The 72,089-nt window shown below is 37.8% G+C and overlaps 2 protein-coding genes and 2 non-coding genes across 4 annotated transcripts; 1 reads left to right on the top strand and 3 right to left on the bottom strand.

Annotated features, from left to right (window-relative positions):
* Positions 1 to 43,115: 43,115 nt before the first annotated feature.
* On the bottom strand, positions 43,116 to 43,970 carry LOC141719098 (uncharacterized). The gene is made up of 2 exons (XM_074521480.1): positions 43,854 to 43,970; positions 43,116 to 43,742 (listed from the first exon to the last, which is right to left on the bottom strand). Exons 1-2 carry the CDS (start codon positions 43,968 to 43,970, stop codon positions 43,116 to 43,118), a joined length of 744 nt encoding a protein of 247 aa, XP_074377581.1.
* Positions 43,971 to 48,444: 4,474 nt separating this feature from the next.
* Positions 48,445 to 48,549, bottom strand: LOC141721947 (small nucleolar RNA R71). The gene has a single exon (XR_012574987.1). It is a non-coding gene; the product is annotated as a small nucleolar RNA R71 (small nucleolar RNA).
* A 5,486-nt stretch (positions 48,550 to 54,035) lies between these two features.
* Positions 54,036 to 54,542, top strand: LOC141719097 (uncharacterized). The gene is made up of 2 exons (XM_074521479.1): positions 54,036 to 54,392; positions 54,504 to 54,542. The coding sequence occupies exons 1-2, from the start codon at positions 54,036 to 54,038 to the stop codon at positions 54,540 to 54,542; spliced, it is 396 nt and encodes a 131-aa protein (XP_074377580.1).
* A 15,486-nt stretch (positions 54,543 to 70,028) lies between these two features.
* LOC141723210 (small nucleolar RNA R71) lies at positions 70,029 to 70,135 on the bottom strand. Its single transcript, XR_012576197.1, has one exon. It is a non-coding gene; the product is annotated as a small nucleolar RNA R71 (small nucleolar RNA).
* Between the last annotated feature and the right edge of the window lie 1,954 nt (positions 70,136 to 72,089).

The following is a 72,089-nucleotide window of genomic DNA, read 5'->3' as shown; positions in this document are numbered from 1 at the left end:
GTAGGGACACTTAGAGTCAAGAACTTAAAAGTCTGTGGAGACTCGAAGTTGGTCATATCCCAGGTGAAGGGAGAGTTTGAGGCAATGGATGATACGATGTCTAAGTATGTCCACCTAGTAAGGGCCGTGATGACCCAATTCGATGAATGCCATGTTGAGCACATTCCAAGGGAGGAAAATGCTAAGGCAGATGCATTGTCAAAGTTTGCTTCATCTGAGATGGAAGAAAGTTCTGGAAGTGTATACTATCACGTTTTGAAAACACGGAGCATTGATGTTAAGCTTGTGGCTCCTATAGGCCTGGGGACATCATGGATTGATCCCATTAAGGCTCACATTCAAACCGGTTGGTTACCAAACGATGCCAATGATGCACAAAAATTGGCTGTTCGAGCACTAAGATACTCTTTGATAGATGGAATTCTGTATAAAAGATCTTTCGTGGTTCCCTTCTTAAGGTATCTCAGGCCCGATGAGGCTCGCTTGGCTCTTGAAGAAGTACATGAAGGCATATGTGGGCAACACTTGGGGGGCAGGGCCTTGGCTCATAAGATAACCCGTTTAGGCTTCTATTGGCCAGAAATGATGGTTGATGCCAAAGAATATGTGAAAAAATGTGACCGCTGTCAGAAGCACACACCGGTTGTTAGACAACCCCCCGAGATGCTGACCTCTATTAACTCGCCCATCCCCTTTGCTATGTGGGGAATGGATATACTAGGGCCTTTCCCCATGGCCATGACGCAAAGGAAGTATCTGATTGTAGCCATTGATTATTTCATCAAGTGGATTGAAGCCAAACCCTTGGCCAAGATCACAACTAAGCAGGTTGCACAATTCCTGTGGGAAAGTATTATGTGCCGGTATGGAATTCCCCGCATCCTAGTCACTGACAATGGAACACAGTTCAACAACGAGGAATTCAAAAAGTATTGTGAGGAAAATGAAATTGAGTTGCGATTCACCTCTGTGGCTCACCCGCAAGCCAATGGGCAAGCGGAAGTGGCAAATCGAATAATCCTGGATGGACTAAAGAAGAGGATCGAGAAGTCAAGGAATAGCTGGGTGGATGAAATACTCCCCATACTATGGGCCTATAGGACTACATGTAGAGTCACGACTGGAGCAACTCCCTTCATGTTAGCATATGGTGCAGAAGCAGTTCTTTCTGTAGAGATATCACATTCCTCCCCCATGATTCAAGCTTTCAATGCTGAGGAAAATGAAGAAGGGCAAAGGTTAGCCCTGGATCTAATTGATGAAGTACGAGATGAGGCACATGCGAAGATAGTGGAATATCAGAAAAAAGCTTCGTTCTACTACAACCTAAGGGTTAAAGAAAGGTTCTTCAAACAAGTTGACTTAGTCTTGAGGAAAGTGGAAGCTTCTGGCATAGGGCAAAAAGGTAAACTTGCCCCAAATTGGGAAGGGCCGTACAAAGTCAAGAGCGTTCAGGGTAGAGGAACCTACAAGCTGGAGACTATGGATGGTTTTGAAGTCCTGAGAACTTGGCATGCCCAAAACCTGAAGGTTTACTATGTGTAGAATAGTTAAAGTACGATTCTCACTTGTCAGTGTGATAAGTAGGTTTAAAAGCACCTTGAAGCTTTGCTTAGGATTTTTCTATATAGAAGATATGTTTAGATTTTATCAGGGTTGAACCCATTTCATGTGAGGTATCTAGAATATCAAGTTATAATATAAAGCCTTCGACTTAATCTTAGCTTATTAGATTGATGCATTGTGAAGGATAAAACAAAGTTATAAACTTGAGTTTGAAAAATCGAAAGAAAAAATACGACGATACTCGGGCAAAATATGACAGAAAATAATAAAAGTCAATTACAAAGTTCAATATTGTCTAAGAAAGAAGAAATACATAAAAACTTAGGCCTTGGAAGGCTGGGATTCTTCGGAACCACTATCCGAAGTCTCCTCGGATGTCTCTTCAGTCGGTCCCTCAGAAGTCCCCTCGGAAGTCTCCGCAGAGTTTCCCTCGGAACTATCTTCGGGCTCTTTAGACGCTGGTTTAGGAGACGCTGGCTTTGGAGGCTCTTCTACCCTGGCCTTCTTTATAACGGGCTCAGGCTCCTCCTCAGAAGAAGATTCCCCCTCTTCAGAGCTGGATTCGAGCTCCTTCCTCTTTTGGCCTTGGCCTTGACTCCCCGATGGGCCGTCCTTGATCAAATCGGCGAGCTTATCTGCAACGCCCCCAAGTGCTGGAACTCGCATAGGATAAGGGAAGGAAGACTGTTCAAGGACTTCTGGAAACTCATCCTGAATAGCCTCCACAGCGGCGTCCCAGCCTTCCTTGTAGCTGACTGGATGAAGGAGGGCATCATGCTCCACCATTAAATCCTTGAATTCCTGAGTATCCATCCAGCCATCAAAGGCTTTGTCCTTTTGAGCCTTGAGGATAACATTCTCAGCCCCGGCCATTTCCAAGTCAGAAGTTGATGAGGCGAGTTGGGCTTCAAGGGCCTCTATTCTTTGCTTGGCCTCCTCCAGCTTCTTGTTCGCATCCTCAAGGCCAACTTTCCAAGCCTTGGCTTGGTGAATTGCCCCTTGAAAATGGGCGTTCGCCTACAAGATACACAGCAAAAGTAAGAAATGGGAAAAATCAAAAAGGCAAAAAACTATGAATAATAATGGAAAAAGATGTACCGTCGCCAAAGCCTGAGCTCCGAAAAGCTCGTTAGCCTCCAAGTCCTATTGAAGGACAAAGTCTTGATAGTCAATCGGGGAAATGGAATGCATAGACCATTCCTTGGCAAGCGCTGTGTTACCAACAATCGAATCCTTGCCCCGGATTCCCCAAGCAGGTTGGAAGAAAGACCCTAGTTTTTGTTTGATACGTAAAACTTGGCTGGGGCCTTCCTCACCTGATTCATTTTCCTGGAGTAGGAACTCGGGGAAACGATCCCCAAGGCACGGGTCTTTGAAGACCTTTCCAGCACGCTTCATCCTGGTCATTTCCAGGTCTTTAGGCTTTGTAGCCTCCTCAATCTTCTCAGCCACTACAATGAATAAGATAAGTGAGTTGAGAAATTAGCAAAGTAAAGAATGGAAGAAATGAAGACAACTAGAGAATGAAGGAAACATACTCTTTTTAGGAACGGGAGAAAAGCCGCGTTCTACAAGAACGGTCTCCCTGATAAGATCCCAAGAATGGGAAGTCCCATTATCTTGAGTAAGGAGGTTGAAAGCTCTGGTCTCCTCCTCAGACAAAACTATATCATTAGGGCTCCCATCTACGGCTAGCCCAAAAGATGAGCGAAATAGGGTGCCCCAATCGCCACCCTCCCAAACGACGTACATAAAATCTTTCTTCCACCCTAAATTGTTGTCAGGGATGGACTTCCCGTTCACTATATGGGGGAACGGTTGGGCACTGGTTTAAAGAAACCCACCCCGGATTCTTGTCAGGACTGTTCTTGAACTGGAAAATCTTTCTTAAAACAGTAACAGAGGTAGGGACATTGTGCTTGGCGCATTGCGACAGATAGCACAGGATCAACCTCCAAGAGTTAGGAGGGAGTTGGCAAGGGCTGATGCCCACATCAGCTAGCAAAACAGGGATAAATGGGTGAAAGGGGAGTCTGATACCTGCCCTTAGAGTATCCCTGTAGACACATAGTGCATCCTTCCTCCACTGACAGGCCTTGTCAGCCGGACCTGCAAGAACTAGCTTGAAAGGATCCTTGATTTTGAAACAACCACTCAACTTGTCCAGCTCCTTTGGATCCCGCAAGGCATTGATATGGTCATGCGCGTCTAGATGCGTATCAGACGGGTACTCGTCCCTCGAGTGTTGATCATATCGATTAAGGAAGTGTACCTTGATCGAATGGGGAATTCATTGGACTTTCTGGCCACATTCATCTTGGCCAAACGAGTCATTTTCTTATCATCCATCTGAAAAAAAGGGCACATAAGGAGACAATTTTAAAACGCAAACTATGCAAAAATAAGCACAAGAAGAAAAAGGGAGAAGTGTTACCTGAAGTAATGCTTCTAAAAAAGGCTTTGGGGCTCAAGATACTCCGACCTGCCGTTATTGCTCTGAGATTCTTAACAGAAGAAAAAAGAAGGAGAATTCAGAAATGAGAAAGTGAGGAGCAATAGACTCTACTCACTCCTTTATATAGGAGAAAAAGTGAAGTTGAAGGGACAAAAAGTCCAGTAAAGATAAAGGCCCAAAGAAGAAAGCCCAGAAATGGAACGTTCCAGAATACTCCAAGGAATTCCAAAGAAAATAAATAAAAATTCCCGAGAATTCTAGAGAATTCTAAAGAAGGAGTTTTAATATATTAAAGCCCAGATTAATATGGAAGAGGCCCAATGGGAGGCCCAAATCCAATTAGGATTTGGAAAAATAGAAGGCCCAAATCCAATTAAGATTTGGAAAAATAGAAGGCCCAAATCCAATTAGGATTTGGAAAAATAAAAGGCCCAAATCCAATTAGGTTTTGGAAAAATACAGGCCCAAATCAAAGCCCTAAAAAAGATAAGGCCCAAACAAGGCCCAATCCAAATTGGATGAGAAGGAGGCCCAATAAGACCATGATTGAGGTTGAATTCCAGGTGGTGAATTCTGCTCGAATTCTTTCAAACAGACACCCAAAAATTACGGGTATAATAGACCAGGATTGAGGTCGAATTCTAGGTCATGACTTCTGCTCGAATTCTTTCGAACAGACACCCGAAAATTACGGGTATAATAGACCAGGATTGAGGTCGAATTTCAGGTCGTGAATTCTGTTCGAATTCTTTCGAACAGACACCCGAAAATTATGGGTATAATAGAACAGGATTGAGGTCGAAAGCCAGACCAGGATTGAGGTCGAATTCCTGAATCAAGCACAATATTTTTCAAGAATGGGTACAGAAACCTAGACTAAAATCCAGGTCGAAGAATCGACTAGGATCCTGGTCGAAACCCAGGTCGTGAATCCTAGTCGAAATCTAATGACCAGAAAGCAAATAAGCACAGAAGTCTCGACTAAGATCTAGGTCGAAGGTTCGACTAGGATCCAGGTCGAAATCCAGGTCATGAATCCTAGTCGAAACTTGACGACCAGGAAGCAAAGAAAGACACAAGTTTTCGACCAAAATCCAGGTCGAAATCCGGGTCGTGGATCCTAGTCGAAATCTTTCGACCAGGATTGGAAAGCTGGCCCAAAATTCGACTAGGATCCAGGTCGAAATTTCGACTAGGATCCTGGTCGAAAAAGGGCTGAAAATTTGAGAATATTTGTGAAAAATTACAGAAAATTTTGAAAAATCTCGAAAAAAAGGGAAAATTCCTGAAAAATATCAGAAAATTCCTAAAAATAGGGAGAAGGTAAGAAAATAGAAAGGGAGGTTTTTAAACCACCTTGAAGCCGCGTACAAGGCAAATCGTTGTAAACGTGTAGGTCGCTCCACACTTTACGCAAAACAATACCCTGAAAGGGAATGAACGAACTTAACTTTTGTGAAATCTTATACGGTTTCCCAAAAGTTGGGGGGAAAATGATAGGGATAAATAAATCCTGATTGTGTAATTAAATATTACAGTAATTATACATGATTTGGGCTGCTAGACCCAATAAGAAGATGTATGACATTCATACCAAATGTTAACACATTGATCAGGCCTGATGGACCAGATCAGGCCTGATGGAACAAAGAAGGCCCAAAAACCCTGAATATTAATTAATTTCGTAATTAATTAATAAGGGAAAAATCAGCTACTGAGAAGAGTCCCAATAAGGACATAAATCCTTGCAGATTAGCCTCTAAGGGACCTAGAAGGATAAGGAATCAGTTTCCTACTATTTAGGACTCCAAAGTCCATTATAATTCGGAGACTTGATCACCAAGTCTCCTATACCAAGTCCAATTCAAGGACCACCAACATCTATATAAGAGGTCTCACCCCACAAATCAGAACTACGTTTTGGCTTAATCCTCGATTAAGGACATACATGCCACTACGTCCTTGGTGTGCCCTCGCCGCCATAGCCCCGAGGGCATCATCAAGAACTATGTTTTTTGGCTTGATTCTCTAATTCACAGAGATACGTAGGCATCTCGTAAAGGCAGAGTTAAGCTACGAAATACGAGAGCAGCCATTAAAGGCCTTGAGCTCCCGAACCTTAGCAATAAATACAACAAATAATAACCTTAGTTTTTTATCCATAACAATGGATAAAGATCATCCGTCGAGATGTAAATTTTGACTTAGCCAAACTTTCATTCAAGACCGTAAAATCAATTAAATTTCTGGCTGCATTACAACTTGAAAATTATCTCATAAAGATTTAAGAATAATTAAGCATACCTAACTCACTTACCAACCTTGAAAATGTGGATTCATCCAGTGTCTTGGTGAAAATATCTGCAAGCTGCTTGTCACTTGGAACAAAATGTAGTTCCACAGTACCATTCATTACATGTTCCCTTATGAAGTGGTACTTGATATCTATGTGCTTTGTCCTTGAATGTTGTACTGGATTTTCAGTGATGGCAATTGCACTTGTGTTGTCACAGAAAATAGGAATCCTTTCAACTTGCAAACCATAGTCTAGCAATTGATTTTTCATCCATAAAACTGTGCACAACAACTGCCAGCAACAATATATTCAGCTTCAGCTGTAGAAGTAGAAACTGAATTTTGCTTTTTACAGAACCAGGACACAAGCTTGTTTCCTAGAAATTGACAGGTTCCTGTTGTACTTTTTCTATCAATTCTACAACCTGCATAATCTACATCTGAATAACCAGTTAGATTAAAACCAGAATCTCTAAGGTACCAAATGCCAAGTTTTGGTGTTCCCTTGAGATATCTGAAAATTCTCTTAATAGCTATTAAGTGAGATTCTCTAGGATCAGTCTGAAATCTAGCACATAAACATGTAACAAACATTATATCTGGCCTACTAGCTGTTGAGTACAGAAGTGAGCCAACCATGCACCTATAACTTGAAATATCCACAAACTTTTCAGTAGTGTTTAATTCAAGCTTAGTTGCAGTAGCCATGTGAGTTTTTGCAGATGTGCAATCCATTAGATCAAACTTCTTTAAAAGATCAAAAATATATTTAGTTTGACTAATGAATATTCCATCACTAACTTGCTTAACTTGCAAACCAAGAAAGTAAGTTAGTTCTCCCGTCATACTCATTTCATACTTACTTTGCATCAATTTGGCAAACTTTTTGCAAAGTTTCTCATCTGTAGAGCCAAAAATAATGTCATCTACATAGATTTGAACAAGTATACTAGAGCCATTTACATTTCTAAAGAATAAAGTTTTATCTACAGTACCTCTTGTGAAGTGATTTTCCAAAAGGAACTTTGATAAAGTGTCATACCAGGCTCTAGGTGCTTGCTTCAATCCATAAAGTGCTTTCAAAAGATAATAGACATGTTCTGGAAAATTTGGATCTTCAAAACCAGGAGGTTGACTGACATAGACTTCCTTCTCCAAATCTCCATTCAGAAAGGCACTTTTGACATCCATTTGATAGACCTTGAAATTGGCATGGGCTGCATAGGCTAAAAAAAATCTGATGGCTTCAAGTCTTGCAACAGGAGCAAATGTTTCATCAAAATCTATTCCTTCTTGTTGACAATAGCCCTTTGCAACCAATCTAGCTTTTTCCTGACTATTATGCCATTTTCGTCCATCTTGTTTCTGAATACCCATTTGGTGTCTATTGGATTCTTTCCTTTAGGTTTGGGCACCAGCTTCCATACATTATTCCTTTCAAATTGGTTTAGCTCCTACTGCATAGCTAAAATCCAATCAGGATCCAACAAAACTTTTTCTACCTTCTTTGGTTCTTCTTTGGTTCTTCTTTGGAAAGAAAGATGCTATATAGACATTCTTCTTGAGTTGCTCTCCTGGTTTGAACTCTAGAAGAAACATCACCAATTATTAGTTCAAAGGGGTGATCTTTTGTCCATTTCCTTTGTTGAGGTAGATTAGCTCTAGATGAAGAGGCCTCATTGTTGTCTTGATGAGAGATTGAGTTTTGATTGTTAGAAACTCCCCCTGAGTTTTTGGATCTTTGATTTGAAGAAGAGGAACTTTCTATAGGTGATCTATCCTGACTTCCTGATAACCCGACGGATGGTGAATTTTGAGTACCGACAGATGAAGCAGGTTGCCTTCCGACGGATAAGGCAGATTGTCTTCCGACGGATGAAGCACTTTGAAATTTGACAGATGTTGAATTTTGTGCTTCATTGGTAGTAGATTTTTCTGCGTTATCCTTTGATATTGTTTCTTGATCACTTTCATCATCACTGTCATCACTAACCATCTCCACATTGTCGAATTTGAGGCTCTCATGGTAATCTCCATCTTGAAGTCCTTCAATCTTTTTATCATCAAACACAACATGTATTGATTCCACAACAATGTTGGTTCTTAGATTGTAGACTCTATATGTTTACCAACAGCATATCCAACAAAAATTCCTTCATCTGCTTTAGCATCAAACTTCACATTTTGATCAGTTTGATTTCTCAGAATATAGCATTTGCAGCCAAAGACATGAAGAAAATTTAGAGTTGGCTTCTTGTTCTTGAATAATTGATAGGGAATCATGCATCTTGCTTGATTAACCAGGGAAATATTCTGAGTGTAGCATGCAGTATTTACAGCTTCAGCCCAGAAATATGTTGGCAGTTTAGATTTTTCAAGCATTGTCCTAGCAGCTTCAATAAGTGATATGTTCTTCCTTTCCACTACTCCATTCTGTTGTGGAGTTCTTGCTGTTGAAAACTCATGCAGAATCCTATTTTCCTCATAAAATGCTCTCATGACAGAATTCTTGAACTCAGTTCCATTGTCACTCCTGATTCTTCTAACTTTGAAATCAGGATGATTAATGACTTGCCTTATGTGATTGATGATGATTTCACTAGCCTCATCTTTAGACTTTAGGAAATATGTCCAAGAGAACTTTGAGAAATCATCTACAATTACTAGGAAAAATCTTTTCCTTGAGATGGACAACACATTGACTGGTCCAAACAAATCCATGTGTAGCAGTTGCAAAGGTTCTTCAATTGTTGAATCAAGTTTCTTCCTGAATCATGCTTTAATCTGCTTCCCTTTTTGGCAGGCATCACACAGTCCATCTTTAGAAAACTCCACTAGAGGAATGCCTCTAACCAGTTCTTTCTTTACTAGCTCATTCATGGTCTTGAAGTTTAAATGGGATAGCTTTTTGTGCCATAGCCAACTTTCATCCTAACTTGCTTTACTGAGAAGACAAGTAACAGATTCTGCATTAGATGAGTTGAAATCAACTAGGTACACATTTCCTTTTCTCACACCAGTGAGAACCACTTTGTTGCTTCTTTTGTTAGTTACAACACAGGCTTCTGGGTTGAAAGTTACCGAGTTGCCTTTATCACAAAGCTAGCTGATACTTAACAAATTGTGTTTGAGACCATCCACTAAGGCAACCTCCTCAATGATGACATTGTCCTTTGAAATCAAGCCATATCCCACAGTATAACCCTTGCTGTCATCTCCAAAAGTAATACTTGGGCCAGCTCTCTCCTTGAACTCTGTGAGCAGGGTAGAATCACCAGTCATGTGTCTTGAACAACCACTATCCAAGTACCAAAGATTCTTTCTGTTTCCCTGCACATATCAAAATTAAATCAAGTTGATTTTGGTACCCAAGTTTCCTTGGGTCCTGCCTTGTTAGCTTCCTTTTTCTGTTTCTTAGGCTTTATCTCAATTGACTTGGGGATATCAGATTCATCCTTAGTCATTTGAGTTGGGCCTTTGAAACCATTCATTGCAACAGAATTATCATGCATATTATAATCAACAGGGAATGGCATGTTATTAGTGAACATGATATTCCAGTAAGGCATGCTAAATGGCATTTGTGGCATACTAAATGCAGCATAATAAGGATTAGGTGCAAATGGCATATTAGCAAACTGTGCATTCATATTTTATGTAGACATAGCATTCATAGGCATGGTAGGCATGACATTCATGTTTGGAAAGTGAGGTGGCACAGACATGGAAGTAGGCATGGCAGATTTGTAATTAACAGACAAATGATTTACACTACCACACCTGACACAGATTTTTCTAGGAGCATATTTATCAGGCGTGTAGTTATTGTGTTTGTGTTAGTCCCTTAACAATATGACAAGAATTACAGAAGGGGGGTTGAATGGAATTCTTGAAACTTTTTCTTGAAATAAAAATGTTCTAACTCAAATATATATATATATATATATATGAGTGTGAATTGATTAGCATAATGTGGAATAGTTACTTAAATGAATCAAACCACAAGTAATTAAAAAATAGAGTCTTTAAAAACTTTCTGGTGGATTTGAATGATTCCACCAGAGATATATATTATATATCGAGAGAACCCTGTGTGCAAAATGCTCACAGCTGCTTACAAATATTGAACAACTAAGGATACAGAGAAATGCTAAGAATGCAGCTTACAAATGTTTCTCTGTGTAAAAATATTTAGTCTTAGTTAGTTGTTCTATTTGCTACTTTGTGGTTTATATAACACCAAGATTACACTGTAATAAGACAAGACGAAGTAAGACAAAACTCATCGAGTCTAATACAATGCTGCTTCATTGCTCTATTCCAGTATATGTCAACATCTTCATATTAGCATAAAAATGGCAATGTTTTTTTATCCTCAAAACCCTGTCAAATGGGCTCCCACATCTCTGTTGCATACATTTGGCGCATATGATTGTGTTGTCACTATCAACTGATATTTGAATTCTTTATCCGTTGAGTACATGATCATCCGTCAACAACTTTGTTGAACATCCGTCGACAACTATGTAGATCATCCGTCGACAGCTATATTGAACATCCGTTGATAGCTGTTTGATTATCCGTCGAAGCTCTGTTAATCATCCATTGATAGCTATTTGGAACTTGACTTCATTTCATTTATGCAGAATTACAAGACACAATCTATGTACAATTAATCAACCTATTTTGCATATCTAGTTAAAGTCAACATGACTTATATCTACTATAGAATCAATACAAAGGTGTATGCAGAAATGTGCTACAGGACTTATTATTACATAAGCTACTCACTCGATGGATAAGTAAAGCATCATCCGTCGGGACTATATTGAGTCATCCGTCGGGACTATAATCCTTATCCGTCGAGTGGTATATTTTCACTAACTAAAATCTACCAAGATGTTTTGTTAATGAAATCATCAAGTTCACAACATGTACACAACAATCTCCCCCAATTTATGTCTACTGGAATTGTAGCCATAAAATAAGAGAAACTTGATGATAACAAAACACCCTAAAAATACAATTTAAAAAGAAAGTAGATATTACGGAAAAGTGCTTCAAATAACAAAATATACAAATTTTTGTTCACAGTCATTTTCAAGATGCTCCTCTAGCCTGAGCAGATTTATCTAGTTCCTTGAAGGTCTGGATCTCTTTGCAAGCTTTCTGTTGTTTTCTTCAATCTGATTTTGGAGCTTCCTGTAGAATTCCAGTTCATCAGATTCTGAGAGATTTAGCTTTCCTTGCATTTCCAAAAGAGTCTCATAGCTAGAGATGCGCAATTGGTCTTCTAATCTGAAAAATCTTCTCACACCTTTGTCATCCATGAACTCCATCATCCAGTAGGGCCTTTGATGCACTCTTTTCCCTGTGTAAGGGATAATTAGAGTCTTTGGAAGTGCATCTTTAGCTCTAACACTCCTTAGCTCTTCAATCTTCTTCAGTACCAATCTTCTTGCAGTAATATTGAACCGAAAGTTTTACTTGAAGGATGAATAAACTTTAATCAGTACAGCTTGGCTTGAATGATCTTGTGAAGTGGCCACTGAATCTCCTTTCCTCCTTTGTACTTGAACACTAACCTTTCAGGTTGGTTTCTATATGCATCAATTCCTCTCACTTCATCTAGTTCATCTAGATAGAGGTTTAGATCAGAAAATTCTTTGATGTCACACAAGTACATGTAATCTCCCCTATTGACTTTGGACTGAGCTTTGACTATAGATTTGGATTTGAGAGGTGACAGCTTCACTTTCTTGACTGCTCTTGACTTTGTTCTTCTTGGCTTGCTAAGGATTGGTAGATTGAAGTCAGGAATTGGTATGTTCTCCCATTCTATTGGCTCATCCTTGGGCACAATAGGTTCACCATGAATATTTCTGTAGGGATCCACCACCCTGATATCTTCAAAAACCATAGAGGGTTTTGATGCTTGAGTTGTAGATGGTGTGGATTCCTTAGGAAATTGATCTTCCAATTCCTTGTCAACAATATCCAGTTTCCTTTTCGTTCTTTTAGCCAATACCTTGATTCTTGGAGATTTCTTCTATTTTTCAACTTGGTTCTTCGATTCAGTGATTTCAGATGGTTGAACAGGAATTTGTTGTGATGAACTTACATCATGTAGCTTGGCTAAGATAGCAATTTGCTCTTTCTTCTGTTTAGCCTTTTTAGCATCTAGAGCAGCTTGCTTCTTTTCCTACTTCAATCTAGCCTTTTGTTCTCTCTTTGCTTGAGTAAATTGAGGATGTCCAGCCACCACACAAATTTCTTTCCCATTCCTGAAAATCTTGGCAATTCTCCTTTTAGAAGCTGAATCAGCTGGTTCTTTGTAGAAAGCAATTGATCTTGACAGAAGCTTCTTCTCATCAGGCTTGGGTTTCAATGATGATTTTGAGTAGTTTACCCTTGGTTTCAGAATTGTTTAAGCCTTTGGAAATTTGATGCTGGAAGCCTGTCCTCTTTCCAGATAATTCATGTTCATCTCATTCATACTAATTTGCTTGACTTGAGAGTGATGGATGGCTGACTTAACTGGCTCCTTGACAAGTTCAAACTTCTTCTGTATTTCCTTATCAATCTTCTCCCAGTTGACTAAACTCAAGTTCTCCTTATCAGCTGCTCTTATGTTGGCTGCTGCTACATTGATCAGATCTATACTATCTGTAACTGATGGCTTTGAGACAGTAATTGAAGGCACAATTACTTTACTGATTTGAATTTGAAGCCTCTCCCCCTCACTTGGTCCTTTCTCCCCCTTTTTGTTATCATCAAGTTGAGTAGAGGAGGGGGTTTGAGCAGCCACCAGTTTTTGAAGTAGATCTGTCTGTTGGGCTTGATGAAGATGAATGGCAGTTAAAGATGCTTCCATAGCTGACATTCTTGTGTCCAAGGCATCTATCTTGGTTGACAGATTAGAATTTTTCCTCAATTTCCTCTTGATATCAAACATTGTAGCTTCTGGAAGTTTAGAATCTATCTTGTCTGAAATGGCCTTCTTCATCTCCTCAATATCACCCTTCATGGTGTTTACATCCCTAGCATGCTGGAAGCCCTGGATTTGTTGCAGTTGCAGGGAGGCTAGATGTGCCTGAAGGAGCTTCTTGGTGCTGGAATTAGTAGTGGTTTGAAGAGCAGTGTTTGTCTGATTAATTAGCTGGATAAGGGTTGTCTTGAAGTAATGCTCATCACAGTGCTTTGAGAAAGCCCATGATGGCATACCTGATCTTGAACTTGAGCCTACTTCTCCCCCTATGTCCATTGCTTCATCTTAACTATCCCCACTCCCATCACCAAAGAAATCAGCTGAACCACCAGTCTCATAGTCCACATCACCAGTTGTAGAAGGCAAAGCTGTGATGGCATCCTTAGCTCTCATCATAGACTGTGTGGTATGCACCAAATTCAGCATCCTTTCTGCATTTTCATTTCCATGTTCAGCTAGAAGTTGATAAGCTGGAACAGGGTGAGTAAATGCCTCAGCATCAAGGGAAGTGGAATCTATAACAGCTTTAGGATGCTGAGATAGTCCTTCCCTGTCCGCATCCTGGACATTCATTGACTCACTAACAATGACATCCATCCTTATAACTCCAATACCTGCATTTCTCTCATTTTCTCTCTTTTGTTGCATCAGGGTCTCACCCTGGCTCCCCACCCTCACACCCTCACCTTCACCTACTAAGGTGGGACTCCTCTCACTCTCTTTTTCCAATCCTGAAGAAATGGATTGCATATTGTCACTCATTTCCTCTCCTTTTTCCTGGGAGCAACCTAGACTCTCACTCAAAACACTCTTCTCTCTCAATCCTAAGAGTGACTGTACAACCACTAAATCTTCTGCACTTGAAATAAGTGAAGTTTGAAGCTGTGCAGAGATACTCGACGGATGTGTGATATCCATCGAGTGAGTGGATTTGCTATCCGACGGAAAACTGCTGTCAAGCTTATCCGTCGGGATACAATCACTACTCGACGGATGAGCAATATATGTCGAGAGGGTAGAAGTGAATGAGCTGGGAATAGAAACTATTGTTAACTCTGTGTTGATTGAAGATATTTTGGGCACAGATGATACAACAGTTCCTGAAAGAATTAGCAAGTAAGCCAACAAATCATCTAAAAGATGATGCTCACTTGCACTAAATTTTGGCTTCCCCAACAGAGTTAAAGAATGGGAATCAAGAATTGATGTGTTTATTATATCCACATCCAGAGAATTTGTTGGTGAGTTGGGTGTTTGAGGTGCTTCTATAACTAGAGACTTTGGCTGTGACTCCACATTTATTGGAGCCACATCAAACTGAATTTGTGAAGGTGCAGTGACTGTGTCTGTTGCACCAGTTTGCACTGTGTGTGTACCCTGTGCATCCCTAGAGGTTTTAGATTTCTTCTTTCTGGCATAAGTTTGGGGTGAGCTTGTGTCCCTAACCCTCTTGGCCTGTGCTCTTAGTTGAGAGCTTTGTTCAATAACTACATCCTTTTGGGAGGATACAACTAGAAATGAGCTTTTATCCTTTTTAAGCACTGCAGTTTGTTGGGAAACTGCAGTGTGGCTAGGTTGGGATTCACTTAACTCTCCAACCTTATTCTTGGGGTTTCTTTTATGTTCACCCCTTCCCTCACCTAACTTACCCTCCTTCACACTCCCCTCTTTGGCTTTAGTGGATTTTGCAACTGGCATCTTTTGAGAGATACCAGAGGGGGCTTTCTTTAATTGTAGGTTTGGTAGCTTGGGTAAGCAACTGTTTGGTCATTGACACAGTTGCCATAACAACACTAGAACTCAAAGAAATTGAGGAGGTTGGAATATTTGAAGGGATAGATGCATTTACCTCACTTACCTGAGGTGCTTGCATTACAGGAAAATAGAACAATGGCACATCCTTGTGATGATTGGCCTTGTTCAAATCTGCAATGAGCCTTCTCTCTTGAACCCAACAATCTAATTTGTTGTTAGGGTTCTCAAGCACAATCTCTTCACAAAGGCGGTTAGCTAACATCATAAGGAATCTAGCATAATACACATTCTTACCTCTTTTATTTAACTCTCCCAGTTTGAAACCTAACTCAAATAAAACAAGGTCACTGAAATTGAAATACTTATCTGTAACTAGCATGTAGAGCATGTTAAGCATGGAAATATTCACTGAATCAAAATTACTGATCTTTCCTGAGAAAACCTTTGTAACTACATCACACATGAAACTCCATTCTTTCCTAAGACCCATTCTCCTAATGTCACTCAGTTTAGAAGTAGGAAGTGCATAGTTCATGGAATTGAGCATGTTGATTATATCAGTGTCAGTGTGTGGTGAGGTTACATTGTCATCAGGAATTTTGAAACATGCTTTTATCACATCACTGTTGATACAAAATTCTTTACCTTTAATGGTCAGTGTGATGGTCTTATCTGTAGAGTTGTAGGTAGCAGTGGTCCACATCTCCTCAACAACTTCACAGGAGATTGTGGGTGATTCCAGCATGGCATAATTGAGCTTGCAATTCTTCACAAAGTCCATCATCTTGTGATAGTCACCAGATTGCTGAATACCCTTGTTAACCAGTGCAGTGAAATTGTTCTTCTCATAAATGAACCCAGTTTGAGACATAATCTTTACAACATGTGCCATTGTTAGAGAATAAGAGCTTGAAGAAAAGGAGAGTAAGTGCTTTGAGAGAGAATGAAATTAGAGCAGTTAAATTGAGAATGATAAAAGAAAAGTGATTGAAATGAAATAAGCTTTTATACTATCTAAAAAATAACTGATAAAAATCAATAAATTAAAATAAAGTAACCAATAGAAATGGCCTAAAATAGCCGTTTAAAAATAAACTGTAAAAATTCCACCCATTATCCGTCGTGTTATGCTTACAAACTGTAAGTATACTCGATGGATAATGTACAGGGAATTAATGGCTGAGTTCAAGACAATTCGATGGATGAGGATAAACTGTTATCCGTCGAGACATAACAAATTCCAGAAAAATAATTGATTTTTATTAGCACATAATATACAGACGGATGATCAAACTCGATGGATAAAGATCATCCGTCGAGATGTAAATTTTGACTTAGCCAAAATTTCATTCAAGACTGAAAAATCAATTAAATTTCTGGCTGCATTTCAACTTGCAAATTAACTCATACAGATTTAAGAGTAATTAAGCATACCTAACTCACTTACCAACCTTGAAAATGTGGATTCATCCAGTGGCTTGGTGAAGATATCTGCAAGCTGCTTCTCACTTGGAACAAAATGTAGCTCCACAATACCATTAATTACATGTTCCCTTATGAAATGGTACTTGATATCTATATGCTTTGTCCTTGAGTGTTGTACTGGATTTTCAGTGATGACAATTGCACTTGTGTTATCATAGAAAATGGGAATCCTTTCAACTTGCAAACTATAGTCTAGCAATTGATTTCTCATCCATAAAATCTGTGCACAACAACTGCCAGCAGCAATATATTCAGCTTCAGCTGTAGAAGTAGAAACTGAATTTTGCTTTTTACTGAACCAGGACACAAGCTTGTTTCCTAGAAATTGACAGGTTCCTGTTGTACTTTTTCTATCAATTCTACAACCTGCATAATCTGCATCTGAATAACCAGTTAGATCAAAACCAGAATCTCTAGGGTACTAAATGCCAAGTTTTGGTGTTCCCTTGAGATATCTGAAAATTCTCTTAATAGCAATTAAGAGAGATTCTCTAGGATCAGCCTGAAATCTAGCACATAAACATGTAGCAAACATTATATCTGGCCTACTAGCTGTTAAGTATAGAAGTGAGCCAACCATGCCCCTATAACTTGAAATATCCACGGATTTTTCAGTAGTGTTTAATTCAAGCTTAGTTGGAGTGGCCATGGGAGTTTTTGCAGATGTGCAATCCACTAGATCAAACTTCTTTAAAAGATAAAAAATGTATTTAGTTTGACTAATGAATATTCCATCACTAACTTGCTTAACTTGTAAACCAAGAAAGTAAGTCAGTTTTCCCATCATACTCATTTCATACTTACTTTGCATCAGTTTGGAAAACTTTTTGCAAAGTTTCTCATCTGTAGAGCCAAAACTAATATCATCTACATAAATTTGAACAAGTATACTAGAGACATTAACATTTCTAAAAAATAAAGTTTTATCTACAGTACCTCTTGTGAAGTGATTTTCCAAAAGGAACTTTGATAAAGTGTCATACCAGGCTCTAGGTGCTTGCTTCAGTCCATAAAGTGCTTTCAAAAGATAATAGACATGATCTGGAAAATTTGGATCTTCAAAACCAGGAGGTTGACTGACATAGACTTCTTCCTCCAAATCTCCATTTAGAAAGGCACTTTTGACATCCATTTGATAGACTTTGAAATTGGCATGGGCTGCATAGGCTAAGAAGATTCTGATGGCTTCAAGTCTTGCAACAGGAGCAAATGTTTCATCAAAATCTATACCTTCTTATTGACAATAGCCCTTAGCAACCAATCTAGCTTTGTTCCTGACTACTATGCCATTTTCATCCATCTTGTTTCTGAATACCCATTTGATGTCTATTGAATTCTTTCATTTAGGCTTGGGCACCAGCTTCCATACATTATTCCTTTCAAACTGGTTTAGCTCCTCCTGCATAGCTAAAATCCAATCAGGATCCAACAAAGCTTCTTCTACCTTTTTTGGCTCTTCCTTGGAAAGAAAGCTACTGTCTAGACATTCTTCTTGAGTTGCTCTCCATGTTTGAACTCTAGAAGAAACATCACCAATAATAAGCTCAAAAGGGTGATCTTTTGTCCATTTTCTTTGTTGAGGTAGATTAGCTCTAGATGAAGAGACCTCATTGTTGTCTTGATGTGTGATAGAGTTTTGATTGTTAGAAACTCCCCCTGAGTTTGTGGATCTTTGATTTGAGAAAGGGGAACTTTCTATAGGTGATCCATCTTGACTTCCTGCTCCTGTTGATAACCCGACAGATGGTGAATTTTGAGTACCGACGGATGAAGCTGGTTGTCTCCCGACGGATAACGCAGATTGCCTCCCGACGGATGAAGCATCTTGTAACTCGACAGATGTTGAGTTTTGTGCTTCATTGGTAGTAGATTTTTCTGCATTATCCTTAGACACTGTTTCTTGATCACTTTCATCATCACTGTCATCACTAACCATCTCCATATTGTCGAATTTGAGGCTCTTATGGTAATCTCCATCTTTCAGTCCTTCAATCTTTTTTATCATCAAACACAACATGTATTGATTCCACAACAATGTTGGTTCTTAGATTGTAGACTCTATATGCTTTACCAACAGCATATCCAACAAAAATTCCTTCATATGCTTTAGCATCAAACTTCCCATTTTGATCAGTTTGATTTCTCAGAATATAGCATTTACAGCCAAAAACATGAAGAAAAATTTAGAGCTGGCTTCTTGTTCTTGAACAATTGATAGGGAGTCATGCATCTTGCTTGATTAACCAGAGAAATATTCTGAGTGTAGCATGCAGTATTTACAGCTTCAGCCCAGAAATAGGTTGGCAGTTTAGATTCTTCAAGCATTGTCCTTGCAGCTTCAATAAGTGATCTGTTCTTCCTTTCCACTACTCCATTCTGTTGTGGAGTCCTTGCTGCTGAAAACTCATGCAGAAACCCATTTTCCTCATAAAATGCTCTCATGACAGAATTCTTGAACTCAGTTCCATTGTCACTCCTGATTCTTCTAACCTTGAAATCAGGATGATTATTCACTTGCCTTATGTGATTGATGATGATTTCACTAGCCTCATCTTTAGACTTTAGGAAATATGTCCAAGAGAACTTTGAGAAATCATCTACAATTACTAGGCAAAATATTTTTCTTGAGATGGACAACACATTGACTGGTCCAAACAAATCCATGTGAAGCAGTTGCAAAGGCTCTTTAATTGTTGAATCAAGTTTCTTCCTGAATGATGCTTTAATCTGCTTCCCTTTTTTGGCAGGCATCACACAGTCCATCCTTAGAAAACTCCACTAGAGGGATGCCTCTAACCAGTTCTTTCTTTACTAGCTCATTCATGGTCTTGAAGTTTAAATGGGATAGCTTCTTGTGCCATAGCCAACTTTCATCCTGACTTGCTTTACTGAGAAGACAAGTAACAGATTCTGCATTAGATGAGTTGAAATCAGCTAGGTACACATTTCTTTTTCTCATACCAGTGAGAACCACTTTGTTGCTTCTTTTGTTAGTCACAACACAGGCTTCTGAGTTGGAGGTTACTAAGTTGCCTTTATCACAAAGCTGGTTGATACTCAACAAATTGTGTTTGAGACCATCCACTAAGGCAACCTCCTCAATGATGACATTGTCCTTTGAAATCAAGCCATATCCCACAGTATAACCCTTGCTGTCATCTCCAAAAGTAATACTTGGGCCAGCTCTCTCCTTAAACTCTGTGAGTAGGGCAGAATCACCAGTCATGTGTCTTGAACAACCACTATCCAAGTACCAAAGATTCTTTCTTTTTCTGTTTCTTAGGTTTTATCTCATTTGACTTAGGGATATCAGATTCATCCTTGGTCATTTGTGTTTGGCCTTTGAAACCATTCATTGCAATAGAATTATCATGCATATTGTTATTAACAGGGAATGGCATGCTATTAGTAAACATGTATTTCCAATATAGCATGCTAAATGGCATTTGTGGCATACTAAATGCAGCATAATAAGGATTAGGTGCAAATGGCATGTTAGCAAACTGTGCATTCATATTCTGTGTAGGCATAGCATTCATAGGCATGGGAGGCATGACATTCATGTTAGGAAATTGAGGTGGCACAGACATGGAAGTAGGCATGGTAGATTTACAATTAACAGACAAATGATTTATACTACCACACTTGACAGATTTTTCTTGGAGCATATTTAACAGGTGTGTAGTTATTGTGTTTGTAAATCCCTACTTTACCATTCCTATTGTTTTTCTTTTTAGTCTCTATTTTTACCTCAATCTTTTCAAGTCTATGACTTAACTGTTTGACAGTCATGTGACCAACATTAGCCTATTTCCCTTTCTTAAATTGACTCGATTCTCCTGAAATAAAGTTCCTAGAAACAGACCCATACTTCTCATTCAGCTTAACAAGTTTGGCTTTGCTGATAGGCTTGCTCACAGCCGACGGATGAGGATTTTAATCATTCGACGGATAACCCTTTTTGTTATCCGACGGATGATCCTCATCATCCGTTGAGTCTACATCTGTCAGCACTCCATCTACCAAATTTGGTTCTAGTTTCTCTTTGTTCTTTTTCCAGGCTGCATCACAGAAACACTCAATTCCTTGAACTTTGGTGATTTGAGCATGGACATCCCTGGATGTTTTCCATGCCTTAATCACCTCTTGTTCACGCTCGAGCTGCTTTTTTAAAATTTCTTCTTTCTTCAAGGACTCGGTTAATTCCTCCTTGGCAATCTTACACTCAATTCTTAACTTTTCAAAATCAATGAACTCAGACTCAAGCACATTATTTCTTTCACTCAAAAATAAATTGTTTTCTTTGATTTTAGCATTTTCTTTAGTAAGAGACTTAAGTGTAAAACGCAAATGATATAACTCTGTAGACATGTCATTTATAGCATCATTACACTCAACTTTAGATAAATGTGCAAGGTTTGTAGTAATTACCTGACTACTTGAAGAACTTGTTTCTGTCTCATCAGACTTAGCCATTAGGGCTAAATTAACATAACTGACATCTTCATCTTCATCCAGACCATCTGCTGCCCAGTCATTTTCTTATGTTATGAAAGCCCTTTCCTTTTGTTTGAGCAGTTCAAAGTATTTTTGCTTATAATCCACAGGCTCAAACTTTTTCTTGCTGGAATCTGACTTTCTACACTCACTGGAAAAATGCCCTGCCAAGCCACACTTGAAACATTTGAATTTTGATTTATCCACCATGTTTCTATTTGGCTTGGCTGCTCCAAAGTTCTTCTTGAACTTGAGCTTGGAAAATCCCCTGGAAAGAAATGCTAGGTGTTCATCAATGTCCTCCATGTCATCTTGGGTCAAAGAATCTTCACTTTCTACTGCAAGCCCCTTGCCCTTTGTAACACCCCCAAATCCGGGGCCGGGGATCCGGGTTGTCACGAGTTCCAATTCCCTTAACAACTCTTAATCTTAATAAACAATCAACCATTGTGTACTGTAACCCCATAATATACACACACACACCACAAGTTATAGTCTCAGAGATGAATACCAAAAATAACACAAGTCATTTTATTCCACAATTATAAGTCAATATACCACAAAAGGGTTTCTGAATAAATTTACATTTCCTTGCCATTATTACAATTCATATAGATACATAAGTCTGGTGCATCAACAGTTGAAAGCCTAGCCTATTGGTAATTCCTACCTCAGCTACTACGACATCAACGCCTCTAGAAAACTGCGGAACATTTCCCAACCGCTTGCGAATTGGGAGCTTGGTCCTGTTTATCTTTTCTATCTGTTGTTGTGTGATGAAAGAAGAAAGCAAGGGTGAGCAACAAGCCCACCGAAATAATATGTATAATAATTAACAATATATGAGCATTCTCATAGTACTCATGAAAGTCTTGGTCAAGAAGAAATGAACCAAGTTGATATCTTAACGCGACCAAGTCGCAAAATATTGAGTATATATGTATATATACTTTTCAAAATCTTGGAAGTCCTCTTCCATGCATAATATACACAGAGTTCCAGTTTATAACTGTATAAAAATATCGTTGCAAGGTGATCTCATATATCTAACCTTGTCTCAACGTTTTTCTGAAAATCTTTGACATGCATAAGATAATAATTTACTAGATATAAGTTTAAAAGATGAAGTTATGAGATACTCCAATATACTTATATCTTTTCCGAATACTGCTTGAACTACCACCGTTCAAGTTATAATTAGTTTCAAAAGTTCATCACACTAATGAGACTACAAGATAAGACTTGAATAGATTCAATCATTGAAATATCACTTGAAAGAAATGAAGTTACGAGAAACTTCATTAAGTCCCGATATATATATACACCTATATATATACATTTCATACACTCCTTGAAAACCTTTGTTATGAAAATTATAAACAGAGTTGTAATATCCAATGAATTTGGAAAGGAGAAAACCTTGGTATAAACCTAAGATCTTGCTGATCAGGCAAAGATACCAATAAGTAACCTTTTCTACTAGTAGATGGATGAATCCCCCACTGGTCATCACCCTGGCCTCATTAGGACCTTGTGCTGGACTGCCACCCAGCCTCTTACGCGTTGATGGGCTGCCACCCAGCCATTTACACTTTGATAGACCGTACCCCGGCCTGTCGCTTATGCCGACTCAATTAGATGGACTTACTTCCCGAACGTTGGGTAAGTAATCAATTTATTTATCAAAACAGCAACCTTGTTGCGAATATAAAATACACCACATAGCCGGATCCCTCAGGTTTTGAGCGAGTATTTAAATCCCCTTCGAAAGGAGGATCTTAAATATAAAAATGAGTTTTGGGATCCGCCCAAACTTTTAAAAATCATTTTGAAGACTCGAAAACATTTTTAAGAATGTTTGGAGTAATGCTGATTTAATAAAATAAATCAGTCCCAATATATTAGAAAATATTTGAATATTATTATTTAAATAATATTCTCATAAAGAATAATCTTTATAAAAATAATTAAAGTAGAAGTTTTAAAACTCATACTTGAAATGAATAATAAATAACCAAAGATATACTTATACGAAAGTACGATCTTTATTTGAATAATCGAAAATAAGTTTGATTAACGAAACATTATTCTTTAATAAAATAAAGAATATTATTTAGTAAATAAGCGGAGTCATAAGTCCTCGAATGAATATTCAAAATAATATTCATTAAATAAAATAAACCGAGTCATAAGTCCTAGAATGAATATTCAAAGTAATATTCATTAATAAAAATAAAGTTATCGAATAAACCTTATTCGATTAATAGTTTTGAAAACTATATATATATATATAAGTATATAATATACTCGGGAACATCGACTCCCGGTTTTAGAAAATGTTCGCCTTTGGGTCCCCTATACTAAGGGTATACGCAACTACTGCTTATCTCTAGCATAGGTATTATGCAATCATAAACATTGGAATCAACAGATAGATATCAAGATTACGAAACAGACATGCATATAAACCATATCAGCATGCTCCAATATATCGCAAGATTTGCTAATTAACCATCATGCATCTATCACAAGATAATGCATATACATGTATACATCACAACAACAGTATAACGGGTAGAAAACTTGCCTGAGTGTTCCCATTTAGACTTAAGCTTAGAGTGGGTCCGATAACCTATGAACAACAACATAAGTCGGAATTAAACCACGGTCGCTTAAGAAACTAGACTTTAACCAATTGAACCCTAACGTTTGCTTATGGTCACTTCTACGCTTAACGAATCACATAAGTCGTTCGAGTACCCTTGGTTCCACCATTTTTAATAAATTAACCATTAAGAATTTTAAGGCGATTCCTTCGGGAGTATTCTACCAATTGCCTAATCCACTTTATATAATTGTTTCATACTCCAATTAGTCATTTAAGGGCCTAAACCAAGGTTTCAAAGTAAGGCGAGGAGTAATGGTTCATTCGCGAAATGCCGTTACTTAAAACGGTCGTTTCCCCAAAACCGTACGTCGGATTCAAGCTAACCACATATCAAAACGAAGCTCGTAACATGAACTATCTAATCATGGCAATGGTCAAAACCTAACAGTGAGTTCACGGGTCCTGATGTTAGGACTCCATCCACCAAATTTGGTTCTAGTTTCTCCTTGTTCATTTTCCAGGCTTCATCACAGAAGGACTCGATTCCTTGAACTTTGGTGATTTGAGCATGGACATCTCTAGATGTTTTCCATGCCTTAATCACCTCCTGTTCACGCTCGAGCTGCTTCTTCAAAATTTCTTCTTTCTTCAAGGACTCTGTTAATTCCTCCTTGACAATCTTACACTCAATTCTTAATTTTTCAAAATCAATGAACTGAGACTCTAGCACATTATTTCTCTCACTCAAAAACAAATTGTTTTCTTTGATTTTAGCATTTTCTTTAGTAAGAGACTTAAGTGTAACACGTAAATGATATAACTCTTTAGACATGTCATTTATAGCATCATTACACTCGGCTTTAGATAAATGTGCAAGGTTTGTATTAATTACCTGATTACTTGAAGAACTTGTTTCTGTTTCATCAGACTTGGCCATTAGGGCTAGATTTACATAGCTGACATCTTCATCTTTATCCAGACCATCTGCTGCCCAGTCATTTTCTTGTGTAATGAAAGCCCTTTCCTTTTGTTTGAGCAACTCAAAGTATTTTTGCATATAATCCACTGGCTCAAACTTTTTCTTGCTTGAATCTGACTTTCTACACTCAATGGCAAAGTGCCCTGCCAAGCCACATTTGAAACATTTGAATTTTGATTTATCAACCATGTTTCTATTTGGCTTGGCTGCTCCAAAGTTCTTTTTGATCTTGAGCTTGGCAAACCTTCTGGAAAGAAATGCTAAATGTTCATCAATGTCTTCCATGTCATCTTGGCTCAAAGAATCTTCACTTTCTACTGCAAGCCCCTTGCCCTTGTTCTCATAGACCCTTGAAGTTGATTCAACAGCTTCCATCTTCATCTCCTTCTCCTTCTCTAACTGTAACACCTCCAAATCCGGGATCGGGGATTCGGGTTGTCACGAGTTCCATTTCCCTTATCAATACTTAATCTTAATAGTCAACCAACTACTGAGTACTGTGACCCCACAATATACACACACACACACATCACAAGTTATAGTCTCAGAGATGAATACCAAAAATAACACAAGTCATTTTATTCCACAATTATAAACCGTTACATCTTAAAAGGGTTTCTGAATAAATTTACATTTCTTTGCCATTATTACAATTCATATAGATACATAAGTCTGGTACATCAGAAGTTGAAAGCCTAGCCTATTGGTAATTTCTACCTCAGCTACAGCGGCATCTACGCTTCCAGAAAACTGCGGAACGTTTCCTAACCGCTTGCGAATTGGAAGCTTGGTCTTGTTCATCTTTTCTATCTGTTGTTGTGTGATTAAAGAAGAAAGCAACGGTGAGCAACAAGCCTACCGAAATAATATGTATAATAATTAACAATATATGAGCATTCTCATAGTACTCATGAAAGTCTTGGTCAAGAAGAAATGAACCAAGCTGATATCTTAACGCGACCAAGTCACAAAATATTCAGTATATATATATATATATACATATATACTTTTCACAATCTTTGAAATCCTCTGACATGTATAATATACACAGAGTTCCAGTTTATAACTGTATAAAAATATCGTTGCAAGGTGATCTCATATATCTAACCTTGTCTCAACGTTTTTCTGAAAATCTTTGACATGCACAAGATAATCATTTACTAGATATAAGTTTAAAAGATGAAGTTACAAGATACTCCAATATACTTATATCTTTTCCGAATACTACTTGAACTACCACCGTTCAAGGTATAATCTGTTTCAAAAGTTCATCACATAGATGAGACTACAAGATAAGATTTGAATAGATTCAATCCTTGAAATATCATTATAAATAATGAAGTTACGAGATACTTCATTAAGTCCCGATATATATATATACACCTATATATATATACATTTCATACACTCCTTGAAAACCTCTGTTATGAAAATTATAAACAGAGTTATAATATCCAATGAATTTGGAAAGGAGAAAACCTTGGCATAAACCTGATATCTTGCTGATCAGGCAAAGATACCAATAAGTAACCTTTTCTACTAGTAGATGGACGAATTCCCCACTGGTCATCACCCTGGCCGCAATAGGACCTTATGCTGGACTGCCACTCAGCAACTTACGCATTTGATGGACTCCCACTGAGCCACTTACACTTTCATGGACGCCCACTGAGCCCATGTTGCTTATGCCGACTCAATAGATGGACTTACTTCCCGAACGTTGGGTAAGTAATCAATTCATTTATCAAAACAACAACCTTGTTGCGAATATAAATACACCACAGAGCCGGATCCCTCAGGTTTTGAGCGAGTATTTAAATCCCCTTTGAAAGGAAGATCTTAAATATAAAAATGAGTTTTGGGATCCGCTCTAACTTTTAAAATCATTTTGAAGACTCGAAAACACTTTTAAGAATGTTTGGAGTAATGCTGATTTAATAAAATAAATCAGTCCCAATATATTAGAAAATATCTGAATATTATTATTTAAATAATATTACCATAAGGATAATCTCTATATAAATAATTTGAAGTAGAATTTTTAAAACTCATACTTGAAATGAATATTAAATAACCAAAGATATACTTATACGAAAGTACTATCTTTATTTAAATAATCAAAAATAAGTTTGATTATCGAAACATTATTGTTAGGTCCCAATGTGTTTGTAGAAGGGGGGGTTGAATACAAACAGTACCGAATAATCGAATTAAATGCGGAATAAAAAATGTGAAACAAAATTCAAGTTAAATAAAAATATTATTAAACTTGAAAGGTGTTACAACAACTGTATCGATTACAAGGAATTAATCTCAAATTAATTATCACAAATCTAGAATAAATTCGACATGAACTTTTTCTATTTTTGTAATAAAAAGATTCAAATGCTAAACGCAGTTTGAGATTAAGTTCTAGGGATTTTGATCCGCTAGATTGTTACACAAGAACAAGATAAAGATTTCTAGTTGATTGGATTTAACTTTACAATCTAGAAATTGATCTTGAAGTTTTGCAGAGAAGAATAAAATGTTTGCTGCGGCTGCTCTGTTCTTGTTTTTTGACTTGTGTATTTTATGATAATTTTAACTGCTGCTTGTCTGCTTCTTTTTAATCAACAGAATAGAGTTGAACTGGCAAGACAATCCTGAGCTCAGCAAGACAATCGGTAGGACAATGGATTGAACTAGCAAGACAATCTGAATGAACTAGCATGACAATCAGAATGAACTAGCATGACAATCTCCTTCCTAGTGTAACTTTCAGTGAGACTATTGAAAATGGCCTAGCATGACAATCGGTATGACAATCCTGATTGTCATGCTAGTTCATTTTCAATTGTCTTGCTGATTTAATGCAGATTTTAATCCAATTTAAATTCTGAAAATTCCTAAAATTAATTCAGAATTAATTAATCAATTAATTCAATTAATAAATAAATTATTCTTCGTAGATATAATTTATTTTCTTAATTAAATTAGATGACTTAATTAATTAATAGAGAATTAATTCTAGTCTTGAGCAGCAACCATTCTTCTGCAAATCTTCTGAAAATCACTGAAAATTATGAATCAATTCCACCACTTCAATGTTGACACTCGATGTACTGTCTGGTTCATGAGTGACTAACTTCCGTGACGTTTCTTCATGTCTTGACTTTGACACTTTGATTTTCTTCAGATTAAATCCTTGTAATTAATGATACTCTGACGAGATCTCTGTCACTTGATTAAGTCCACGATCTTGATTTATATCACTGAGGCATGATCAAATTCTTGAACTTCTTCCAGTGAATTAACTCCTCGAGTCTGTAGATGAACCTTGTTTCTGAATCCTTTGACAGATATTACTTTGCGAGATCTCTCTGACGGTAGATCCACTATTTACTTATTACATTCTTATTTGAGTTGAGTTGAATCCTCGAATATATAAATAGGCTATGACATATGACTTACAATCTCCCCCTATTTGTTTGTTAGACAATAACACACAAATACCTAGAGGATAACTCAACTAACAAATAAGAAAAAGATATAAACATACATGCAAAGTAAATAGCAGAAAAGTTCTGGATGAGATTTAACATTTTCCAGATTCCAAGTAGATGTTCCTCTAGACTGAATATATCTTCAAGTAGTTCCATCTTCATTTGTACAACCACATTTCCTGTTGAGAAACCCATATCTCTCTTGCTTCTCCCCCTATGAGAATCAACTGATTAAAGAAGATCACCTTCGTTTACCACCTCTCCCGTACAATAGGATCCGCAGATAAAAGCCAATGGTACTCCCCTTTTGAAAACAGCTTCTTCCCTTACTAGAAAATCACCTTGTGTTTACCACCTTTCCCGTACAATAGGATCCGCAGTTACAAACAACAATGGTGTGGTGTAGTGTACATGTTGGATCTTTTTCTTCCTCCCTGCTATTTCTCCCCCTTAGTTGAGGAATCCTCCAAACTATTACTTAAGCTTTTATCTCCCCCTTAAAGAAGGAATGTATGCCGTCATCTGAAGGAGTTCTCTTATTTCACTTGGTTGGAAAAGAAATAACAAGTAGTTTATCTTTCTTCCTCACTGTGAGTGTGTGATTCTATTTAGTGTACCTCACATGTGTTTCACTCTTCTCTCCACTCGTGTTTACACTCATTCTCACAAGTGTATCACTCTTCTCTCATAGCTCCATAATCCAGCTGTACCTGCAAGGAAAATCACCTTAGCCATCCTTAAGGAGGTCACAGGTGGTGCAATGGGAGTTCACAAATCCCCATCCTTGTTAAACTCGTCAGATAAATCTGAGTCATAATCTACAAGTTGCTAGTTTCCCTTTTAGGGTTCCAGATTTGAATTCTGGGAAGGTAAACAATGATCCAACGATTTTAGCATAAAGATCAAAGTTCTCTTCTAATGTCTGTGAAGACACTTCCTTGTGACTCATCAGGTAATATCTGAATCATTGTCAACAAGTTGCCGATCTGCACCTATGTCAGATCCACTATCCGCAGATGCATCCAGGGGATTTAAGCCTGGGGAGGTAGACACTAACCACTGACATATGGCTTTTGGATCAGTATCCTCTCCTAACACCTGTAAAGGCAATTGGTCCACTAACGAACCTTGAACAATCGAATCTGACCTTAAAATGGTCGAAACTCTTGTTTCCGTCAACTCATCCTTTGTGTGTGTAACCTCTCATTGTGCATCAAGAATTGATTATGTTTGAAGTGGTGACACTACATCGGATACCTTGGCCGACAGGCAAAATTCAATAGACTCACCCTGTTGAGAGAATGAATCTAGTAACTGTTTTTGTGCCTTTTCAGCCATTACATCTTTTTGAGAAGATGTATGGGGGCTAGCAGTTGTCTCGGTTTAAATACTACTCATCTATGTATGAGACAGAGCTACTGGGTTGACTACAGAACCTTCCTTATGTGGTGCACTAAGGCACTATCTCCCTCACGCTCATTCATACTACATTTAGTGGTAAGAGAGTGTTGGTTGGTTCTGTTCCTGTGTTTGTCTTTACAGTCTGGGATAGACGTTGTGGGTTTTCAACCTCATGACTGTCAATGAAAGAAAGTCATTGGAGACTGAACCTGTATCACAAAATATATGGTAATAGAGAGAAAATGATTTACAATAGTGATTTCAAAAGATTTTACATGAAATAAGAAATCACTAATGTAGAAAGAAGTTTAATTTTTGTTTTTCAATATGAATGAGTTTTTGATAAAACATTGATCACTTAGGGTAAAGTCTAAGTAATTCTCATTCATGTCAAAAGCTTACAAATATCTGCAACATAATGTTAACAAGATATCATTGACCGATACTTGTCAAGTACTTTAGATACTAATTGTTATGTTGCATAAACAATATACCACTGCACATATAAAGCAATATGATTATGCCTAGTGATAAGATAGTTATAAATATGACGACTCTACTTATTCATATAAAACTGTAACTGCAGTTAGAGTGCCATACCATGTCCTTGACGATTGCTTGAGCAGTATACTAGTTCATACCAACCTGAATTGAGATTGTGAAGAAGAGATTGCATAGTCCAATAGATCTGCAGCTGCAAAGTCCATGAACTGTGGTGCACTGACTTCCTCTTTTAACTCACCAATCAGGAGTACACTTGTACACATCTTACTAGAGTACAATTCCAAGTGTAATGTGCAGCAGGTGCCTGATATGTCGTAATATTCTCAAGTCTCGTCACTGGTGCTATATGTTAGATACTGCTTCCTGATAATAACCTAGCACAATATACAAAATTACAATGATAACATTCCCAGCTTACAAACAGCCATATCCCTCAGATAAACCTTTGCTGTTATCTCCAAAGGTAATCAGGGGGCCAGCTTTCTCAATCCTCATTTGATAGCAGGGCTCTATCTCCGGTCATATGTCTTGATGATCCACTGTCAAGAATCCACACTACCGGTTACACCTGTTTAATGCCCTGCACTTCAAATGGATTAGACCTTCTTCGGAACCCAAACTTGGTTGGGCCCGGCATACTTGTAGAATTGTCCTTTGTCAGGCAAAACAACATTTTTAATTTTAATTGTCTCAACTTTCTCAATGACTGAACATTTGACCTTGTAAACAGCCTTAACAAATTTCTGTTTAAGCTTAGGCACAAATGTCTCCTTTCTAGCCTTAGAAGGACTGGCAGTCTTAGACCTATCATGCTTCTTGTTATTCACATGCTGACGAGGAGTAGTCTTATCATTAGACACATGCTTACCATTAAAATAAGCATACATCATATTAAAAGCACAAGACATACAATTAGAAACACCACATGCTTTATGAGAGTGATTAACAGCAGGTAATTTATGCATGGTAGACATGGAATTATTGTTATCCAACTCATGTGTGTCTGAGTTAGTCTCAGTTGCTTTCACAACTTTGACTGGAACTTTCGACTCACTTGACTTGGAAACAATCTTCTCATTAGCATGATCTTCAGCACGTATTTCTTCATGAATAACAGAAGAGGTCGCATCAAATGGTTCAGCAATTGATGCTTTATAGAGGGGTTCATCAACACCCTTAAGCACATGTGGTACTTCCCTCCCTTTAGCACAGACATGAGGAGGGGAGTTTATGCCTAATTCTCCAATAGAAGCATTGTAATCATAACCTATTCCAGATGTTTGATTAACAGCTTGCTTATTGTAGAACTCTTTAGCCTTCAAACAAGAATTGAAGTAGGCTCTAACCTTAGTCTCAAGACCGGTGATCTTGTCTTTGAGAATAGTTTCGAGTTTTCTATAACAGTCAACTCTATTCTCTAGAAAAGATACCTGTTCTTTTAATTTGTCTTGATTAATATGCACAAGTCTTAATTCATTGACCTCTTTCTCAAGGTCTGTGATCTGTAAACTTAACAGTTCATTATCACGACGTGCACAATCTAAGTTACCTCTTAGATGATAAACCATTTCAGCATCAGAAAGTTTTACCTCTATTCTTGACGATGAAGCTTTTCCATCAATAGCCATAAAAGCAAGATTTCCTTCATCTTCATCTTCACTGTCAGTATCATCCCAGCTTCTTCCCTTTGCCAGATAAGCCCTTTCAGAGTTCTTTCTTACTTGCTTTGGCTTCCTACATTCTGTGGCAAAGTGTCCCAACTCATTGCAGTTATAGCATCTAATGGTGCTTCGATCAACCATCCCTGTTTTGTACCCACCACTGTTGATGTTAGAGGATGAAGATCGACCTTTCTGGAATTTGTTGTAGTTGGACTTGTACTTAAGCTTGGGATTCCTCCTGAATCTGACATGGGAGAATCTCTTGACAATTTGGGCCATTGATTCATCTTCCAATTGCTCCAGCTCTTCCAAGGAATAAAAATCATCACTTGATTGATTTGTAGTAGGAGGATCATATTCTGCTACTAACTCATTTTCCTCACCCTTGGAAAACTGTACCATTCTTTCTAACTGTTGAGATTGTTGTTGTTGTTGACCTTCAGCTACAAGTGCAGTAGATGTGCTGACCATTCTATCCTTCCCGTAGACTTCCTTCTGTTGAATCTGCTCCAACTCATAGGTTTTTAACACTCCATAGAGACTGTCCAAAGAAATCTCACTCAGATCTCTAGCTTCCCTAATGGCAGTGATTCTATGTTCAAGATGAGCTGGCAGTGTTAAAAGGAACTTTTTGTTGACCTCCCTGATTGAATAATACTTTCCATTGATGTTCAGGTTGTTGATCAACGCATTGTACCTCTCAAACACTTCAGTAATTCCTTCTCCTGGATTTGATTTGAAATGTTCATATTCAGAGGTTAGGATTTCCAACTTGTTCTCCCTAACTTCCTCTGTGCCTTCATTAATCACCTCAATAGTTTCCCACATGTGTTTGGAATTTTTACAGTTCATCACATGTCTGTTCATCAAGGGATCAAGGGAATCAATTAATATTAATTGAAGGCTGGCATCCAAGGAGGCTTCTTCCTTCTCAGCAGGAGTAAAATTTTCAGGCTCTTTTGGATAGGTTCTAGCTTCAATAGTCACCACACCATCTATTATTACCTCCGGTTCAATAACCATCGGAGTTTTTATACCCTTCTTTAACAAGTTTGAATATTTGGGATTTGTAACTTGTAAAAATAATAGCATCTTCTTCTTCCACATGATATAATTCTCCTTATCAAATTGTGGAATTTTAACGGTTCCAACTTTATGTGAAGTCATTATGAATTTTTGAATAAATAAAAATTCAAGGAGTTGAAAAATCACAAAAGTCTAGGATCTTGATTTGTTCGTTAATCAGAAGGCTCTGATACCAATTGTTAGGTCCCAATGTGTTTGTAGAAGGGGGGAGGGGGTTGAATACAAACAGTACCGAATAATCGAATTAAATGCGGAATAAAAAATGTGAAACAAAATTCAAGTTAAATAAAAATATTATTAAACTTGAAAGGTGTTACAACAACTGTATCGATTACAAGGAATTAATCTCAAATTAATTATCACAAATCTAGAATAAATTCGACATGAACTTTTTCTATTTTTGTAATAAAAAGATTCAAATGCTAAACGCAATTTGAGATTAAGTTCTAGGGATTTTGATCCGCTAGATTGTTACACAAGAACAAGATAAAGATTTCTAGTTGATTGGATTTAACTTTACAATCTAGAAATTGATCTTGAAGTTTTGCAGAGAAGAATAAAATGTTTGATGCGGCTGCTCTGTTCTTGTTTTTTGACTTGTGTATTTTATGATAATTTTAACTGCTGCTTGTCTGCTTCTTTTTAATCAACAGAATAGAGTTGAACTGGCAAGACAATCCTGAGCTCAGCAAGACAATCGGTAGGACAATGGATTGAACTAGCAAGACAATCTGAATGAACTAGCATGACAATCAGAATGAACTAGCATGACAATCTCCTTCCTAGTGTAACTTTCGGTGAGACTATTGAAAATGGCCTAGCATGACAATCGGTATGACAATCCTGATTGTCATGCTAGTTCATTTTCAATTGTCTTGCTGATTTAATGCAGATTTTAATCCAATTTAAATTCTGAAAATTCCTAAAATTAATTCAGAATTAATTAATCAATTAATTCAATTAATAAATAAATTATTCTTCGCAGATATAATTTATTTTCTTAATTAAATTAGATGACTTAATTAATTAATAGAGAATTAATTCTAGTCTTGAGCAGCAACCATTCTTCTGCAAATCTTCTGAAAATCACTGAAAATTATGAATCAATTCCACCACTTCAATGTTGACACTCGATGTACTGTCTGGTTCATGAGTGACTAACTTCCGTGACATTTCTTCATGTCTTGACTTTGACACTTTGATTTTCTTCAGATTAAATCCTTGTAATTAATGATACTCTGACGAGATCTCTGTCACTTGATTAAGTCCACGATCTTGATTTATATCACTGAGGCATGATCAAATTCTTGAACTTCTTCCAGTGAATTAACTCCTCGAGTCTGTAGATGAACCTTGTTTCTGAATCCTTTGACAGATATTACTTTGCGAGATCTCTCTGACGGTAGATCCACTATTTACTTATTACATTCTTATTTGAGTTGAGTTGAATCCTCGAATATACAAATAGGCTATGACATATGACTTACAATTATTCTTTAATAAAATAAAGAATATTATTTAGTAAATAATCGGAGTCATAAGTCCTCGAATGAATATTCAAAATAATATTCATTAAATAAAATAAATAGAGTCATAAGTCCTCGAATGAATATTCAAAGTAATATTCATTAATAAAAATAAATTTATCGAATAAACCTTATTCGATTAATAGTTTTGAAAACTATATCTATATATATATATATAAATATATAGATATATATATAATATAATATACTCGGGAACATCGACTGCCGGTTTAGAAAATATTCACCTTTGGGACCCCTATACTAGGGGTATACGCAACTACTGCTTATCTCTAGCATAGGTATTATCTCTAGCATAGGTATTATGCAACTTATAAGCAATTGAATCAACAATTAGATATCAAGATTACGAAACAGACATGCATATATACCATATCACATACTCCAATATATCACAAGATTTGCTAATAACAATCATGCACTTATCATAAGATAATGCATATACATATATTTACATCACAACAACAGTATAACGGGTAGAAAACTTGCCTGAGTGCTCCCGGATAGACTTAAGCTTAGAGTGGGTCCGATAACCTATGAACAACAACATAAGTCGGAATTAAACCCCGGTCGCTTAAGAAACTAGACTTTAACCAATTGAACCCTAACGTTCGCTTTTGCACTTAATGATTCACTTAAGTCGCTCGAGTACCCTCGGCTCCACCATTTTTAATAATTTAACCATTAAGAATTTTAAGGCGATTCTTTCGCGAGTACCCTACCAACTTCCTAATCCACTTTACATAATTGTTTCATACTCCAATTAGTCATTTAAGGGCCTTAACCAAGGTTTCAAAGTAAGGCGAGGGGTAATGGTTCGGTTGCGAAACGCCGTTACTTAAAATGGTCGTTTCTCCTAAACCGTACGTCGGATTCAAGTGAACCACATATCAAAACGAAGCTCGTAACATGAACTATCTAATCATGGCAATGGTCAAAACCTAACAGTGAGTTCACGGGTCCTGATGTTAGAACAAAACAGTCTAAAGTAAATCGGACATTACGACGACTATGTTTACGCGATTACCAATTTTTATCCTACTCCAAATCAACCACCAATCAACCAAAATTCAACCATACAACCAAACTACATACATACAATGCTACAACAGCCCCAACAACTCAATATTTCCAATTTACACTACTTCCCAATCATGAACTAAAAGCTTACATAAGTTTTTTTTAACTAATCAACAATATTTACAACTCCAAACACATCCCAAAACCAACACATTTCTAAATACACAATAATCAAGCTTCTCATGAACCATTCCAAACACAAAAACTCTAAATATACAAAAGTAGGGCTAGGGTATGAGATTATACCTTCCTTGGTGAGTAAAAGTAACTAAGGAGCTTGGAATCACCCTTGAAAGTCCTTACCAAAGCTTAATCTAAACAAAAACTCAAGAACAAAATTTTAAGTTCTTGAAAAAAACTATTCACCCTCTTCTTCCATGAATTTTAGGAAGATATTGTGAAGGAATTTGAAGCTTAAACTTATAGAATAGCTATATCTATGCATAAGGAACCTTAGATAATTACCTCACTAATTAATGAAGCTTGGAACTTGGATTTGGGTTTTTTTCTTCTTGAAAATGGAAAAGGGCCGAGAGCTTCTCTTGGAAAAATGAAGTCAAGTGTGTTTTTGTGTTTGTGATTTGTTTTTCTTGGTTGCTAGGTTTTTGTTTTGTTTAATTACCCTTTTAACCATGTAAAATTGTGTGGTTAATAATCAACCACACTTCCTTCCTTTTTGGTCATGCTTAGGTCATCAATCTTATGTCATCTTCCCATGCTTGTCCTCTTCTTATTGGTTTGATGACATCATCCTCACTAACCTCTTTGATTAGCTCCTAATTACTTGGCTAATGACCGCTGATCTGTTATACGGTTCGCTTAACTTTCGTTTTCGTTTATCGTTTGAGGGATCATACCCGGGATCTTATTACCTGGGTTCCCTTAACCTTTCTCAATACATTATATTCCTTTTATGATCCTCTCTTATAATCCTTGAATTTAAATCCTTTTTATCCTGTTCCCTTATACTCAATTCTTTCCGTATCTGGTGGATTTTCGGGAAAAATCAAAGTGTTCGAATTTGGATTCTGACGATCTTTACATACACTTATATCCCATATAAAGTACTAATAAGATCTCAGAATAACAATAGAAGAACCCCTACATAGTGTGGCATGGAAAGTTTTCTTATTCAGCATAATCAACAAAACACTATTCATAAGGGTTACTAAAAGTTCAAAAATTTTGGGGTTATTACACTAACTCAGCAACTAGTGCAATGGACCCTCCTTTCTTCTTTCCTCTCTCCATCCTCTCATCTTGATCTATTTCAAGCTCATATGTTTTCAGGATGCCATACAGTCTCTCCAAAGTAAACTCCTTATAATCTTGTGAGTTTCTCAATGAGACTGTCATTGGTTTTCATTCCTTTGGAAGAGATCTAAGGAATTTCAGATTGGAGTCTTTTGTCTTTTGTCTGATAGACCCTTCAATGCAACTTTAGAGCATTTAGCAGTTTTTGAAACCTACTAAAAATGTCAGTGAGTGACTCACTTTCTTCATTATGAAAATGCTCATATTGCTGAATCAGTAGCTGCATCTTGTTTTCTCTAACTTGCTCAGTGCCATCACAGATGATCTGTATTATATCCCAAACATCCTTGGCAGTTTTGCAGTTGATAATATTGTCAAACATATCACCATCAACTCCATTAAACAGGATATTCATGGCCTTTTTATCCTTCCTGACTTGTTCAATGTCAGGATCAGACCATTCATGCCTTGGCTTGGGGACAGATGGCTCATTTCCAGTTGCAGCTCTCATTGGTACATGAGGGCCTCTTTCTATGCAGTCCACATAGGCCTCATCTTGAGAAAGCAAATGAAGATGCATCTTTACCTTCCAATGATGGTAATTATCTTTATTGAGAAAAGGAATCTTGACTCCAACATCCTTCTTTTTCATCTTGCTGTGTTTTTTTTATCTTTAAACTCTTTGTTCTTCAAGAGCTTGTTCTGATACCAATTGTTAGTCCCTTAACAATATAACAAGAATTACAGAAGGGGGGTTGAATGGAATTCTTGAAACTTTTTCTTAAATAAAAATTGTTCTAACTCAATTATATATATAAGTGTGAATTGATTAGCAGAATGCGGAATAGTTACTAGAAATGAATCAAAACACAAGTAATTAAAAACAAGAGTCTTTAAAAACTTTCTGGTGGATTTGAATGATTCCACCAGAGATATATAATATATATTGAGAGAACTCTGTGTGCAAAAAGCTCACAGCTGCTTACAAAATGATAACAAATAAGAATGAGAGAAATGCTAAGAATACTGCTTACAAATGTTTCTCTCTTTGTTGCTTAGTTCCTTAGTTACTATTCTATTTGCTTCTTCTTGGTTTATATATCACCAAGATTACAAAGTAATTAGACAAGATAATAAAACAAAAACTATCAAGTCTAATACAATGCTACTTCTTTACTCTATTCCAGCATATTTGAATATCTTCATAATAGCATGGAAATGGCAATGCTTCTTTGTTCTCGAAAACCCAGTTGACTAGGATACCACATTCCATTTGTATACACTCGACGCATGTGACTATGTTGTCACTGTCAACAGATATTTGAATTCTTTATCCGTTGAGTACATGATCATCCGTCGAGCTTATGATCATCCGTTGATGGCTTTGTTTATCATCCGTCGACAGCTATATTGATCATCCATTGATGACTTTGTTAATCATCCGTCGGTAGCTATTTGGCACTTGACTTCATTTCATTTATGCAGAATTACAAGACATCATCTATGTACAATTAATCAACCTATTTTGCATATCTAGTTAAAGTCAATCACGACTTATATGCTACTATAGAATCTATACAAAGATGTATGCAGAAATGTGCTATAGACTTATTGTTACATAAGCTACTCACTCGATGGATAATAAATCATCATCCGTCGAGACTATATTGAGTCATCCGTCAGGACTATAATTCTTATCCGTCGAATGCTACAAAATTCACTAAGTAAAATCTAACAAGGTGTTTTGTTAATGAAATTATCAAGTTCACAACAAATACACAATAATAAAGATATTAGCTCATTGCTAGTTGCATCCTCCCAAAAGGATGTAATTATTGAACAAAGCTCTCAGCCAAGAGCATAGGCCAAAAGGGTAAGTGACACAAGCTCACCCCAAACCTATGCCAGAAAGAAGAAATGTAAACACATAGGGGATACACAGGGTACACACAAAGTGCCTACTACAGTCAAAGACTCAGTACATGCACCTTCTCAAAGTTAGTTTGATGTGGCTCCAATAAATGTGGAGTCCCTCTCAAAATCTTTAACTATAGAAACACCAAACATACCAAACTCACCCACACATTCACTGGATGTAGATATAATTCATACATCAATTCTTGATTCTCCATCTTTAAATCTCATGAAGGAGCCAAAAATCCAAGCAAGTGAGCATCATCTTTTAGATGATTTGTTGGCTCACTTGCCATTTCTTTCCGAGTCTACTGAAACATCTGTGCAAAATCTCAAATCAATCACCACAGATTCAACAGTAGTCTCTACTCCAAACTCTATTATCTCTTCTATCTCAACGGATATTGTCCATCCATCGACTAGTGATTGTATCTGGAAGGATGTGCTTAACAGCAGTCATCCGTTAAAACTCTCAACTACATTTCGACGGATGTTCCTCATCCGTTGAATATCACTGCACCACTTCAAACTTCAACAAATGTTACAAGTGCAGATGATCTAGTAGTTGTACAATCACTCTTAGGACTGAGGGAAGGGAGTGAATTGAGTGAGGGGCTGAGTTGCTCTCAGGTAAAAGGAGAGGAAAAGAGTGAAAATATGTAAGCTATTTCTTCCAGCTTGGCAAAAGTGAGTGAGCGGAGTCCCACCTTAGTAGGTGAAGATGATGGTGTGAGGGTGGGAAGCCAAAGGGAGCCCTTGATGTAAAAACAGAGAGATTATGAGAGAAAAGCAAGTACGGGAGAGATAAGAATGTAAACCTTTGCTAGTGAGTTAATGAATGTCAGTGATGCAGAAAAAGAGAGACTATTTCAGCAAGAATATCAAGCTGTAATAGATTTTATCTCTTTGGATGCTGAGATATTTACTCATCCTGTTCCAGCATATCAAATTCTAGTTATACATGGCAATGAGGATGCTGAGAAGACTTTGAACCTAGTGCACACTACTGCTTCTATGCAAAGAGCAAAGGATGCTATAACTGCCATGCCCTCCACAGCTGGTAATGACTTTGAATTGACTGAAAACTTGTTTGGGGATGATGGTGAGGATGATAAGGATGAAAGCATGAGCATAGGGGGAGATGCAAAAACTCCATCATGGATTCTACACAAGGAATGCTCATATCAACATCTCCAATCCACACTATTCAAGCTCATTCATGACACCCAAACAACAATTCAAGAATCCACAAATGCTAGTACTAAAAGACTACTTTCAGCTCACCTGGAATCTCTACAATTGCATAAGATTCAAGCTCTCCAACAAAGTCAGAATGTGGATGCCATCAGGCATGAAATTTCTGAAGTCAAACAAGACCTTGTAGCAATGTCGGATGCTAGGCTTCCAGACACCACAATGACTGAAATAGCTCAAAAGCTCATAAAGGAAGCTGATTTGAACCAGGAAGGTTGAGGCCATGGATTCTATACTGACAAATGTGGAGAAGTCAGTGGTGAAGATACTTGCAATTTAGGAAGCTCAAACAAGTCTATTCCAACAGTTGGTGGTTGCACAACTCCCTACCTCTACTCAACTTGATGTTAACAAAAAGGGGGAGAAAGACTCTATCATCCCAGTTAGCAAGGGGGAGTCAACAAGTGAGGGGGAGAAAATGCTTATAATTCAAGTCAGTAAAGTTATTGTCCCAACAATTGCCTTCACTAAGCCACCAACTATGGATGGCATTGATCAAATCAATTTAGCAGCAGCAAAGCTGGAAATAAATGACAAACTGAAAAGAATTAATGTTGCAGCAGTTGAGAAAGTGCTGGATGATAAGTGGAAGAAAATTGATGAAGAAATTCAAAAGAAGTTTGGTCCAATTGAGAAGAAAGACAAGGTCTTTTCTCACCTCTCTCAATTGAGACAAATTTCAATCAATGAGATGAGCCTAGGGAACTTAGAAAGGGGTCAACCCTCAACAATCAAGTCTCCAAAGGCCAGTGTGATTTTTAAGCCAAAAAGGAATTATCCAAAGAATTCAGACAAAAATTCACTGGACCTATCATGTGAAACCCCTAGGCCAGATGAAAAGAAGCTGCTTGGAAGGGCCATAGCTTTCTTCAAAGATCCCAGAGACTCAGTGCTAAAGAAAAGAATTGCAAAAATCTACAGAAATGGAAAATTGATCTATGTAGTGGGTGGACATCCACAATTTGCAGAGGCCGAGAAAGAGGAAAAGGTGAGGCTCAAACAACAACAAAAGCAAGCTGCTTTAGAAGCCAAGAACCAAGCTAAGAAGCCTGCAGTCACAGAAACTGTTTTTCCAACTGAGAATCTGGGTGAAAGAAAGAAAGAAGAAGCAAAGCAGATAAAAAGAAAGTTTAGATACAAGATCCATGCAAAGAGGAAGATAGATTTTGATGAAGATAAGGAAGATCACATGCCAGTCCAATCTATAACTTCAAGTCAACCAGCCATTCCTACAGTGAAGGAGGCTAAATTCAAGGTTGATCCCAACATCACCTTTTATGGTGATCCTATTGTTCCAAAGGATGAGCCTATAGATTGGGACAACTTGCCTCTTCCTGATCTAAACCTCCCCATCTTTACTAAACAAAGGAAGATAAAAAAAATAGTGGTCAAAACAGTCAAGCCTACCAAGCTCAAATCCAAGCAAGTGGCCAAACCCAAACCTACTGTTAACAAAGGAGATCAACTCTTCATATGTGACATTAAAGAATTTTCAGACATAAAACTTTATCTAGATGAGCTTGAAGAAGTCAGATCTATTGATTCCTACAAGCACCTTCCAGAGAGATTAGTCTTCAGGTACAGGGGTGGTAAAGAAATTACATGGCCACTTCACAGAATTCTCAATGAAGGCTATTCAACTTTAATGACTGTCTTCTCCTCAATCAAGAAAAACTTTGGATTCAATATAGTACCCAAAAAAATGGTACTAAACAAGATTGAGGAGATAAGAAATAGATGGAGAGGACCAAATGCACCCCCAAGAGTATTAGCTATTCCTTTCACTTGAGATTGAGTGCAAATGAGGCCTTACTGGATTATGGAGTTCAAGGATGAAAAGAACATTAGAAGATTCTTCAGATTGGAAGATCAGCTAAAGATTGCTAGCAATGAAACTCTCAGAAAAATGCAAGAAAAGCTAGACCTAACAAATGAGGATGAATCCGAATTTTTCAGACAACTCCAATGTCAGATCGATGAGAATTATGTGAAGCTGGGAAAGAAGTCAAGGCAATCAAGGAAATCATCTTAATTTGCTCAGTCTAGATGACCACCTTGAAAATGATTTTTAAGACACTCTACAAATCTTTCTTTGTGAAGAATTTTCAATAAACTGTAGTACTTGAAATTTTAATCTACTGTATTTCATTTTGTATTCATAAAGTATTTTGTTATCATCAAGTTTCTCTTAATTTATGGCTACAATTCTAGCAGACATAAATTGGGGGAGATTGTTAGGAATATGTTGTGTACTTGATGATAACTTGAACAAAATACTTAGTAGATTTTAGTTAAGTGATTTTGTAGCTCTCAAAGGATGATCATTTTCAATATCCATTGAAAGAGTAGCCTATGTAACAATAAGACTAGTAGCACATTTCTGCATACTAGGATAACTTTGTGAACTAGATGTTGTAGATTGTCCAAGTTATGTTAACTACTAGATTGATATGCAAGATAAGATGGTTAATTGTAAATATTAGATGCCTTGTAATCTTGTGTAAATGAAGTAGAGTTAACTATCAAGAAGACAGTCTCAACGGATAATTTACAAAGCTTCAACGGATGATCAACATAAGTCTCGACAGATGATCAACCTGAGTTTCAACGGATGATCAATCTAAGTTCCAACGGATGTTCAAATTCAAAAGATCAGTTGATAGTGACTTGACAGTCACATGTGTTGGTTGTAGTCAAATGGAATGTGGAATCCTGTTTGAAGATTTTAGAGAACAAAGAAGCATTTCCATTTCCATGCTAAACAGATGATATTCAAAGATGCTGGAAAGAGAAGTGTAGCAGCATGAAGTTAGACTAGATACAGTTTGTCTTATTCTCTTGTCTTACTGTCATGTAACTTGGTGATATATAAACCAAGGGTAGCAAGTTGAATAACATTGATTTAATCCAAGTTAGAAAGAAAAACTAGAGAAATAGATAAAGCTAAATCTATAAAGTATTTTTTAGTAGTTCTTGTTGTTCAACTCAACTTGTAAGCAGCTGTGTACTATTTGTATCACAGAGTTCTCTACTTAATATATATCTCTGGTGGAAAAGTTCAATCCACTAGAAATTTTTAAATACTTGTATTTAATTTCTTTGTGATTTGATTTCTGTTATATTCTTATTCCGCACCATTGTAAATCAAACACAGTTATTTATTGGTAGAAGAATCATTCTTAAAATAAAAAAGGAGCCAAAATTACATTCAACCCCCCTTCTGTAATTTTTGTTTAGATTGTTTGGGAATAACAATAAATAATAATATGTAAGGGGTCGCAGCCGCACCTTACTGATAATACTTTCAAAGATGTTTCACATTCCACGCTCGCGGAACAAGCTTTCCTTCCAAGTCTTCAAGATGATAGGTCCCCTTCCGGAATATTGCTTTGATTCTGTACAGTCCTTCCCAATTAGCTCCAAACACTCCATGTTGGGGTTTCTTTGTATTTGGCATCACCTTCCTAAGCACTAGATCTCCCACTTTCAGCAGTTGTCCCTTCACTTTCTTGTTATAGTACCTCGCTGCGCGTTGTTGATATGCCGCAAGTTTTAACTGAGAGTTTTCCCTTGCTTCCTCCAAAAGATCCAAGTAAAGCCTCTGATTGACCTCAGAGGCCCCCTCCACGGAATGATCCCTACGGAAAGATCCTGAACCAACTTCAACATAAACTATAGCCTCATATCCGTAAGTGAGCATAACAGGAGATTCTCCCGTAGTGGACCTTGAAGTCGTGTTGTAAGACCATAGTACTTTTGGGAGTTCTTCAGGCCAGTTTCCTTTGCATTCCTCAAGCTTGGCCTTGAGAGTATGCTTTATGATTTTATTGATAGCTTTAGTTTGTCCATTACTCCGCGGATGATATAGTGCTGCAAATTCTTTCTTAATCTTCAATTCCTCACATAGTTGTCGCAACTCCTTGCTATCAAACTATTTTCCATTGTCAGAGACAAGCTTGTAAGGAATCCCGAATCTGCACACAATGGAGTTGAATATAAAGTCTTTAATTTTTTTGGTGGTGATGGTCGATAATGGAATGACCTCGTCCCATTTAGTGAAATAACCAACTGCAACCACTGCATACTTGACGTCTCCCTTAGCTTTTGGAAATTCTCCAATAAGATCAATTCCCCACATGACAAATGGACATGGACTCATCATAGACGTCAAGAGTGTTGCCGGCGTAGATGATTAGTTCGCGAAGCGTTGGCATCGTTCACATACTCTAACAAAATTCATAGCATCCTCTTTCATCATAGGCCAATAATAACCTTGGCATAAAATCTTCATCGTCAATGAGTTACCCCCCGAGTGATTTCCATAAATTCCTTTATGTACTTCCCTCAAGATGTAATTTCCTTCTTTCTCATCAATACACCTGAGCAACGGTTGATTGAAACCTCTCTTATACAGTACTCCATCATACACCACATATCGCATAGCCTAGTAGTGGAGTCATCGAGCCTTGAACTTCTCTTCAAGGAGTATTCTCTTTTTTATATAGGAAAGAATAGGTGTCATCGATGTTTCCTTAGGAGTTTCATCTACTTGCATCACCTCTATCTCCGGAATGATGGGGATCTCCCGGATCTCCAAAGGTTTAGACCCCAACAATACAGCTTCCTGCTGAGACCCCAAATTGGCCAAAGCTTCGACGTTGCTGTTCTTTTCTCGTGGAACACATTTCAGGCTAACCTCCTTGAACTTTTTAAGTAATCGTTGTGTGCACCTCAAGTACAATTTTGTCCGCGGTTCTCGAGTTTGAAACCCCCCATTCACTTGGTTTACCACAAACCCTGAATCACTCTTCGCGATTAGATTCAGAACTCCCATATCCAAAGCAATCTTTAGGCCATTAATTAGTGCTTCATATTCCGCATCATTATTTGTAGCATAGAACTTGAAGTGAATTATGCTCATTAGATGATGGTCTTTCGGAGATGCAAACATTATGCCTGCGCCTGCCCCTTCATTGTCAACCACTCCATCTACATGTAAAATCCACCAAGAAAGTGGAAGCTCCTCATCTTGCAAACTCCTTCAGGATAAGGCGGATGTAACACCACCATGGTCTTGTCATTAATTTCAGAATCAAATTCTAGTAGGAAATCAGCCAGAGCTTGTCCTTTGATTGTTGTGCGTGACATGTATTCCAGGTCGAACTGTCCCAACTCCACAGCCCATTTGAACATCCTTCCTGACGATTCTGGTTTGTGAAGGACTTATCGCAGAGGATACATTGTGCGGACTTCAATTCTGTGAGCCTGAAAGTACGGGCGCTATTTTCTCGATGCAAGGATTAATGCATAAACCAATTTCTCCATGCTGGTGTAACGAGTCTCAGCATCATGCAGCCTCTTACTCATGTATTACACCGGTGATTGCTTCCCGTCCTCTTCCCTAACCGGCACCGCACTGATTGAATATTCTGAAACTACCAAATACATAATCAATGATTCACCACCCAATGGTTTTAATAACATGGGAGGATTTCCCAGCTACTCCTTAATCGTTCTTAACGTCTCCCCATATTTCACTGTCCATACAAAATCTTTTCCTGCAACTTTGATTTCCTAAAAAAATTCTTTGCATCTGGTTTAGACACAAATCAATTTAGTGCGGAAATCCTCCCCGTTAGGCTTTGTACTTGCTTTACAGTCGCGGGAGACTTCATGTCAAGCAATGCTTTAATCTTCGCAGGGTTAGCCTCGATCCCCTATGATTGACAATGAATCCAAGGAACTTGCCTTAATTAACTCCAAACACACATTTTTGCGGGTTCAACTTTATGCGAAACCTCCTTAGGATGTAGAACATCTCCATCAGATGGTTGACATAGTCACTTGTCTCCATCGATTTAACCAACATATCATCTATATATACTTCCATAGTCCTCCAGATCTGATTTTTGAACATCATGTTCACCAACTGCTGATAGGTTGCGCCCGCGTTGATCAAACCAAATGGTATCCCTATATAGCAATATAACCGTTTGTCAGTGATGAAGGATGTATGCTCCTAATCAGGGCCGTACATGGGAATTTGATTATACCCGGAATACGCATCCATGAAGCTTAACAAGGCATGCCCTGCTGTTGCATCGACCAACTGATTAGTCTGCGGGAGTGGAAAGCTATCCTTCAGGCAAGCTTTATTTAGATCTGTGAAATCTATACACGTCCTCCACTTTCCATTTAGTTTGTCACAAGCACCGGATTTGCAAGCCACTCGGGGTAGAAAGATTCCTTGATTATCCCAACTTTCAACAGTCGATCTACCTCTTCCTTTAACGCTATTGCTCTCTCCCCGCTCACCGGGCGATGCTTTTTCTGTATGCCCGTACAATTAGGGAATATGTTCAAATGTTGATACATTACTCCCAGGTCAATCCCAACTATGTCTGAATGAGTTCATGCAAAGACATCGAGGTTCTTTATCAAAAATCGGGTGAGCTTTTCTCTCATCTCAAGACTTAACTAAGATCCAACCTTCAATATTTTGTTCGGATCATCCTTATCGATATGGATAGATATTGTGTCCTCAGCCGGTCCTATTTTCTCAGAAGGCTGATAAATGGATTTTATATCCATTTAGAACGCTTCATATCGGCTTAAGTTGATGACTTGATCTCAAGTATGTGGTATTGGTATTTTTGATACATTTTTGTTGAGTCTTTGCAGAGCTATAACTATAGGCAAGAATGGAATTTTTTATGCTTCTATGATGAAATAAGATCAAGAAATGAAGGACGAAAGCTTTCTAGAGGAGCGGAGCGAGAAATAATGAAAGCAGATTTTTTCTGGCAGAAGACAAGCGCGACCGCCCTCTACCTTGGCGCGCCCGCGCTGCTTGAATAGAAGGCTAGCGCGCCCGTGCTCTGCCCTGGCGCGCCCGTGCTCTACCCTGGCGCGCCCGTGCTCTGCCCTGGCGCGCCCGTGCTCTGTCCTGGCGTGCCCGCACTAGGTCGTGCAGAAAAAATCCAGTTTTGGTTCTGATTGGAAGTTTCGTGCGGTCTGAGTAATCTGGAAGTATAAATACCATAAGATATCAATCAGAAGGATAGAACGGAAGGGAGAACAACAAGTGGAGAGCACAAGACGGCTAAGAAGAAGAAGATCTAGTTCTACATCTTATTTTTTTATTCTTCTAATTAGGCGATACATTGGATGCTCTTTTCAGATTTATTTTCTAAACCTTAATACTTTAATATTCTCTTGTAGTATTCAGAACCTTTTTACTATCATGTTTTCATTGGAACCCATGATGACGATCCGTTCAATTATGAACTAATAGTTATCATGGGATTCTAACGGATTTATTTATGGAGTTTAGTAGTTGATTGCCTTAAAGTTTTCAGTGTTTGATGAAATATTGATTTCCTCATATGGTTGTGCTTAATCTTCTTGGATGTGTAGCTAACATCTAAGTTATATGGTTAATCTCTATTGAATGCAAAAGTGGATATAGGGGTTTAGAACTTGCCACGCTAGCATAGGTTTATGGATTTTTTAACATGCATGATTCGTAGTGTAATTTTAACCATCTTATGCTGCCCTATGTGATCTCAATGGATAACTTGCTCTCAAATCGTTATGTTTTCAAATCTTATAGACATATAGGGTCTAAACATAATTGGTGTCTGCCAGCTTCTATCTAATTTGTGGATGCTGAGTGATAGGGTATACGTATATTGAAAGATAGTGTGTACTAATTTCGTGTTGTCTGATTAGTTATCATAACCGTCACATACTATGATGAAAGGCATAAACTCTGAATAAAGTATTTAATGAAGTTGGAATCCCATATTTTATTTCATATAAGTAACTTGATTTTAATCTCTTTGTTAATTCATTCTAGCATAATTACTTTTAGATAATCAAACTTAATTTGATACTTGTCTTAGTAGTGAATAATAATTATATATTGTTGCATAAGTGCACATTCTGAATTAAACCAATCTCTGTGGGAATGAACTAAACTTAATCTTATACTAATTATGACCGCGTACACTTACGTGTTTTTGTACGAACAAGTTTTTGGTGTCGCTGTCGGGGATCAGTGTTAAATTTAGTTTATGTTCTTGTCATCAGTGGTCGTTAAAGTTCACTCACTCAGATTATTTCTCTTACCAATTTTACTTTGCTTGTGTGTTTCAGGTATTCAAGAGAGCCTGTATGCGAACACGTTCTCAACCTCGTAAGGACACACTAGAAGAAGTAGAAACGGAAGTGATTATTGCAATGGGAGAACCAGCAACAGAAACGAAAACATTGAAGGATTATTCTCAACCGAAAATCAATGACATTCAGTCTAGCATTGTCAGACCAGCCATTACAGCTAATACCTTTGAAATCAAGCCTGACATGATTCAAATGGTACATAATTTAGTTTAGTTTGGGGAAGCTCCAACGGAAGATCCCAATATGCACATTAGGGATTTTATCGAGATTTGCGACACCTTCAAGTTCAACGGTGTTTCGGAAGATGCTGTGAAACTGAGACTTTTCCCATTTTCTCCGAGGGATAAAGCTAAAAGTTGGTTACACTCTCTACCAGCAGGTTCTATTGCGACATGGAAGGATATTTCTCAGAAATTTCTTACTAAATTCTTCCCTATGGTAAAAACAACTGCAATCTAGAATGCTCTTACTCAATTTACACAGCAATCGGGAGAATCTTTATGTGAAGTTTGGGAGCGCAACAAGGAGATGCTTAGGAAGTGTCCTCATCATGGAATGCCTGATTGGATGGTAATCAATTGCTTCTATAATTGGTTGGGAGCACAGTCGAGACCCATGCTAGATGCAACATCAGGTGGAGCCTTATGGGCTAAGAGCTATGAGGAAGCTTATGAGCTAATTGAAATGATGGCTGCTAATGAATATCAGAACCCAACTCAGAGACTACCACAAAGCAAGGTAGCAAGAATTCTGGAGGTAGATATAGCTACGACTATAGTGGCTCAGCTAAAGGCGTTGACTATGAAAGTGGATTCTCTGGCTAACTATGGAGTTTATCAGATAGCAAGTATTTGTGAGCTTTATGCAAGTGCACATGCGACGGATCAATGTGCTATATCTAGTGAGTCAGCACAGTTTGTGAGCAATTTTCAGAGACCACAACAACCAGTTCCTGCCGCTTATCATCCTAATAACCGAAACCATCCTAATTTTAGCTGGAGCAATAATTAGAGTGGTATGCAATATCCACAACAACCTTACCAGCAGTTTGGAGCCAAGACAGTCAACCCTCCTGGTTTTTAACAATAGTATGCACCAAGGCAACAATTTCAACCACAGGGAATGAAACAACAAGCTCATGGAAGTGCTGGTAAATCTGCTAATGAAAAATCTGAATTGGAAGAATTGAGGCTAATGTGCAAAAGCCAAGCGGTTCCGATCAAAACTTTGGAGAATTAAATAGGACAAATTGCCGATGCGTTGCTGAATAGACCACAAGGAACTCTTCCTAGTGATATAGAGGCTAACCCAGGCAAGAGGGAAGTTAAAGAACAGTTGAAAGCAATCACTTTGAGATATGGAAAAGTCGGCTAACCATCAAAAATCAGTAGCTGAGCAAAACGAAGATGTGTACGGGCAGAAGGTCGGCACGCCCGCGCTACCTCTCAACGCGCCCGCGCTCTCCCCTCAACCAGAAAATGGAAATCTTGATAATGCTTATCAGAAGGATGGAGAAGCAAAAATGAACAAAAATTCTGCTGAACAATCTACTCCTGAGCATAATACATGCAACAAACAGGTCTATCCGCCTCCTCCATATCCAAAAAGGCTTTGGAAGCAGAAGATCGACAAGTAGTTTGCCAAGTTTCTAGAGGTTTTCAAGAAATTTCATATTAACATACCTTTTGCGGAAGCTCTAGAACAGATGTCGAGCTATGCGAAGTTCATGAAGGGTATTCTATCTCGGGAGTTGAAACTTGAGGAGTTGGAAATCGTTGCTCTAACGGAAGAGTGCAGTGCGGTGCTGCAACATAAATTTCCGCCTAAACTTAAAGATCCGGGAAGCTTCGTTATACCATGTACTATTGGAAAGTTATCTTTCGACAAGTGCTTGTGCGACTTGGGAACTAGTATTAATCTGATGCCATTATCTGTCTTTATGCAACTGAGCTGCCTGATCCAAAACCTACAAACATTTCCTTACAACTGGCTGCTCGATCCATCACTTATCTGAGAGGTATAGTGGAAGATGTCTTGGTTAAAGTGGATAAACTCATCTTCCCTGCTGATTTTGTCATTCTAGACTTTGAGGAGGATAAGAAGATTCCTATTATCTTGGGCAGACCATTCTTAGCTACGGGCCGAACTTTAATCGATGTGCAAAAATGAGAGCTTACAATGAGGGTTCAAGACCAGGATGTCACTTTTAATGTGTTCAATGTAATGAAATTCCCAACAGATGAAGATGAGTGCTATAAAGTAGAACTGGTCGACTCGGTAGTGAATTCGGAGATGGAGCAATTTCCAAGGTCAGATACCTTAGAGAGAGCTTTAACAGGGGAATCTGATATTGAAGACGAAGAAAGAGCATAGCAACTTTAGTTGTTGAATGCATCTCCATGGAAGAGGAAGTTGGATATGCCATTCGAGTCTCTTGGAATAGCAGAGCTAAAAAATTCTCTGGAACGTCTTAAAACATCTATTGAAGAAACTCCCACACTTGAGCTTAAGCCACTGCCAGATCACTTGAGGTATGCATTTTTAGGTGATGCATCTAAATTACCTGTTATTATTGCGTCTAACCTTCCAGGTAGTGATGAAGACAAGCTTTTGTGAATTCTGAGAGAGTTCAAATCAGCAATCGAATGGACTATAGCAGATATTAAAGGAATCAGCCCTTCTTATTGTATGCATAAAATTGTGTTGGAGGATGGAATTAAACCTACAATTGAACATCAGAGAATACTCAATCCTATCATGAGAAAGGTGGTGAAGAAAAAAAATTCTTAAATGGTTGGATGCAGGGATCATTTATCCTATTTCAGATAGTTCATGGGTGAGCCCGGTGTAGTGAGTGCCAAAGAAATGAGGCATTACAGTTGTAGCTAATGAGAAGAATGAGCTCATCCCTACTCGGATAGTTATAGGTTAGAGAGTATGCATGGATTATCGGAAGTTGAATAAAGCCACCAGAAAAGATCATTTTCCGCTTTAATTCATCGATCAAATACTTGATAGGTTGGATGGTCATGAGTATTATTACCTTCTGGATGGGTACTCGGGTTATAATCAGAAGATCAGGAGAAGACCACTTTTACTTGTCCTTTTGGCACTTTCACTTTCCGCCGAGCTTCTTTTGGGTTCTGTGGTGCACCTGCTACTTTTTAGAGATGCATGATGGCCATATTCTCTGACATGATTGGTACAAATGTGGACGTGTTCATGGATGATTTTTCCGTTTTCGGATCTTCGTATAATGAGTGCCTGGATGTAATATACGTGAATTTCATACATATTAGGTAATAATAATAATAATAATAATAATAATAAGTGGAGATTTAATTTGAACTAGAATATGAGTTATAAAAGACTTTGTAAAAGAATAAGTAATTTGTTTAGAAAAAGGAGTTGGTAATAATTTTTTTATATATATATATATTCTCCCTGCCTCTTGTATGTCATCGTTAAAAAAACTAAATATCTGATGGATCAGAGAGCCGCAGAGGACGAACAGAAATGGTGAGCACTAGCACTTCTGAGAGCGAAAAGTGAAATCAAATAAATAATATAGGTATCACAACTTCCACACCCAGTATGAATTGTATGTATTATTTTATTGGTATAATGGCATGTCCCTGTTATTCTTGTGCAGTAAATTGGTGGATTCTAGTTATCATCATTAGTATTAATATATATTATTTGTTATGTTTATGGGGTACACATATTACTTTTGTGTCCAAGTTTTTGCATATATTTGAAATGTTCAAGGGTCATGTACTTTATTCGCTGTCAAAAAGTGAACTTGTTTCATTGATGAACTTGAGTTGTTAGCATGCCAAACCATATTTTAAATATTCATATTAGTATTGTAATATAAATAAAGTGTACTTACGAATTTTGTTTTTATTATAATATATTCTTTTTACTATGTTAACCTCATGGGTTAGTTTAAAAGTCTATTATATTATGTGTATTGGAGTCAATAGCGTCAGATATTATTTCACCCTACTTTGTCATATATAAGCTCGTGATTTGATCAATTTTTGTAAACTTAATATTATTTATAAATCAGGTGATATAGTTTAAAAGTAATAGTTATGTTGATGCTAGATTGCATATATATTATATTATATGGGTTTTGTAATCTAGCATGCGTTTTGGTCACTAACGGGGTGTTACTTTATATTTAATATTTAATTATTTACTTTATGGTCTATTAATCTAATTATAATACTTAATAATTAGATTATGTTCTTTATATTGGTTAGTACATTAATGTATTCTTTTATATTAATATATGTACCTGGTTATTTTGTTAATGATTGTACTGTGATGTTTATGACTACTCTATCAGCAAGTAACCAAATTGTTTATTAATTGTATTGTCTAGCCTATTCATTTTGGTAGATCATGTGCTGGTTTGTTAATGTTTCAAGTCAAAACAGTGATTTTATTAATGTTAAAGTTAATATCTTTGCTAGTTACCTATTAAGCCATGTCGGGTAAAATTAATTTTTAATATTAAAAGAAGTAATGAATGTGTATTGATAAAAATTATAAATGGTTATTAGATCAGGAGCGGGGGAGTTAGAAAATCAGCGGATATTATTAGTAATTTTAGTCGCGACTTTTAAGGTACGGATTCTGTACCCTTTTTTTTATTCAACGCTACTTCTTTGCCCATTATATTTATTTGATTCATTCCGTTCTACTTTCGGTTCATTCCGTTAATATTTGCTTAGACCGTTTTAACTTCCGGAAATTATTTTAAAATTTGATTTTAAAAATTTAGATATTAGTTTATGCGGTTTTTCAAAAATTATTTATGACACCCACCTGCTTTGGAAATTTGTATCATTTGTCTCAGGTGAGTTTTAAATTTTGCAAGAATATTTATTTTGAACCCTTAGTGATATAGGGTATACCGATTTAACCAGCTGTAGGGGTACTACAACCATGTCATTGCGGCACCAATGACATGACACTTCCCCGACTGTGTGATTGGTCACGACGTATCCTTCTGTTAGCGCTTATGAGGAGCTTTTGGCCATTTGATATTTGTTCAGGATACGTGGGTGTACCGAGGGTTTGATTTGATTTGTGATTTGATTTATGGTGATGTTGTATATGCCGTGCACGTTATCCATTCTGTTGCACACATTAGGTACCTATGATGTATGTATTTGTATATGTTCTGATCTCCGTATGAAATATCCTAACCCCTCGTTGTTTCAGCCATACTTGTTTTCTTTAAATTTATTGTTTTATTATAAATTGTGAAATCTTCATTTCTGATTTTATTTTATAAATTCTATTCCAAATCCGTACTGGGCGTTTGGCTCATGCCGTATTCTTTTTCTGGTAGGTGCTTAGGGGGATCTAGGACTGTGTGATGGAGAGCTACCCCATTTATCGATTAGGATTTCTGATTTTATTATTATCTATACTTAATTATTTAAATAGAGATTTCTACATTTATATTATTGATGTAGACAGTTTGGAGATTTAATATTATTTTGGAGGTTTTAGAATGTTTAATTATTGTTTACAAATATATTAGTGCTCTGTTTGCAGGTTTATGAATTATAGGTAACATCTCCTTTTATTTTAAGAAGGGGGTGTTACAGAGATGGTATCAGAGCTTAGGTTCTTTCTTGTAGAAAACCTACTTAGGTTGACCTGTGAGTTTGGGTAGACGATAGGATGGGTGTTTTATTTAATTTCGTTTCATTCTGCTTCATCATATATATTCTCGTAATCTTCATTCGTTCGCTATCTTATATTGTAGATGCCTCCTAGACGTGATCCTTTTCATATTGACCCCGCTCAGCTTACTGAGATGATAGGGTAAACAGTGGCTCAGGCTATACAGCAGGCTTTGGCAAACCAAGGAAATCAGAATGGCGAGGGAAATCAGAATGGAGAAGGAAATCAGAATGGAGAGGGAAATGAGAATGGGCAAGGAAATCAGAATGGCAATGGGAATCAGAATCAGAACGGTCAGGGCCATCAGTTGGAGCCGTTTGTATGGTTGGAGAGGTTTATGAAGCAAAAACCAGACTCTTTTACTTCAGCACCGACTCCTATTGATGCTGAAAATTGGATTGTTCATCTCGAGAAGATTTTTGATACACTGGGTTATGATGAGATTCAGAAGGTCATGTTAGCAGTGTATAAGTTGGAGGGGGATGCTCAGAGGTGGTGGAGAGGAGTGAAAGCTACTAGAGGGGTGCAGTATGTAGAGGCTTTGGAATGGCAGGGATTCAAGGAAGTATTCTATGAGCAGTACTTCTCTAATGCTGATAGGGAGGCTTATTTGAGGGAGTTTCATTCTATTGCGCAGCACCATGATGATAGCATTACTGATTATATGGCGAGGTTTATAAGGTTGACTGGATTTGTATTGAGTGGCATTTATGATATTTATAATGCTCTATAAAGGCTTGGATTGATGTTTTGTACTCAAGTTATTTGTGTTTTTGATGTGTTTTTTAGTGTTTTTGTATTTCAGGAATATACTGAGGATCCAGGTGATTTAGCATTGTTTTGATGCTAAAATGGTGTTAGAAATGTGTCATAAAGGTTGTTCGTGAAAAGGTCATCTCAAACTCAGCAAAATAAAGAAGGAATAAAAGCAGTTTATCCAGTTGGTCAGCGCGCCCGCGCTGTGTAAGCGCGCGACTGCGCCGGAGTATAGAAGGACAGCGCGCCCGCGATGATGAAGCGCGCAGCCGCGCTATGTCGGGCTAAGAAAATCCTGATTCTATTATAATTCTTTTTCCTGGACTTCTGGATTGCTTGGGGGCCTGCTATATAAACAACTCTAGGTCATTTTTAATGAGATATCAAGATAGAGCACAAGGAGAAGATGACAAGAGACCTATAGAACAATTCAACAAAGGCGAAGACGATCTAGTTTATTCTTGTGAATCTTTGTTTTGAGTTGTAATCTTGGATGCTCGTTTCTTCTTTTGTTGAACCTATACTCTTGTTTTGTACTTGGTTTTAATTATTTGTTATAAAGACTATGTTTGTTTTACCATGCTTTCATCGGAACCCACGTTGATGATGAGTCCGATTATGGGTTAATCGTTATCGTGGGGTTCTAGCGGATTTATTTATGGATTTCTTTAGTTAATTCATTTGATACCTTATTGTATGGTGATTGTATGATATCCTAGTATTGGTTGTGCTTATTCTTCTTATGAGCGTCGCGAACTTATAAGATAGTGTGTTAATTCTTAATGAAGTGAAAGTGAATTTAAGGATTTAGAACTTGCCATGCTATCATAGGTTCATGTATTGTTATGCATGATTCGTAGGTAATTTTAACCATCTTACTTGCCCTGTGTAATCATGAGAGATAACTTGTGCTTAAACCGTTATGTTGTCAAATTCTATAGACATATAGGGTCTCGATATAATTGGTGTCTATTCAGCTTCTATCTCTTTTGTGGATGTCTGGTAGTATGGTACTCGTGCAACGAAAGTTGGCGTTTATCAGTTTCGTGTTATCTGATTAGTATCATCACCATTGCATGCTAAGGTTAAGAATGAAAAGGCTATTGAATGAAGTGTTTAATGAAGTTAGAATCCCATGTTTGTCATATATATTAATTCAATCAATCTTATTCTCGTAGTTATAATTATTAGTTAAATCATAGTTATAATCAACTTCAATTTCTAATTCATCTTAGCATTGAATAATAACCATACATTGTTGCTTAGGTGCATGAATTAATTAGTTAACCAATACAGTCTTTGTGGGAATGAACTAGAAAAGATTCTATACTACTTGCGAACTCGTATACCTGCGTGTATTATTAGCGCGTGTTTAGCGACTAACAAGTTTTTGGCGCCGCTGCCGGGGACTGCATTGTTAATTGATAGTTTATGTGCTTTCCATCAGTGGTCGTTAAAGTTCATTGACTCAGACATTGTTACTTATCTGCTTCCTTGTCTTATTTCAGGTACTCTTGTCACACCCCCAACTTAAACAGCAAAATAAATATAGCTATTACAATATTTTAAATGAAGAATACACAACCAACTCCAAGATCTTACAGTTTAGGGTTTGGAACAGCCCAACACTACCAACTATTACATCTGATTACAAATACCGAGTCCTCACACAACTATTATTACTTATTCTACCTGAGCTCGAACATAAGCATCAGCATCACAGGTCTTACGGGCAGTCTGCTTGAATCTAACCATAGCTGCTAGCTGTAATATCAGGGTAAAGCAAGGAGTGAGCCAAATGCTCAACAAGTTCTAACAGTACGACACAGAACATAAATTGAGATATACCTTTAAGAATGATAGTGGAAAGACATAACCAAAGGTAACGAGAGATAAAAAAACTATGTGAGATGGCATCATTTTGCTTGCATCAAAACAATTTTAAAAATCATGTCTTAATCAAAATCATTTTATGACGCTACGGATTACAGCCGGTGATCAGCCGCGAAGTAATCCCGAACCTCGCTGGGTTCTAAAACATTATTGGGAATCCCTAGGCAACTTTTAAGCCTAATATAAGTGTGGAAAGGACTCGCGTCTCAGTCCAGATCCACTATTCAAGAAAACATTTATCCCCCTTTGGGACTAAAAACCCACATTTTAATTATTTAAAAACTGATGCCGGTTTATGACAAAATCTCTTTTGACTGTAAACATTTTTATCAAGGGATTATAGATCAGCTCGAAACACAGGAAACAAGGTACTGAATATCAGAGCCATGATTCACAAAACTATTCTTTATTCAAGTAATTGAATGGTTTTCAAATATCAAGGATTGGACAAGAGGATTTAGTGAGACTAATGGATAATATGAAGGGTAATGCTAATTTGGGCTCAAAGCAATGGTTTCTCATCAAGGTTCAAGTGCTGGATCATCAAGAAGGTAAGCTTCAAGAATACTAAGGGTGTTAAGGTGTGAAGAATGATCTTTAACTCAGGACATATCAGAATTGTCAAGCTTTAGGATAAGAAAGAGGGTATCAATCAATGAGGAATCAAGCTGGTAAGTATCTGACTATCAGAATTCAAAGTAAGGTTCTATAGGGGTTCAAGTATCGAGATGAGATATTAATACTTAGGAAACATCAACATGTTAATCAAGGTGATCCATCAAGTAATATATCAATTCTTCTTTTTATCATGGCATTAAACAATCATGAAAGACTTTTGAACTACTTGCAATACGTACTCGAGGGTTCATGGCATCTCTATGTAACTTAAAGATAAACAAAAGATACGCTTGATTTAAGTATGTCAAAATGACTCAGGATAATTGCATCGATATATATGAATTTGCAGTAAATACGAAGGTCAAGTTGAATCACTTGCCTTGAGATAGGCTGGTCTGGTCTGACTGGTAGGAGCAACAACTGGAGCTTCACTCGACTTTTATGGCAAGTTTTCCCTCATCTCGAGATCCTACATAAATAATAATAATCCTCATTATAATATATTCTCACCAACCTAACCTATTTACAACTCGAAATTAAACACGGATGGCACTTAGGCCTATATGCACTTAATTTATATTCACTTTTAAATTATAATTGCGCACACATAGCCACATATTCACATATCATATATTAACACCAAATAACACCATATATATCATAATGCAACACTAGGCTTGGATGATCTCGACTCGCGACTTAAGTCACTTGGTCGCTAAACTAGACAAGGTCTTCTAATTTCGGCTTTCTAACTCGATGTGCCTTTCCTAAATTATCCAAAACCTATTGACCCTCACTTGTGCCTTTTTCTCTACTGACCTTATACCATCTTACAACTATGGTGGTTGACCTAATACTCACTTCTAAGTGTTCTAAAACTATGTGGTAAGTGATAGTGTTCACTGGTGCAAATTTCAGAATGACAACTATGGTTTCTTGAGTACATTAGACATTCTTAAACTACAATTTTTTCTTCAAAACTTTTACACAAGACTCTCCTGACCTAAGGGCATCTCACAAACTTGATGTGGCTCAAGGGCCTGGCTTGGGCCTTCTTGGGCCTAAGCTAAAAGTCCAAGGTTCCCCTGTTTTTCTTGGCAGAAAATGCCCTGACTTGAATTAACTTGTGACACATGGTTCTAGCTCATATCCTATGAACTATGGTTGGAAAAACTTCTCTGACATACCCTCTAACTAAGGCCCAATTGGGCCTGATGAGAGCCTACCAATGACATGGTCAAATCTCCCTCTTTCCAAGTTGCAACAAAACTGTCCCCTGCTGGACAGATTTTGTGATTCTACTTGTGCACCTAACCAAATGTCATGCAAACCTCTAACCAACTCCTAAAACCTATTATATACTCCCAATACTAACTTCTGGTAGCTTGGGCCTCAAAGTGCACACCAATGACATGGTCAAAACTCACTCTAAACCTCAGGGTGCTATACTGATTTTTCTGCAGAAACTATAACTCTCATTTTCCAAGGTTTTTGACTTGACAAACTCAACTAACAACAACTAAATACTTAAACCAAGACTTATACATGGTATTCTACTGAACTAACTCCCTTTTTCTCAAAATAACCTTGGTGAGATCATCCTTACCTAAGGTACAATTATGGCAAAACAAAAGAGACTACTCTTCACAAATCACAAATCTTCATGCTTTTGAAACAACAAGATATATATATTTTTATAAAAGATAACCACGAATTATTACCATGCAACAAGAAGCATAAATCAATATTAACACATTATACCTACTGAAATTAAGGCTCACTAACAAAATCTTTCCAAATGATCAAAATCTTACAACATTCTAAGAGAAATCCTCATGCATGCATGTCTTCGGGTTTTTCAAACCAAAACAACATATTTTCTACATATATTCCATCTTAAAATTGACATGCAAGCCTAGCATAAGGTATACCTAGATGATCACTTAGCATGCAAGGAGTTTTATCAAATTTTCACTACAAAATTCAAGTCATTATCACATATACATGCAAAAATTGATCAAAACAACAAGAATGATTTCAAGGACCATTTATTCGGCTCCCATATGGTCATGGCCGAATAAAATGGATGGAAATGGCCATTAAATCATGAAGAGTTTTCTTCTCAAGACTTGGCACTTATCCATTCATTGTAGTCCTCTCAAAAACAACCTTAAATCCATAAGAATCAAGATTGTATTTTGAGTTTCAACTAAAACCTTAACATGCAACTTTAAAACTTAAACTTTCTACTCAAAACTCTTTGGAATATATGTGATCATGGTATGGTAAGTAACATTTACTTGTGTAGAAGGTGGAAACTTGGTGGAGGAATGAAGAAAATGGGGAGGGGGTTGGTTTCGGCTAAAAAAACCGAGAGAAGGAGGGGGAGGGCCGAGAGTGAGAGAGTGAGGAGGGTGGGAGGAGAAAGTGTGATGGTGAGTGGAGTGGATGATTACATCAATTGCTTGCTTTATGGTTTTTGATTTGGCAAATGTGAGTGGGAATGAGAATTGACAAGACTATCCCTCCACTTTTACTTGGTTTATTTTGCATGCAAGGGAAAAGAAGGAATTTGGCTAGAAAATTAAGAGTTAGTGGGGTTGGAATTGTCTCTTTAGCCCTTTGAATTGAATAGGGAAGGATTTGCATGCAAGGACAACCATGTAATTTGATAATTATGACAACTAACATTTATAAAGATTTATTTTTATAAAATAAAATACAAGTTCAAAAATTATAAAATTTATATCATAAAATAACTTGGATTTTTAGAGACTTTATAAAATCATTTTCAAAATTTGTGAACAAAATTCCTTTTAAAAGAAAATTTTTCCAAAGCTTAGAATATTCCTTATAAATCAAAAATAAAGAAATTAAATAAACTCTTGCTTTGAAAAATCATATACTACACAAAGCAAATTTATAACGCAGAAATTTTCACTCACTCTAGCGTACAATCATTGAATATATTTTCATTTGACTTAGATATTATACCAAATCCACAAATAATATTACATAAAATGTCGGTCATAACATCCTCTCCCCCTTAAGGGATTCTGTCCCCAGAATCTAAGAGAAAAGATGAGGATGCCGGGAACGCATATCAGACTCTAACTCCCAAGTCGACTCTTCGACCTTAGGGTTCCTCCAAAGTACTTTTACTAACTTTACGGATTTATTTCTAAGACTCTTTACTTTCCAGTCGAGTATTTTAACCGGTTGCTCCACAAATGACAGGTCTGCCTGAATTTCTACAGGTTCATATTCTATCACATGGCTAGCGTCAGGATTGTACTTCTTAAGCAACGACACATGGAACACATTATGCACATGCCGATACTGAGGTGGTAAGGCCAACTCGTAGGCCACCTTTCCCACTTGACTCAAAATCTCAAAAGGACCTATGTATCTAGGTGCTAACTTCCCTTTCTTGCCAAATCTTATCAACCCTTTCCTAGGTGACACCTTCAGCAACACAGCTTCGCCAATTTGGAATTGAACGTCCTTTCGTGCTGGATCCGCATACTTCCTCTGTCTATCTTGAGCAGCAAGCAATCTTTTCTGAATTAACTTGACCGAGTCATGCAACTGTTGTACCAAATCCGAGCCGAGAATTCTTCCCTCTCCTACTTCATTCCAACTTGTTGGTGATCTACATTTTCGCCCATACAAAGCTTCGTATGGTGGCATGCCGATACTGGAATGATAGCTGTTGTTGTAAGAGAATTCAATCAATGGCAAATGGTCGTCCCAACTTCCTGCAAAATCGATTGCACAACTGCGCAACATGTCTTCAATTGTTTGAATTGTTCTTTCACTCTGGCCATCCGTCTGTGGGTGGTACGCCGTGCTCATATTCAACTTCGTGCCAAGACACTCCTGAAATTGCTTCCAGAATCTTGAGTTAAATCGGGGATCTCTGTCTGAAACTATTGATACGGGTACTCCATGCCTTAGTACGATTTCGCGCACATACAAATGAACCAACTTGTCTAATGACGACTTCTCGTTTATTGGAAGGAAATGCGCCGACTTCGTAAGACGATCAACTATAACCCATATTGCGTCATGTCCGGATTTCGTTCGCGGTAGTCCTACTATAAAGTCCATAGCAATATTTTCCCATTTCCATTCTGGAATCTTCAGGGGCTGAATTAATCCGCTTGGTCGTTGATGTTCTGCCTTTACTTTCTGACAAGTATAGCACTTTGCAACCCATTCTGCCACGTCTCGCTTCATATTTGGCCACCAAAAGTTCTTCTTTAAGTCTTGATACATCTTGGTGCTTCCCGGGTGGATTGAAAATTTTGAATTGTGGGCTTCATGGAGGATCTCATTCTTTAATTCAGGTACATGGGGAATCCATATTCTGGATGAAAACCTTAGTATCCCTTGCTCATCCCTTTGAGTATTAATCTCCTCTCCAGATAACTGTTTCTTCTCTTTTTCCATTACTTCCTCTTGACACTTCTTTATCTTTTCCACTAGTGTTGGCTGAAAGGTCATTGCACGATAAACTTCCGCAACTTTTCCATAAGCATAAAGTTCCAATTCCAATTTTTCGATTTCTCCAGTTAACTCTTTTGATGTTATCATCATATTCAATCTCTCCTTCCTACTCAGAGCATCGGCCACTACGTTCGCCTTTCCAGGATGGTAATTTATCGAGCAGTCATAGTCCTTGATCAATTCCAGCCATCTCCTCTGCCTCATATTGAGCTCTTTCTGAGTAAAAATGTACTTTAAACTCTTGTGATCCGTGTAGATTTCACACTTCTCTCCATAGAGGTAATGTCTCCAGATCTTGAGTGCGAACACTATAGCGGCTAATTCCAAGTCATGCGTCGGGTACTTTAACTCATGCGGCTTCAACTGTCTTGATGCATATGCGATCACTTTACTGTGTTGCATCAACACACAACCCAAACCCTTATGTGAAGCGTCGCTGAATATTACAAAATTCCCTTGATCATCTGGAAGTACCAACACCGGAGCTGTTACCAACTTCTGCTTTAATTCTTGAAAGCTATCTTCACATTCTGCACTCCATTCAAACTTTTGATTCTTTCTGGTTAACTTGGTCAATGGAGTGGCGATCTTCGAGAAATCCTTGACGAATCTTCTATAGTATCCGGCCAATCCTAGAAAACTTCGCACTTCCGTAGGAGTCTTTGGCCTCTCCCAATTCATAACTACCTCAATCTTTGCCGGATCCACTTTAACTCCCTCATTTCCAATAACATGCCCCAAAAATTGAACTTCCTTTAACCAAAACTCACATTTGGTAAACTTGGCATACAACTTCTCTTGTCGGAGTATCTCCAATGCTATCCAGAGGTGCTGCTTATGTTCTTCTTCCGACTTAGAATAAATAAGGATGTCATCAATGAATACCACGACAAATTTGTCCAAATACTTCTTAAATACCCGATTCATCAGATCCATAAATGCGGCCGGAGCGTTGGTCAATCCAAACGGCATTACTAGGAATTCATAATGCCCATATCTGGTCCTGAATGTGGTCTTAGGAATATCTTCTTCTTTGATCTTTAATTGATGGTATCCCGATCTCAAATCAATCTTCGAAAAGCATTTTGCTCCCTTCAACTGATCAAAAAGGTCATCTATCCTTGGTAGCGGGTAACGGTTCTTGATCGTCACCTTATTCAGCTCCCGGTAATCTATGCATAGACGCACACTCCCATCTTTCTTCTTTACAAACAGAACAGGTGCTCCCCATGGCGACGTACTTGGTCGTATCACTCCTTTATCCAATAATTCTTGTAGCTGGCTCGCCAACTCTTTCATTTCTGCTGGTGCCATCCTATAGGGGGCCTTTGAAACTGGTTCCGTACCTGGAGCAAGGTTGATCTCGAACTCAATTTGTCGATCTGGTGGTAAGCCTGGTAGCTCGTCGGGAAACACATCGGGAAACTCGCTAACTACATGAATATCTTCCATGCTGCGGCTGCCTCTCTCTGAATCCACTACATATGCTAGGAACGACTCACAACCTTTTCTAAGCAACTTCTTAGCCTGAACGATTGTAAGAAATAGTTGCTCTTGCCTCTGCCCCTTAAATATTACCTTCTCTCCACTCTTCGTCTTTAAATACACTCTCTTGGTCTTACAATTAATCTGAGCGCTATTCTCTCCTAACCAATCCATTCCTAAAATTATATCAAACTCTCCCAACTTGAAGAGTATCAAGTCGGCTGAAAACTTATATCCCGAAATATCGATCTCACACTTTGGACAAAATTGTTTCACAGAAATCTTCTCTTGGTTTTCAATTACCACATTTACTACCTCACTCATAACCGTTTTATCACATTGGAGCTTATCAACAAAAGATTCTGATATGAAAGATCTTGTTGGTCCCGAATCAATCAATACTTTAGCTTTGACATTATTGAGTAAAAGTGTACCTGCTATCACCTCAGAATTCTGAACAACATCTTTCATCTTTAGATCAAATGTCCTTGCTGTTGCTTGCGGGGTTGGTGCGGGTGGTGGAGGTAATGCCAATACCTCAGCTGGCACGCTTGCACTGGTACTTGCCACGTTCATCAGAGCTTTGACTGGTCCTGTTGCCTTACACTCCCTAGCCATGTGTCCAGTCTTCCCACATTTGTAGCACGTAACTCCTGGCTTCGGCATCTTGCACTCATTTTCCAAATGTCCCTTCTGATTGCACCTATAACAGGTCATACTCAGCTTATTGCATACTCCGGGGTGCCTTCTTCCATAGTGCTTGCATTCCGGTCTCTGGAACCTGTTTTCTCCAACTTGCCCTTGGCTTGCCTGGTGGTTCCCTTTTGATTCTTGCCTTTTTCCCAAATTTCCCTTCTTTTGAAAATTTCCGCCCTTCTGGAAGCCAATCCTCTTTACATTCCGATCTTGCGTACTTCCAGCTTCAGACTTTTCTCCATAAAACGAAACCTTCCTCTTCTTGTTATCCCTCTCTTTCCTTGACTGCATCCCATTATTTTCAATCAGAGCAGCTTTCTGTACTACTCCCGCATAAGTTTCAAGCTCAAACATAGCCACCCTATCTCTGATCCAAGGCTCCAATCCTTGCTGAAATTTCTTTGCTTTTTCCTCCTCAGTGCTGGTATACTTTGTCACAAACCTTGACAACTCAGTGAACTTCTTCTCATACTCCAATACAGTCATATTCCCTTGCTTCAACTCCAGAAATTTTAGCTCCATCTGATTCTGCATGTACTTAGGGTAATACTTGTCCAGAAATAACTTTTTAAATCTCTCCCAAGAAACCTGCTGAGTGACTTCCATAGCCTTTACTGATTCCCACCAATAGATGACTTCTCCCTTCAAGAAGTAAGTAGCATACGGCGTCTTCTGATCGTCTCCTAACTGCACCAACTCAAAAGCCCTTTCCATCTCCTTGATCCATGTGTTAGCTATCACTGGATCAGTGGTATCATGAAATACAGGTGGATTCACATTCTGAAAAGCCTTGAAAGTGACAATTTGTCTAGGTGGTACTGGTGGTTCAGGTGGTTGGTGTGGCTCACGGTTATCTTGGTTTTCAATTCGTTGTTGAAGAGTTAGTTGTTGTTGAGCTATAGCATTGGTTTGCTGTTGCAAGGTTTCCAGTAGTCGAAGAATTTTTGGGTCTGTGGTGAAGGTGGTTGTTGGGTTCTTCTTTTTGGGAGGCATGATCTGAAATAAGAGTTGTGTCAAAACAGATATGAATGATAAAATGATTCGAGGGTATCGCATGGCATTCTCATTTTCATATGGGGTCAAGTTTCCAAATTAAGCAGATATGATGATAAAAACATAAAATAACAATTGAGAGCAAATGGAACAATAGCACATAATTATTGAAATTTTAAAGGTCACAGTACATAAGATTGGGACATAGTCTGATTCTAGGATTAACAGGCTTATTTAAAGGAAAAACGGAAATAACTGGGGATTCCATAGAGTCTGATAGTACAATAACATGAAAGGTAAATGGAAAGAACTAAGGCTCCACTCCATCTGAACGGGGCTTGGTAGTCTTTTCCTCTCGAAGCGTCTTCACAATGCTTTGGAGCTCATCTGCCACCATCTGAATGACATACTGGCTGGTACGGTCCCGGTGCGCTGGCATCTCCTCAAGCTTAGTGTTGACGTACCGAACCAAGGTCTCAAGTCTCGCAGTCATCTGCTCCTTGGGCTTCCCTTCGTAGTTTCAGCTGTCCGGATACACGTTCTTCAGTCGGTCTATCAGTCGGTCGTACTTGCCCTGAAGCATGTCGAACTCGCGCCTCAACTCAGCATACACGGAGAAAGCAATAGTGTCGTCCGACCCAGAGGATGACGAGGAATGCGCCCTTTGCTGACAACCAATAAGAGGAGTATTAATAATAATTTACTTCACCTACTCTCTCGTCGTAATATCTATAACCTACACACAAATCCTATAACCTATTTGGGCTGTCCAGGGACTCTAAACCGTAGCTCTGATACCAAAACCTGTTACACCCCCAACTTAAACAGCAAAATAAATATAGCTATTACAATATTTTAAATGAAGAATACACAACCAACTCCAAGATCTTACAGTTTAGGGTTTGGAACAGCCCAACACTACCAACTATTACATCTGATTACAAATACCGAGTCCTCACACAACTATTATTACTTATTCTACCTGAGCTCGAACATAAGCATCAGCATCACAGGTCTTACGGGCAGTCTGCTTGAATCTAACCATAGCTGCTAGCTGTAATATCAGGGTAAAGCAAGGAGTGAGCCAAATGCTCAACAAGTGCTAACAGTACGACACAGAACATAAATTGAGATATACCTTTAAGAATGATAATGGAAAGACATAACCAAAGGTAACGAGAGATAAAAAAACTATGTGAGATGGCATCATTTTGCTTGCATCAAAACAATTTTAAAAATCATGTCTTAATCAAAATCATTTTATGACGCTACGGATTACAGCCGGTGATCAGCCGCGAAGTAATCCCGAACCTCGCTGGGTTCTAAAACATTATTGGGAATCCCTAGGCAACTTTTAAGCCTAATATAAGTGTGGAAAGGACTCGCGTCTCAGTCCAGATCCACTATTCAAGAAAACATTTATCCCCCTTTGGGACTAAAAACCCACATTTTAATTATTTAAAAACTGATGCCGGTTTATGACAAAATCTATTTTGACTGTAAACATTTTTATCAAGGGATTATAGATCAGCTCGAAACACGGGAAACAAGGTACTGAATATCAGAGCCATGATTCACAAAACTATTCTTTATTCAAGTAATTGAATGGTTTTCAAATATCAAGGATTGGACAAGAGGATTTAGTGAGACTAATGGATAATATGAAGGGTAATGCTAATTTGGGCTCAAAGCAATGGTTTCTCATCAAGGTTCAAGTGCTGGATCATCAAGAAGGTAAGCTTCAAGAATACTAAGGGTGTTAAGGTGTGAAGAATGATCTTTAACTCAGGACATATCAGAATTGTCAAGCTTTAGGATAAGAAAGAGGGTATCAATCAATGAGGAATCAAGCTGGTAAGTATCTGACTATCAGAATTCAAAGTAAGGTTCTATAGGGGTTCAAGTATCGGGATGAGATATTAATACTTAGGAAACATCAACATGTTAATCAAGGTGATCCATCAAGTAATATATCAATTCTTCTTTTTATCATGGCATTAAACAATCATGAAAGACTTTTGAACTACTTGCAATACGTACTCGAGGGTTCATGGCATCTCTATGTAACTTAAAGATAAACAAAAGATACGCTTGATTTAAGTATGTTAAAATGACTCAGGATAATTACATCGATATATATGAATTTGCAGTAAATACGAAGGTCAAGTTGAATCACTTGCCTTGAGATAGGCTGGTCTGGTCTGACTGGTAGGAGCAACAACTGGAGCTTCACTCGATTTTTATGGCAAGTTTTCCCTCGTCTCGAGATCCTACATAAATAATAATAATCCTCATTATAATATATTCTCACCAACCTAACCTATTTACAACTCGAAATTAAACACGGATGGCACTTAGGCCTATATGCACTTAATTTATATTCACTTTTAAATTATAATTGCGCACACATAGCCATATATTCACATATCATATATTAACACCAAATAACACCATATATATCATAATGCAACACTAGGCTTGGATGATCTCGACTCGCGACTTAAGTCACTTGGTCGCTAAACTAGACAAGGTCTTCTAATTTCGGCTTTCTAACTCGATGTGCCTTTCCTAAATTATCCAAAACCTATTAACCCTCACTTGTGCCTTTTTCTCTACTGACCTTATACCATCTTACAACTATGGTGGTTGACCTAATACTCACTTCTAAGTGTTCTAAAACTATGTGGTAAGTGATAGTGCTCACTGGTGCAAATTTCAGAATGACAACTATGGTTTCTTGAGTACATTAGACATTCTTAAACTACAAGTTTTTCTTCAAAACTTTTACACAAGACTCTCCTGACCTAAGGGCATCTCACAAACTTGATGTGGCTCAAGGGCCTGGCTTGGGCCTTCTTGGGCCTAAGCTAAAAGTCCAAGGTTCCCCTGTTTTTCTTGGCAGAAAATGCCCTGACTTGAATTAACTTGTGACAGATGGTTCTAGCTCATATCCTATGAACTATGGTTGGAAAAACTTCTCTGACATACTCTCTAACTAAGGCCCAATTGGGCCTAATGAGGGCCTACCCATGACATGGTCAAATCTCCCTCTTTCCAAGTTACAACAAAACTGTCCCCTGCTGGACAGATTTTGTGATTCTACTTGTGCACCTAAACAAATGTCATGCAAACCTCTAACCAACTCCTAAAACCTATTATATACTCCCAATACTAACTTCTGGTAGCTTGGGCCTCAAAGTGAACACCAATGACATGGTCAAAACTCACTCTAAACCTCAGGGTGCTATACTGATTTTTCTGCAGAAACTATAACTCTCATTTTCCAAGGTTTTTGACTTGACAAACTCAACTAACAACAACTAAATACTTAAACCAAGACTTATACATGGTATTCTACTGAACTAACTCCCTTTTTCTCAAAATAACCTTGGTGAGATCATCCTTACCTAAGGTACAATTATGGCAAAACAAAAGAGACTACTCTTCACAAATCACAAATCTTCATGCTTTTGAAACAACAAGATATATATATTTTTATAAAAGATAACCACGAATTATTACCATGCAACAAGAAGCATAAATCAATATTAACACATTATACCTACTGAAATTAAGGCTCACTAACAAAATCTTTCCAAATGATCAAAATCTTACAACATTCTAAGAGAAATCCTCATGCATGCATGTCTTCGGGTTTTTCAAACCAAAACAACATATTTTCTACATATATTCCATCTTAAAATTGACATGCAAGCCTAGCATAATGTATACCTAGATGATCACTTAGCATGCAAGGAGTTTTATCAAATTTTCACTACAAAATTCAAGTCATTATCACATATACATGCAAAAATTGATCAAAACAACAAGAATGATTTCAAGGACCATTTATTCGGCTCCCATATGGTCATGGCCGAATAAAATGGATGGAAATGGCCATTAAATCATGAAGAGTTTTCTTCTCAAGACTTGGAACTTATCCATTCATTGTAGTCCTCTCAAAAACAACCTTAAATCCATAAGAATCAAGATTGTATTTTGAGTTTCAACTAAAACCTTAACATGCAACTTTAAAACTTAAACTTTCTACTCAAAACTCTTTGGAATATATGTGATCATGGTATGGTAAGTAACATTTACTTGTGTAGAAGGTGGAAACTTGGTGGAGGAATGAAGAAAATGGGGAGGGGGTTGGTTTCGGCTAAAAAAACCGAGAGAAGGAGGGGGTGGGCCGAGAGTGAGAGAGTGAGGAGGGTGGGAGGAGAAAGTGTGATGGTGAGTGGAGTGGATGATTACATCAATTGCTTGCTTTATGGTTTTTGATTTGGCAAATGTGAGTGGGAATGAGAATTGACAAGACTATCCCTCCACTTTTACTTGGTTTATTTTGCATGCAAGGGCAAAGAAGGAATTTGGCTAGAAAATTAAGAGTTAGTGGGGTTGGAATTGTCTCTTTAGCCCTTTGAATTGAATAGGGAAGGATTTGCATGCAAGGACAACCATGTAATTTGATAATTATGACAACTAACATTTATAAAGATTTATTTTTATAAAATAAAATACAAGTTCAAAAATTATAAAATTTATATCATAAAATAACTTGGATTTTTAGAGACTTTATAAAATCATTTTCAAAATTTGTGAACAAAATTCCTTTTAAAAGAAAATTTTTCCAAAGCTTAGAATATTCCTTATAAATCAAAAATAAAGAAATTAAATAAACTCTTGCTTTGAAAAATCATATACTACACAAAGCAAATTTATAACGCAGAAATTTTCACTCACTCTAGCGTACAATCATTGAATATATTTTCATTTGACTTAGATATTATACCAAATCCACAAATAATATTACATAAAATGTCGGTCGTAACAACTCTAGCGAGGGTGTATGCATACGCGTTCGCGTACTCGTAAGAGAACACTGGATAAAGCTGAGGAAGAACTTGTGGTAGTTCGTAGGGAAGTTGTTGGAGAAGAAAAGAAGGTAGAAGAAGAAGAGAAAGTCGAAGAACCAGTTGTAGTAGTGATGGGAGATCAAGCAGAAAATTCGAAGGCTTTGATGGACTATTCTCAGCCCAAGATTAATGACATTCAGTCGAGCATCGTCAGACCAGCCATCAGGGCTAACACTTTTGAGATCAAGGCAAGCTCGATTCAGATGATACATAACTCAGTTCAGTTTGGGGGTTCTCCTACTGAAGACCCCAACATGCACATGAGGGATTTCATCGAGATCTACGACACTTTCAAGTTCAATGATGTGACTGAAGATGCTATCAAGCTGCCACTCTTCCCATTCTCTCTAAGGGACAAGGCTAAGTGCTGGTTACATTTTCTACCACCGGGGTCTATCACTAAATGGGAAGATCTTGCCCAAAAGTTTCTCACTAAATTCTTCCCCATGGCGAAGACTGCTGCAATCAGGAATGCTCTTACCCAGTTTGCTCAACAAATAGGAGAATCTCTGTGTGAGGCTTGGGATCGATATAAGGAGATGCTAAGGAAGTGCCCGCACCATGGCATGCCTGATTTGATGATTATTAATTGCTTCTACAATGGATTGGGTGCTACTTCTAGACCCATGCTTGATGCAACATCAGGAGGAGCCTTGTGGGCTAAAAGCTACGATGAAGCTTATGAATTGATTGAAGTGATGGCTGCTAATGAGTACCAGAATCCTTCCCAGAGACTGACTCAGGGGAAAGTCACAGGAATTCTGGAGTTGGACGCAGCAACTGCTATCGCTGCCCAACTTAAGGCTTTGACAATGAAGGTGGACACTTTGGTTAATTATGGAGTAAATCAAATCGCTAGTGTCTGTGAGCTTTGTGCTGGGGACCATGAGACTAATCAGTGTGCTATTTCTTGTGAATCAGCTCAGTTTGTGAGCAATTTTCAGCGTTCGCAGCAACCAGTGCTAGCCACTTATCATCCTAACAACCGCAATCATCCTAATTTCAGTGGAGCAATGCTCAGAATGCGGTTCAACAGCCTTATCAGCAATATCCAGCTAAGCAGTACAACCCCCCAGGTTTTCAGCAACCGCAATATGCACCAAGACAACAAGTCCAACTGCAACAAGCCAATAAAAAATCTGAACTAGAGGAGTTGAAGCTTATATGCAAAAGCCAAGCTATTTCTATCAAGACCTTGGAAAATCAAATCGGTCAAATTGCCAATGCCTTGCTAAATCGTCAACCTAATACATTGCCTAGTGACACTGAAGTGCCAGGAAAGAGGGAAGCTAAGAAGCAGGTAAAGGCAATCACTTTGAGGTCTGGGAAGGATGCGAATCCTGAACAAACTCAAGAGTTAACTGAAGAAGCTAGGGTTGAGAAAGAAGCAAAGCAGCAGGATGAAGAAGTGGAACCAAGGAAGACTACTGTTGAGCATACTCCGCCTGAGGGTAATACATGGGAGAAACAGATCTATCCGCCACCACCTTTTCTTAAGCAGCTGCAGAAGAAAAAGCTGGACAAGCAATTTGAGAAGTTTCTGGAGGTGTTCAAGAAACTTCATATCAACATACCTTTCGCTGAGGCTCTCGAGCAGATGCCTAGTTATGCAAAGTTTATGAAAGGTATTCTCTCTTGAAAGGTGAAGCTAGATGACTTAGAGGCTGTCGCTCTCACGGCGGAATGCAGTGCTGTGCTGCAGTAGAAGTTGCCTCCAAAGCTTAAAGATCCAGGAAGCTTCACTATTCCATGTACTATTGGAAAATTATCTTTTGACAGATGCTTATATGATTTGGGAGCTAGCATCAATCTGATGCCTTTGTCAATTTTCAAGAAGGTGGATCTACCTGATCCTAAACCAACATATATGACTTTACAGTTGGCCGACCATTCTATTACATATCCGCGAGGTATTATAGAGGATGTCTTGGTCAAGGTTGATAAACTCATCTTTCTTGCTGATTTTATAATTCTTGATTTCGAGGAGGATAAGAAGATTCCTATAATCTTGGGAAAACCTTTCTTGGCAACTGGCCGAACCTTGATAGATGTGCAGAAGGGTGAGCTTACAATGCGAGTGCTGGATCAGGATGTTACCTTTAATGTATTCAATGCCATGAAATTTCCTACTGATAATGAGGAATGCTTAAAAGTGGAGTTGGTCGATTCGGTGGTCACATCGGAACTTGATCAATTGCTAAGGTCTGATGCCTTAGAAAAAGCCTTATTGGGAAATTCAGATAGTGAAGATGACGAAGGTGAAGAACAATTGTAGAATTTGAATGCTTCTCCCTGGAAAAGGAAAATTAATATGCCTTTTGAATCTCTTGGAATGGAAGAATTGAACAAAGCTCCTAAACGCCTCAAGCCTTCTATTGAGGAAGCCCCCTCTCTTGAGCTTAAGCCTTTACATGAGCATTTGATGTATTCATTTTTAGGCGACGCATCTACTCTGCCTGCTATTATTCCATCTGACCTTTCAGGTAGTGATGAGGAAAAGCTTTTGAGGATTCTGAGAGAGT

The sequence above is a fragment of the Apium graveolens genome, chromosome 4 (assembly GCF_009905375.1).
Source record: "Apium graveolens cultivar Ventura chromosome 4, ASM990537v1, whole genome shotgun sequence".
Lineage (NCBI taxonomy): Eukaryota > Viridiplantae > Streptophyta > Magnoliopsida > Apiales > Apiaceae > Apium > Apium graveolens.
The sequence above is the reverse complement of the archived record's forward strand: the minus strand, read 5'-3'. Positions and strand labels throughout refer to the sequence as shown.

What these genes read in the sequence shown, in the direction of transcription:
- LOC141719098 (XM_074521480.1), bottom strand. Translation starts at nt 43,970, where the DNA reads ATGAGTCCATGTCCATTTGTCATGTGGGGAATTGATCTTATTGGAGAA. An exon ending in ATTTCACTAAATGGGACGAG is followed by an intron (nt 43,743 to 43,853) that starts GTCATTCCATTA and finishes AATGGAAAATAG; the next exon opens with TTTGATAGCAAGGAGTTGCG.
- LOC141719097 (XM_074521479.1), top strand. Translation starts at nt 54,036, where the DNA reads ATGAAGCAAAAACCAGACTCTTTTACTTCAGCACCGACTCCTATTGAT. An exon ending in TTATAAGGTTGACTGGATTT is followed by an intron (nt 54,393 to 54,503) that starts GTATTGAGTGGC and finishes TTTGTATTTCAG; the next exon opens with GAATATACTGAGGATCCAGG.